The 71,091-nt window shown below is 42.7% G+C and overlaps 2 protein-coding genes across 3 annotated transcripts; one reads left to right on the top strand and one right to left on the bottom strand.

The window, feature by feature from the left end:
• Positions 1–17,138: 17,138 nt before the first annotated feature.
• Positions 17,139–37,059, top strand: TMPRSS2 (transmembrane serine protease 2). The gene is made up of 14 exons (XM_075136126.1): positions 17,139–17,175; positions 22,087–22,179; positions 23,475–23,545; positions 24,408–24,603; positions 24,919–25,002; positions 26,443–26,562; positions 27,882–28,011; positions 29,096–29,206; positions 30,035–30,078; positions 30,807–30,981; positions 32,649–32,824; positions 33,855–33,950; positions 34,810–34,952; positions 35,511–37,059. Exons 1-14 carry the CDS (start codon positions 17,139–17,141, stop codon positions 35,709–35,711), a joined length of 1,677 nt encoding a protein of 558 aa, XP_074992227.1. The 3' UTR covers positions 35,712–37,059.
• Positions 37,060–38,548: 1,489 nt separating this feature from the next.
• On the bottom strand, positions 38,549–60,323 carry LOC142092655 (interferon-induced GTP-binding protein Mx-like). Of its 2 annotated transcripts, none has more exons than XM_075172921.1 (14): positions 60,234–60,323; positions 56,344–56,683; positions 54,624–54,819; positions 53,579–53,716; positions 52,195–52,349; positions 50,418–50,556; positions 49,715–49,913; positions 48,899–48,977; positions 47,780–47,902; positions 46,836–46,977; positions 44,443–44,601; positions 43,440–43,516; positions 41,725–41,967; positions 38,549–39,067 (listed from the first exon to the last, which is right to left on the bottom strand). In XM_075172921.1, exons 2-14 carry the CDS (start codon positions 56,629–56,631, stop codon positions 38,834–38,836), a joined length of 2,172 nt encoding a protein of 723 aa, XP_075029022.1. In that variant the 5' UTR covers positions 56,632–56,683; positions 60,234–60,323; the 3' UTR covers positions 38,549–38,833. The 2 variants fall into 2 exon arrangements, with proteins under 2 accessions (XP_075029022.1, XP_075029031.1); XM_075172930.1 differs by having other exon boundaries at positions 54,624–54,816.
• Between the last annotated feature and the right edge of the window lie 10,768 nt (positions 60,324–71,091).

The following is a 71,091-nucleotide window of genomic DNA, read 5'->3' as shown; positions in this document are numbered from 1 at the left end:
GTAGTTACATAGCTGATCATATGAATAACCTCTAAGATTTAACATTAAAATGTTTTTATATAGTGATAAAAGTGGACTTGGCAGAAGTTCACAACAAAATGCAAGTGAAGAGGGTTCTGAAACCCTCTCTCTTATTGACTACACACTCAAAGAGAAGGTTTCCCCTTTCTCTTGTGTTAGCAGGTGGTACATTATGGTACGTTATGGAAGTACATTTTAAGAAGGGCCTGAATGGAGCAATGTAATGGTCTTGCAAATTTAAGATCAGGAAAACATGGCAGAAAGAGAAAGAGCTGGGGCAAAAGAGCAAGAAATTGGACAGGTCACCTGCGTTGGTTTTGCTGGAAAAGCAAAAGATGGATGTGGATCACACAGCCAGGCACACATGGAGGTGAGGCAGATGTTCAGGTCAGCAAGTAGCTCATATCCACATCTAGGCGACTTCTGCCAGCACTTTTCAACCTCTGTTAATATGACCAAAACAGCCCACGGACTGCTCATTTCAACAGTATAAGAAGGAAGAGAAAGCTGCCAAGGGGGACACCTGTACACTTATTTGCTGCTTAGGTCCACGTAACAACGATACTCTGTCAAGCAAGCTCCATCTCACACAAGTGAGGTTAAAAAGCAGGTCCTCTACAATCACCCTGCAGGGTGGGAAGAACAACCTGAAGGAATAAAATGACGTGAATTGTAGTTTACATTCATGGAGCTGAACAGAACAGAGAGCGGTGTGCCAGATACAGCACCTTCTATGATACACAAACCATGCAGGGCTATGTCACTTTATATATTAGGGGTGAAATCCTGGTTTTATTGTAGCTTTCACAGAAATAAATTTTCTTGATTTAAGGATTTTTTTTATTTGCATTTTTATTAATTTTATTTTTTTATTTCTAGACATTAACATTTTGGTGAGCCATGATGTTTCTATATATGCACCTTGCCAGCATCTACCTCAGCAAAAGCCTCAAGTCATTTGAAGACAAACTAGGTCTCACCCTTATAGGAGGGGAAAAATAAAATAATAAAATAGCAAGCTATCAGTTCTCATGGTACATTTTGTTAAGAAAAAGGGAGAGAAGAAAGCAGCAGCTAACAAACAGAAGGCATGAATAGGGAAGCTTCTTTTTTTAAAGAAACCAACGAGGATGGGCAGAGAAAGAAAGGAAGGGGAGGACAGAAAGGCAGTCTCCAACAGCAAACCAAGTCAGATCTTTGGGTGAATGAAGAGCTGTAGCTTGCACCCACTATTACAATATATCAGTACTTTTCCCAAGGCCGTAACTTCTCAACTTATATGTGACCCCCTTTTCAGTTCACCTGCTTGCATGGCCCTGAAGGCCCCAAAGCATGTAGAAATTCCTGTCTTTTCTTAAAAGAAAACCGTTATAGCCCACTTTTTAACCCTCTTGTTATCCAAGGAAGGTCCCAGTCCACAAGCTATATATAGCTCGTCAGGCCAGTGTTTCTCAGTGGCTTGAAAGAACTGCTGACCATGAGGCTTGATGCTCAGGTTAGCTGCAGTGCTGGTCACAGGACAGCCTGTGGCCCCACTGATACCTACTGGTCAAGCCTGGAGGCCTACAGATAAATCAAACCTTTTTCTCTTCTGCCTCAATCTTTGAAAAGAGAACAGCCAACGATGCGGTCTGCTCCTCCGCCATGGGCTTCAACAGGAAAACCTAGGCATGCCTCCTGTAAATTCAATTAGGAATAAGTGAACGCTACTTACAGTGCAGTATATTTTAGGGATAAATATTTATGCATGTATTATTTCAACTTGAATAACAGAGGCAGTCAGTGGTGGGGCATGAACAGGATTTGGTCTACTGTGGTATGTGAAATGCTGCGTTAGATCTGAGTTTTTCTACTTCCTCATAAGGGATGCACAACACTAAAAAAAAAGAAGAATAAAAATGTGTACAGGCACCAGTGGTACCTGTTGTCCTAGCATCTCACACCTTGGACAAAAGTGTCTGAGGAAAACCTATGCAAAAGTGTGTCCTGCAACCTTGACTTATGTTTAGCAGAATAGGTAAGACACGCAGTAGTTTCTGAAGCACAAAAGAGCACATGCTAGCTTTAGACTCGCTAACCCACATGAAAAAAAAAACAGAAAAAACATCTATCGTGTGACACAAAATAGCTGTCTTTCTGTTTGTTTCCGACACAGCTTTACTGAAACAAGTCTTTCAAGTCATCTTGTGGCAGACTGTTTTATGCAATACTCCATTAAACATTTGTCAGATGAGGGTTGTTTCTACATTCCATTTTTTCTGAAGTTGGTGCACTCCTAGTGTGAAAAGCCTGTTGCAGGCTGCCTCCCCAAGAGGATATCTGTCTATCAGTCAGCCTCTGGAGAATGTGGAAGATTTTTTGTAGTGGAGTCTTTATCTCCCATCTCTCAAACCATCCTGCAGGAGCCCTATTCCCTAATTTCACCCTTGGATGTTGCTTTGAGTTCAAATGGTCTGGGACAAAGCCAAACAGAGGACACATTTGATGCAGGTAGTGTCACAGAGTCAGCAGGGCTCTTCCCTGAAAAAAAATTTCTTTTTATTCAGCAGCTGCGGACAAAGTCAGTCCCCTGAGCAGGTCCTAATGGAGAAGTTCAAAGAGACTGCAGGAATAGATGAACAGCCTCCAGGCTCTGAAGTGCAGGGCTCTGCTCTAATCCCGCTCAGACCCTTTCCTATTGAAAGCTGCTGCTGCTCTGCTGCAGGGTGGGATGTGGGGGAGTGGGTTGTCGGTGTTTGTCAGAGGTGCAAACAGCCTACCACTAGCTGAGAGCTGAGCCAGGTCTTGAGGGATCTTTCCCTGCTCAGGTCAGCAACAGCAGAGAGTTACTTCCTTAGAAAGGAAGACGCACTCAGGTGTGTCTTCCCAATCTAGTCATGACACCTTTAGATACAGCTGTGTGTGTTTAAAGATCTGTGTATAGCTCTGACTCCCATGCACTTCATTGCTATATTCAGCCCTCATTATAGATGTGAGGTCTGTTCTGGATGGTCTTCTCCACCCACCTCCTGAAAGAATAACATATTCCCCCTTCCAAAGCACACATTTTTGCTGCATATCAGGATTATTCTTTACTGGAGAGGCACAGATTTTTTCCTTCAAGATCCTGAAAGCCTTATTTTTTTTGTAGTGGTATCCTTTATGGAGTCTGTCACTGCAGCTGTGGAAGGCAGCACAACAGGAGATGGACCATCTCTAAATGTCCATGGGGAAAAAGAGGAACATACCTGCCTCTTTATCCTGAGGAACTGGGCTTTGAAACAAGACAACCGCTTTGACAAACATCAGGCTGCACTTGACAGTTCCCTTCAGGAGAGCTTGGACATTGGCTAGTAGTGCACTTGAGCAGGCTGAAGCCCCTGTTTTGCAGTGAATGCAGAACAGTCATCAGGAGCTACAGGTAGGACTCACAGTGCCGTAGGTGACCACATCGCTTCAATAATTGGAGGAATACTGAGAACGAGGTGTCAGGATGAGGTACATTGATCTCAGACTTAGCTGTGGACCTCTACACACCGAATAGCACCTGTGAGGAGAAGAATTTCAGAAGATCTCTTCATTAAGACAGGGATCATAATGTACCTGACCTTTCCCAGGCATTTTAGGAACTTCTTAAGACAGGCCTGAGTAAATGCCAAACTGGCACATGGTATTGACATTCCTGAAGAAAATGGAGAAGAAGCAAGCCCAAAGATGAATGGGGATGCCAGCTCCGCACTTGTCCTCAGACTGTCCTCAGCTCTTCATTTCTGGAAATACTTCTCAAAAAGCCTCAGGGGCTGTACAGTCTACACCTCATCTTAGCTCAGAGCTTTTCTGGGTGCAGTAATGAAAACATTGGCAAAGGTTTCACGCAAGTACAGTGAGAGCTCTGTCTGCACCAGGAAGGAGAGCCAGCTCCTTCTTGATTTGGCATGGATCTGTAGTCCTGGATAGCTTGTCTATTCTGTTGTTCCAGGCCAGGTTTCAGTAGGTCACATAAGATATTTGGCAGGGTTCTTTTATGCTCACTTATGAGCTGACATAAGCCTGCGTGGACCACGTGAGGTGAGGGAGGGTAGGGAAAATCTCTTGATTTCTTAAAGTCTAGCTAACTCTAAGCTCTCCCATTGGCTAAACTAGGCTTTTTACAGATTTGCCATGCCTACCCACCAGCCTTTGAACCTAAGACAGAACATATCTCAATACCTTTTGGTGTGTTAAAAAGAAAACTCTTTTATAGGTCTATTTTTCTTTTGGACAAATATTCCTAGGACAGAGTGGGAGGAAATCCCATAGAAGCCTGTGACATTTCCTAGGACGATTAGCAGCAGTTAGTACCATTGCTATACGTTGTGCCCCTCTAACTTCTTTCACCGTATATTGTATAGTTCAGTCAAAACACCCTACCGATCCAGAACTTGTGGGTGGTTGCCAGTCACCCTGGGTGGCTCATTCGGCAGGCTTTTGTGTGTTTTATGCAAAAGCCAGAAGGGAAGATCAAGTCTCTGATCTATAACCCCACTAGACAATAGCCTCAACAGAAGATAATTTGCAACTGCTCTGCTCCTGACTGCAACTCCAACTGTAACTCCTCTGTTGGCCTGAGAACAGTATGTGCTGTGAGGACCATAGCCTTACACATAAACCAAAGGCGCATTTTAAGCACTCGTGGAACAGTGTTCTTTCCAGTTGCTTCAGTGGATACCCACATTTATGAGGTAGCTCCTGACTTGGGCAGTCTGGAGAGAATAACCTAAAAAAGCTTCAATGTTCTTGTGGACACTTGACGAGAAAGAAAAAAAGAGAGAGAACCTAAAAAGCATCAGAGAGAAAGTAAGGTGCCTCAGCTTTATTTTTGGCCCTGCAGACTAGTGACTTGCACAGTGACTCCGCTGCTCTGGAGGCCCTATAGAGCACAGCCACGAAAGCTGTTTCACGCTATGTAACCAGTTTGCTGTGAAGCTAGCCGAGATGCTTGGTTTTTGTGCATCACAGCAAGCTTTTTCTGAAAGTCCCCCCAAAGAGATTACTTTCTTGCGGGTTTTAAACCAATCTGTGGCCAAGCCTGTGTCTACAGCTCCTGCTATTAAGGAAGACTCAATCTTTCAGGCACCTCTGAGAGAGGTGCACAGTTTTTCTCTTTAGTCTTTTTTTATGCTCACTTGCTTAGTCAGGTGATGGGAGAGCAATCGGGACATCTCTCAGTTTCAAGAGCACTCTGAAAAAGATGCCAGTGTTATGGGTGTTACCCCATAACAGGGGTGACAGGCTACCTGCCTTTCACTTTGTGGTTTTAGCTTTGGGTATATAGCTATGAGCACAACAGCATCTACAGAAATGGACGCCCAGTTTCACGGGTGTTTCAGAGGACTGCTCACCTTCTGCACTGGGGCACTGGATGCCCCCCAGGACAACAGGATATGAAAATTTCCTAGCTGAAAACAGAGAACCGTTGCTCCTGGGAGGAAGGGACTGCTTTGGGGGTATAGATCTGACCTCTGCAGAGCTTTGCGAGGTTGCTTTTCTCTCCGAACTACCAAATCTTTCTGGATCACTGTGTGCTTGCATACCATGTCTGAGAGCGAGAGACACTACACTGTTAATAAGTACTTGCACCATTAACCTACCCCTATTTTAGCTTACACTGCATTTCACAGCAGCATAGTCCATATGGGGCCTACTCTGTCTGTCCCAGGAGGAGCAGACTAAGCCCTCCATCCTCAGCCTGCAGGGTATGGGTCACATCTTCCACTTGCTTACCTCTGGACAACCTACACCTGGGTTTATCAGGACAATCTGCTTATGCAGATGGACAGATACACAATTCTAACTTACTGGGCTTGCACCACAAGTCCCTCCTGGCTGTAAAGGCTGATTTGTGTGCTTACGTCCTCCAGGGACTTGGCATTGCCCCTCCTTCACAAGACAAGCAGGCTAACCTCAGCCAACTGAAATAATTTTTGCTAGCCTGCTTTCTTCCTCTAGAAGGGAGCACCTGAAGAAGCTGTTAAAGGATTATTGCTGTCCTTCTGGGAGCCCTTTGAGGATGATGGTGAAGTGCCTCCATGCAGAAACACTGACACTAGGCTTCCCTGTTCACATGCAGATGTGTGAAATCTCACCACAGTCAAAACCTGCTGTTCTTGCCCCAGCGTCCCATCTAGGCAACAGTCTAGGCAAAGAGCCTTATTGCCCATGAGACTATTAGGACAGGATTGTCCCTCTCTCATGGGACAGGAGGTGTGTCTTTGTAGTTTTTCCTGCTCTCACTGTTTTTGTGTAGCTTTTGTAGCCCCACCACATAGTGCTACGATTTTTGGATTAGTGCAGACGGGTTGCATTCAAACTACACACAATCGAGCTATTCTGGGTCCACAGGATGCAGGAGACCCTGTGGCCTCCTTGAAGTCTTTTTATAAGTGACTAACTCTGAATGTTTGAAGGTCAATCAGTTTGTGCTGAATGAAATGACTAACGGGCATCTGAGCTAATTTGCCACCTTTAGCATATCTAAGATAAAAATTCCAAGTCTTCTCAGATAGAGCTCAAACAAGCGGTGTCTTGCCGAAGTACGGGCACTCTCCTGAATCGCTAGCTCCATGCCTGCCCTTCTGGAGCGTGTAATGGGCTGCTAAAGGTCTGGCTATTTTGTGGATTCTTTATCTTAAGGTCATCTAACAGTTCCCAACACTTACAGGGTAAGTTTCTTTCTGAGTCTCAACTCTAATCTCTGCAAGGATACTAGGAAAATCATATTTTCTGGGTGGAATCCCACAGTTCTTGTTTTAAGTGCAGTCGGATGTTAAAAGACTGTGTACTGACTAGGCTTTGCTAACAAATGGCATCAAGACACATGAACAAGAGCAGAATAACTTTATAATTTTAAGAGGATTATTTTATATTTATAAGCCATAGGAAAAATATATTAAAAACCTTTATATGTTATCTAGCCCACCCAAGTGTTGCCAACATCTATGACATGCACTGTGGTGAGGTGTCCACCTTGGCTGTTCCTGCTGCTCTTTGAGAGATTATGGGGCTATCCAACCCACAACCCTTTGAATTAGTTTCCAAGGTCTGAACCTTCATGCAGTTGACCCTCCCAGCTTCTGCGCTGGCACTCTTTCAATAAGCCAGTCTCCCTGGGAACAAGTCTGGAGAGCTCAGGAAGCGTCAGGACACAAAAGCACCAAGCTCTTGCATCACTTCTGAAGAACTCGCTCACTCCTGAGCAGCAATCTGAAGTTATAACTCTCTCCCGCTTCAGCACAGCCAGTTTAAGAAGAGGTGAACTCCGTGTTTTCATACAATAGGCACCTTGCAGCATTCACACTGTGTTCAAAGGTGTGAAAATCCTCTTTATCAGGCTGGAGTAGTTCAGTAAACTAAGTTCGCTGGAAACAGGGCAGAGGATTGTTTTGTCGTGAAGGTGCCACAACAGGAGAGAAAATAAAACAAGATAATGTTATTATAGTTAACAGTTGCAACATGTACATAGACACAAGTAGAAATTAAACAAAAACAGGACCATTAATAAAGGGGCAAAATAAACGAAAAAAAAAAAAAGATCATTAGATATTTACAATGTGCCTCCTACAAAATCTGAATAAGGGAGGATGGTCTTGAAGTAGACTTTAAAAAATAAAACAGGAAATGGAACTACAACTCCCCCAAAATGATTACAGCCCAGTTGGTTCAGATACTTGTTTTCTATGGGGTTAGGTAGCAATGTAACAGGAAAAAAAGTGGCAATATTAATCCAGTCCAGATACAGGAGCATCTTGTCTCACAGGCAATCTTTTTACTCCTCAAGGAAATGTTCTTGCAATATTCCATGTGTTCCTGGGTACTGCAGTACCTATATCTCTGCATGGACAGCTATGCAGTCAATAGCAGCACAAGCTTTATGAAGGCTGGAGCGATACATTAATGCTATTAGAGAGGGGATGCTTTGCATACAGTAGGACTAATTGAACAGAATCTGCCTGCAAATACAGAATGATGGAAAATACTTGTCTGAATGATAGAAAAAGATTGGAAGGACGGGGAATTTAGTCTAGCCTAACAGGCGCATAAGCAAAATGGCAGAAAAAAGTCTGGGAAGATGGAAAATTGTCCCAGACAGGATTTTTTTCATGGGAAATGGACCGAGTAACGTAATTTTTCATGCCCTTTTCCTCCATAACTTCTCTGTGGGTAATGAAAATATGCAGTCTGAAATCTTGTTTAGTAAAACTACATAAGGATTTACTATAAAGCAAAACAACTGCTTACTTTTAAAATTTTCAATAGAAAAAATGTTATAGGAAAATATGGATTGGTGGGAAGCCAATCTAAACTTTCAAATAGCTATAGCTGTGTGCAAACAACTCCAAAGAACCTGAATTTTGATTAGTAAATTATTGTAAAGATACTTACTTAATACTTGAAAAAAAAAGGCAGGGCAGGAAAGTTAGATTTCCAAGTACCTCAAATATTTACCAGTTCCTGCAGCTTGTATAGCTTTCCAAAATAATATGGTCTACCTACTGTGATTTTTTTATATGTTATTATTTCAGTTCTAGCATTCATGTGTCTCTGATGATGCTAAAGGTGAAAAAAAACCCTGAGTACAGACACAACATGTTAAAATTACTATCAGTTGATCTACTTCTGTTACCTGACTTCCATCTATGCTATCTATTCTGTTTTTTTTCTTCAAAACCTGTGCAGACAGACAGCAAGATTACCAGTATTTTGCAAAGAAACTCTATAAGACCCACTTGGCCAATTCCTAAGAGTGGTACACTGTTAAGATCTAAAGCATAGGCTTTGTCAGCTTTGGATATTTGTGGAAATACTTATTTCCCAAGGCCATTTTCTATAGTGTACATGCAATGTTGTCTAAGTGTTTTTCATTGTACCTATACTTTGAACAGTTTTAAGCAAAACAGCAGTGAAGATGCCAGCCCTAGCTGGTATTTGTTTTTTGAGGACTGTTGCTGTTGTTACCACAGAAGTATTTAGTAAAAGAGGTCCGTCACCAGCAGAAACTTGTATTAGCCAGCTTGTACTCCTTTCTCAGGATGGGTTCAAATTACCTTCTGAAAATGACTCACCAGGTGGTTGTACAGGAGTTTGATGACTTATGTCCAATCAATCCCAGAGAAAACAAATACTTCCAGCTAGGTTTTTTTAGCTTCATATGAGGCTTTGACGTGTTTCAATGTGGTTGGGATTTGATCCCAAAGGAGTTATAGAACTAGCAGGAAAAAGTTTGGTAAACAAGCATTTAAACTAGCATAGGAATTTCCTCTTCAAAAATTTACATGCTTAATGCCAAAGTGTTGGCAATTAAGTAAAGGTAGAATTAAAGCATCAGTATTTCACCTCTTAGAGGAAAATAGTAATGCCGCAGTTGTCATTATTCACCAGAAAGGATCTGTTTCTCATGCTGCCTTCTCTAAAGGTAAGAAGTATTTTGGCTGTGTTTTATTCATGCCTTCAAACACAAGACTTCTTTACATAGGCAGCAGGCAAGCAAACACAGTTCGTTCTTAAGGAATTAATGTAGCCACTGAACCAGAATAAACCAATGAAGAGAGTCAGACCTAAATTAAGAACTATGAAGTAAGAGGAAGAAATGTAAACATATTTTAGTCATTAAAGAGGAAAAGGTAGGAAGCAGTAAGAGTGCTGAGTGTGTGGTGTTCTACTACAGGTTAATAATTTTTATACTGAGATGTGGAATAGTGGTAACTGTGATTCAGAAATAATTTCAGAGATCACCTTTTTTTCTCCAGTCCAAAATATATTCTTATCACAAATAGGGCTTCGTTGAGCCACTTTAGTTAAAATTAAAAAAAAAGTCAAGAAAAATAACTGAACATATTGGAGTCAAACTGTAAAATCTTGCCATACTCACAACCATAAAGTTATCCTGTGAAAGGTTATGGACAATACATGTAGCTGCTTCCATGGAAAGCACAGCTTCCTGAATGTCAAGGAACTGCAAAGGTTCCCTCATTAGGAGTATTTATTCAGAAGTACAATAACAGAAACTGAAATCGTGCATTTGCATATGCAAACATCGTAATAGCAATTAAATATATTTTTCCCTGAGTTAATTGCTGGCTTGCTGAAGAATATAAACAGGTGAAACTGAACTGCATTTTCACCTGCTTATAGCGTGCCTGATCCAGTATTTTGTTTGCGACCAATTGGTGATTTACAGTTTTCTGACTTCACCTGCACAGTTGATCATGGAATTAAAACAATGCCCAATTGTCGATAAAAATCAAGTACTTATACCTGATGCAGGAACAGACCATAAAAGCTTGCCTAGGTAAGCTTGCTGCAAGTAAATATAAAGAGAACACTTGATTGTTACCCTTTTATAACAGGTTAATCCACAAGTCTCTAAGCACAAATATTTGGTTAAATGTGAACATGGATATACTCCTCCTGATAATGTATACCATTAATTCCCTTTTACAGAGCAGGAAATGGAGGCAGATGGAAACAAGTTCGCCAGAGTTACACAGCAGATCTGGAGCTGAACTAGGATTGAAAGTGAAAAAACCCTAACTCTTTGTTATTCAGACAAACAAAAGGCAATTCTTTTTGGATACAATTTATCTCTGGTTATCTCATGCAGGTATTCAGAAAATTCAGCTGTTCAAAAGGTCTTGTTCCTTTTTTTTTTTTAATTCTGTAGCACAGAATTATTACCAAAGAAATGAAAATTAATGGTCTTCCTGGATCTATAAAAAATAAGTTATTTGTTGATAGAAGATGTCATGAGTAACATTCAATGTTTTAAAAACAAATTATAATTAAATGATCGGTTGAGAAGATCTGGCTCCACTAAATCAATGTTAATTTTGTCCAAGGTTACATTTGGATCCAAAATATCACTTTTGGTTTCTAATTGGGAAAAAAACTCTTAATTTAAGATTTATTGTGGTTTGTTTCTTTTTATTTTCCCAATCAGTATTTTTCTGTATGCATCAGAAAAACTAAATATATTTGATTCTAATTTCTACTGAAACACAGTTCTGTCACAGTTTAAATCCAATTGCATAAGAATGAATAATTTTCTTTTTGCAAATTCATATTAAATAAAATATTCTAAAATGTAAGTCAAAATGTATTTGTGTAATTTCTTTTTATAAGAACAGTGAGATCAGTCTGCATCGAAACCCATATTCACTGATGCATTGTAGTTGCTTCAGGCCTGTTTGCTGGCACAAGGGTAACTATAAACCTGGTTTAACTGGCTGAGTAGTTTGGATTTATGGCTGCTTTGTGTTACAAGTGCAAGACAAAGCTAACAACCAGATCAGTGAAAAAAAAAGTCCCGAGTATCAGGAAAAAATCATACAATACATTAAAGTTGTCATCCAATTTCTGTGCCACAAAAGTAGCATTATTTTACTGTGGGTAACAGATCAAATTTGTAGGTCAAATTCTATTCTGTTGTAGGAAAATGCAGCTGTATTTACATGGTACACCCAGAAAAATCCAACAAAGAGCAGTATTTGAATATTTATTCTCTCTTGTTTTACAATAACAGACAAGAAACCCATTGAAACAACATACACCTAAAGGAAAGTTAAGGTCACTTCTTATTCCTGACAGTTTCTTCCCTCTGGGAGAGAGCAAAGAATTTCATAACTCTGAGACTTTCTTTGTCTCTATGACAAAGCAAGCTAAACTGGGAGGAAATAAAAATTGAGAACCAAGAAGAGTCGGGGCAATTTTCTGTTTTTCCATCTGTGTAGGGCTTGAAACTCCTAAAAAAGTTTTTGAAAGGCTGGGAAAGAAGTGAGAATGTTCACAGGGACTCACCTTTCTAATCTGCAGGCGCATGAGACCCTCTCCTAGTTCCCAGATTGCAGGGTAATTGGTTTAAGGAGTTGTGTTTTTTCAGCATATTTAGTTAATACCCTAACAAAGGACTGCCTCCTGTTTCACAGGCATTCAACAATTAGAAAAAAAGATGATTTTTGAAGATGTCTGCCCATTTATTTTGATTTTCAAATACACCTGCAGCAGGTGAATTTATGTGTGTGTATTCCTGGTAGTACCAAGCAGATGCAAATGTACTTCCAAAGTCAACATACATTTAGTTTAAGCTGAGTTATTAAATGACTAATTAAGTTCCCAGGTTTGATGTAGTTTTCTGGGTGAGTGCATAGCTGTAGCGTCTGTTGTGAAGTGTCAACCACAGAGCTCTCTCTCATGGTACCAACGAAAAAAAATGCACAGGGGACTCCCGCGCAGTAGGGCATAACGAGATACCTGGTGCTTAAAGCTGGGTTGTGAAAACAAAGGAGGTGTTGAGTTGGGTGAGCCAGTTCCTCATCTGACTGTTTTTTCTTTTTTCAATTGTGGGCTTTAGCACCGAATTTCCCTGGAGATACCTCTAATTCTAGTTCTGTTGGTGTGGTAAAAGGAAGTCTTGTGCTGTAGTCCCAAAGTGGCAAGGGCAAGCTCACCCTGACATGCTTTGGGTATGTACTCTGCAGTTTGGCTTTAGAGAGACCTTATCTCCCACTCCCCCGGGTTTTTGGTTAGACACTGGAAACACAGGCAAAAATTCAGAAGTACGAAAGACAAGGGAGCAAATGACGTGTTGGGTATTAACAGAGTGGGAAATGAATTGTGAAGACGAAGTGCTGCAAAAAGAGAGTTATGATTAATGGGTGGGCAGAGCTACCTTAAAGAACAGAGTAAAGGAGGTGTCATAGGAAGCCAAAGGTATCATGTGGTAGGATGTACAACGGTAGGTGATGCCAGACACTTAAAAAGATCCGTTTATTTTACATGCTGAAATTCAGATGCTTAGCAGCAGTCTATAGAAACGTTAGCTTGTACGGCTGTAAAAAACAAAAGGAAACATCCGAACATCCTTTCCCTGCCCCGCACGTGCATAAATATGGAGGAGGCAGTGCTTCACCGAACATTTAACTATTAATATTTAAATGAGAGAAAGGTGGTTGGCGTAAGTGCTGAGATGAGCAGCGTTAGGCTGGGTCATGTTGAAGCTCTCAGACACCTGGATTTCTGGGCAGTGAACTCTGGGCTCCTCAGCAAGAGAAAGTCCCTCTCCAGCAGAGGACTCGCCTGCCCCTCCTAAAAGCATGCAGCCACTGTGAAAAACCAAACCCTGCCCTGATCTCTCCTTTAAAGGTTGCTTTTAATCCATTAATAAAATGAATACTCAGCATCCTGCTCTGCAAAATTAAAACACAATAATACATACACACAACTATTTTGGAAGAGATTAGAGGGCCACGAGCTCAATCCTTGACTAGAAGAGACAAGCTGAACTGACCTGACAGCTTCTGCTGCCAAGAGGAGGCAGTGTCCCCCTCCCCACCTCCGCTGCTCCAGCTCACCTGTTCCTTTGACCTTTGTTAGCAAGCTCGGTTAACCTTGGGGAATATTAACCCAGTTAAAAAAAAAAAAAAAAAAAAAGCAAGCTTTTACCAGGTTAGAGATCTGAAAGGCTAACCCTTTAGTGAGCCAGATACCAGCCTGAAGGAAGGGAGGGAAGAATTGAGGGAAAGAGGGTGGGAATGCACTGGTCACTGACCAGCTCAGCCCTCTCTGAGAAAAAAAGGTGTTAACAGGGGCAACCAACTTGCTGCTGGCTTATGCCCAGATCTTCAAGTCTGTGACTAAGCAGAGCGCCATTTGTTCTAAGGGAGCACTGAATCCCCCCCACCGCGGGTCTGGTATTGTTTCGTAGTGCACAAAGCAACGTGGGTCCTCGTAAAGACTTTTAAACTTCTCTGGCAGAGAAGCACACCGCTCCTCAGCACAGTGTATTTGTTACCTGTTACCGTGTCCTTCTGTCCAGTTTTATTTGTAACACCTGAATTGATGTAGTATCTTAGAAGTGGCTACATATAGACAACATCAACTTACAGAGGAGCCAGCCTATATATTTTGTATCTCCCTTTCTGCCTACCTGTAGCCATTGTGCAAGACATTTGGACAAATCCAAAGTGATATCCAGGGTATTCTAAAGCTTAAAAGAAATACCTTTTTGAAACATAAATTGTTAGGTATCCTAATAACTAAGTAAACTTTGTCTTGAGAGAGGAACTAGACATCATTAGTACAGGAGTACATAGCTTCCAAATGACTTTCAAAGAAAAAAAAGATGTGAATTTCCAAAGTAGAGAAATGTTCTCCTGTAGAGCAGAATAGATCTTGAGGGATCTCTCCTTGATGATCATGTGGTCATCTCTCCTTGTGGCCATGATGCCAAGTGACAATTTGCAGGGCCATTTCCCTCTGTCTTGGTAAGGAAACTTAACAGGGAAACCTTATGACTAGATACCCCGCTTCAAACCTAAAATTTCTCTAAGCTCTGAAGGCCACTGACAGAGTTACTATAGATTAAAGACAAGGACATACCAACAGGCAGACATGTTGGAGAACTACAGAAGATGACAATGCAGTGCATTTTGGTTGTGACTTGGGATAATTTTACGTTTTACTTCAGGTAATTTGAGGTCCAATTCCTGCAATGAATCCCTAATGGAAAATTACTGAATCTCACTGATTCCTTTTGGAAGAGCATGAGCAGAAGCAGCCCTACAAAAAGGTTCAACTGAAAAGCCTAAGCTAAAGTTTAAAGATGTTTCAGCCAATACTGCTTACGTTTTTTGTACTAAAGGGCCTGAAGATATGTAGTTCTCTTTGAATAAATACATAAAGCTGGAAAAATACTGAAGGTATGATCTTGGCTTCTTGGTGCACTTGATGTAATTCCTTGATATGCATTTGAAAATATAAACAAAACCCAAACACTTATCACGCCAAACTTGCGTACTTTGCCTTATCTGTAGTCTCCATACAGAGATGTTAAGTGTAGCATGCAGCAATATTGTAGCTAATTTGGAGCTGTTATTAAAAGTGAGTGGAATTTCTTCAAACACTTATGCACTTCTCCAGTCGTACTCTGAGGTTTTGGGATATAAGTGGATTTTTTTGCAGTGGATCTCAGCTTCGGCAGAGAAAAACCTCACTCATTGGTAGATCTGTTTTACAGGAGAGTTACCACAAGTCACTAGAGCGTTATAAGTAACGTGATAAGTGGCAATTGAGATTGCAGTGATTTTTCAGAGTGTCCCTTTATTAAATGGCCCTAAAAGGCAAAATACTCTGGGCTGGGTATTTTATGAGCAATCTTTATCAGCTCCTGACCTGCCCTGTTCAGGGAAGTGTTGTGTCTTCTTATTTGCGAACAACAACCTGAAACGCAGGCTGATAAAGACTGATGTGTAAGTTCAAAAAAAGCACGGGACCCCCACCACAGCACACAGGCTAGAGCGGCAAAAGCAAAACCTGGGACGGGTCCGGCCCAGGGGGGCCTTACACCGGGGGGCACTGCCACCGCCGCGGCCCTCGGGGTGCCGCGGCCCTCGGGGTGCCGCGGCCCTCGGGGTGCCGCGGCCCGGGTGCGGGCCCTTGTCGGGGCTCCCTTTGCTTCCCTCCGGTTTGTTTGTTTTGCAAACGTCCGTGGGAGGAGGAGGGCTGGGGGAAGAGGTAAAGGGGAGCCCCGGTCCGGTGCGATCTGGCTGGGGGCAGCTGCTGGCCCCCACCGGGCAGGAGGGGCCGTCCGTGCCCCCCGCGGTGGCGGCAGCACAGCCGCCCTCACCCCCCCCCCGGCCAGGGGGCTGGTGGGCGCCGTCCCGCCGACCCCGGGCCAGACCCGCGGCGTCTCCCTGGGCCCGCGGGGTGAGCGAGGCGGGCTGCGGGCAGCGCCCGCCTCCCCGGCGGCGGCGGCGGCAGGAGGAAGGGGCCGGGCGACGCATCCACCTGGCGGCACCTGCCCCTTCCCCGCCGCTCCCCCCGCCGGTAACTCCTCCCCGGCCGCAGCGGCTGCTGTCGGCTCGGTGCGCTGCGTCCCGTCCCGTCCCGCCTCGGCTCCGCTCCGGCGGGGACAGCCCCAGGTAAGCGGGGCGCTCCCCGCCGCCCGGCCCGGCCGCGGCCCCTTCGCCCCGCAGGGACTCTCCCACCTCCAGGGGCCGGGCAGCTCTCGCGGGCCGGGGGGAGCCGTCGCCCCGGGGGGCCCGGCCCGGCCGCTCCGAGTTGCGCCTGCGGGTTTTGGCTTTTAATTAAGAAACTTCGGCTTTGCTTTGGGGGCGGGGGGTGCGGAGGGACCCAGGAGGCATCTGAAAATCCCCGTCCCGCGGGGGTAAGGGGTCCGTGGTGTCTCCTGAGAGCGAGAAAAGGAGGCGCCGGCTGATAAAATCGAAGGGGCACGTAAGCTCGCCCCCTTCAGCGGCGTTTCCCTCTGCTTTGCCCGCTTGCCCCCTCCCCGCAGCCGGTTTCTCTGCTGGTGGGTGCAGCGCGAAAAAGTTGCGCTTCCCCGCGGACCGGTGGGTAAGGCAAGACGGGAGCTCGAGTAGCAGGGAAGAGGTGAATGGGTGTTGTGAAGTGAATAACGAGGTGCAGGAGGAAAGGTGCGGAGTGCTCTGCGCACGCCAACGCTGTCCCACTCGTACTTCTCGAGGTGGAGGTTGTCCATTTCTTGCCGTTGTGATGAAGGGAGACGAGACGCTGCCAGATTCGGCAGCTTTTTCAAGGTCACGGAGTGAGTAGTCGCTCATACGGAGAATAAAGTAGAACAGCATTTAGTTCTGGGACCTCTTCATTGTGTATTAATGTCACCACTGCTTTGGTTTCTTGCAAAAGCGCTAATTTCTGGTTACAGTTGTCACAACTTGTCAAGTAATTTTGGAAAAGTAACTTTGTTGATAGAGTGCCTTCCCACAGGAGCCATATCTGTTGAAACTTCTGGGCCAAAGCTTTGAATGCTGAAATCATCCCCTCTCTGCACCTCCCCTCAGGTGGCTTTACTGATGATCATAGCTTACCTAGACCTCGAATTTCACCTCACGTTTCTGGGTGGGTGGGTGGGTGGGTGTCTGAATTTAAAAGACCATTCTCACATTGTGCCTTTGTCCTAAGTATCCCTGTTTGCCCTGAGTAAAGTGACACTAATGCCTTTAGTGCTTTAGAAAGAGCCAAAGGAAGCAGCTTCACCTCTGAAGGATGATTTGCATCAACTAAGGCAGTGTTAGGCGGGGGAAGAGATGAACGTCCTGCGTGGCATAGATCAATGAAACTGGGAAATGATTGCAGTTGTGGCTGTTACCTACACGTATCAAGGTAAATGTAAAGCCAAAAGACAGGTGAACTGAGATAAAATTTGGTGTCAAAGTAGGACTTAACGTGTCTCTTTTCCTTTTTCCTTTCATTCTTAAACTGTTAAAAATTATACTGGTACATAACAAAGTCAGCCTAGAGCAAATCTGTTTGTGGTAGTCTAGCCTGAAAATGGAAGTAAGTTGAAGCTACGTTCCTGGATGTTGATGGAAAAACAAAGCGAAACAGTATTCTAGGATGCTGGTCAAAATATTTCTCTTGGAGTTGCCGTTCCTGGAGATATGGGCTCTTCCTCCTGTGTCAGTCAAGGGTCGGTCCACACTGAGTAATTCCAGTACCATGAAGGTAGCTCAGCTGTGTCTGTGCTACTACATCAGTACCCTCCCATGTCTTTGATGCATGGATCCCTAAACCTGTCTCTGGCAATACGAGCCTCCCCGTGGAGTGAATTCAAACCTCTTGCCAGCAGGCTTGCTTTTCTTATCTGCCATAGACCCCTTGGAAGTGGTTTACAGCTCCTCAGGATCTGTTCATTCACAGGTTGAAAACAGCTGACCTGGAGAAATATCTAAATAAGTCTGATTTGTTAACATTGCTAGATTTTATTTTTCTGCAGAGGGGGTACCTACTACTACCATATTCATACAATATTCATTTGCAACTTGCATATGGTAAACAAGTATTCTTGAGAGCTTTTTTTCCTTGCCAGAGACTTCCAGTGCCGTAGACAGAGGCTTGAATTTTACTGACAGAAGATGAGGTTATTTGCTTCTGCCATGGAAGGAGAAGGGCAGAGGCAGAACTGAGGATGTAGTGTAGGGGAAGAAAGCATCCAAAGGCCAGGCTGGCTGTTGCTGCATCCTCTAGCAACACTGATATGTGCACATGAGGTGGTGGGTGCTGTGGGCAATGGATGCCTGACCAATAGGTCCATCTCCTACCATGCCAGCAAATCTGGTTCTTCTGGGCCCTTGGTTCTTTCTGTTTCAGAAATGGCTTTTTTTTGTAGGGTCTTCTGCCACTCATCATCCACTCAGCTAGGCAACAGCTTTTCAGTCTCCTTTCCCACCCCACCGTTCCTAACAAAGGCATGTGATGTACTTTGATAGGCTGAGTTTCATGATAACATCTGTTTTCAGAGAAGACAAATAGATGATTATTAGTAGTATGAATACAGTATCCTATAACTGTTTAAAATGAGCCTGTTAGGCTCAGAGCTTTTTACTCACTTTTTTTGCATGCGGAAGTAGTATTAATCTTGGTTTTCTGGCCTTGGGAATACTATTTTTTGAGCTGCTGGTAGTGCTTATCAAGGGGCACTGTTTTTTGACACCTGTTGATAAGTAGTTCTACAGTTTAATGATATTTTAGGAGCTAATCTAGAATAGCTTCAAAGCTATTTCTTAGGAGATCTAAGAATGCCGAGGCTCTCTTTGTGGCAACCTTTCATATAAATATTTACATAGTCTCGTATAGTTCTCTGCAAGATGTGTAACCTTACTGCATAGGCACGCCGAGTAGAGCTTACCTCTATTGAGAACGTTAGCCGAAAGGCCAGGACATTGGAAGAACCTGATTTTGATGACTTTGAAACATTCAGTTGCTTGTTGATTTCTTTGACCCCTTCCAGAGGATAAATTTTACCCTGTGGAGTAAATTACATTCACTTTTTTTAATCATCACAATAAAAATATTCAGTACTACCTCCTAAAGAAGTATCAAGGAAATCTTGTTAAGGAAATGAGATGAAAATTCTCATTTATTTCCTTTCCTTTTTCATACATAACTGCATTTTTTTTCAACCTTTCTATACTTCATTTGCAAGTCATGATAATTTTTAGTACTGCTTGTTAAACAGGAGTCTTGACCATGTTTCTTTTCTCTTGTCCAGGTAGCAGAGGCAAGAATTGCCCCGTGTGTGAAAAGATCATGTAAATGAATCTGAAATCACCTCTTTGCTTGTTTTCTCTCTTCTTTTTTTTTTTTATTGCCCCTCCTCCCTTTCCTCCCAACCTTTGTGTCATGGTTATATTGTGTTTAAGGTTACACTACCAAAACTTCTAGGTGGTCATAAAACAGTTGGGAATAAAAAAAAAGAAAGCATACTTCCTTTCTAGCGTCATCAACAAAAGCCATTACTTGTTGGCTTGCCATTTTTAAGGTTGAGCTTTGCACTGGCATTACTCCTTTTGCCAGTTTGTTCATTTGCATGTGCTGCATTTCTTTATCTGGATAAAGGGAACTGCTGATTTCTTGGATGTGACACTGTGTTAGTCAGTGTTCATGTAGAGTGTTTGGATGCTTTTATGCTTCTTCCTTCTAGAAGCTGAACTTGACTTCATGCATTTGGCTTTTAGCTGTTTTGTCCTCTCCCTTCTTCCTTGTTTGCATGTGGTTGCTTTTATGTAGGTCTAACTGTGAAGAACTAGTTTGGGTTTTTGGGTGGTTGTTTTTTCAATTGTCGATACCTATCATAGAGCTTAGCAAACAGCTAATGAGGTTTCTATTTCAGGAAATAGCGCAAAATATGTATTGAAGTAATATGATGCAGGAAGTTGCCAATATAACTTCTGGCCAAGTTGAATTCACAGTCTATATTAGGATATCTGAAGGTAATCATTCCATCCTATTGACTTAGGCATCTAGGCATGGAAACAACACATAGTGATCTCTTTATAAAAGCTTGTGGAAACTGATATAGCTAGTGGTACTTGCGGAACTCTATGCCTCCAAGGCATGGTATTGCTCTTAATTAACAATTACGAAATGGTGTGTACTAAGGAAGTACCATTATTATTTCTTGCGTGGAGGAATCATAGAATCATAGAATCATACAGGTTGGAAAAGACCTCTAAGATCATCGTGTCCAACCGTCAACCCAACACCACCATGCCCACTACACCATGTCCCTAAAGGAGGACTAAGGTAAAAGCTAAGGTAGGAGGACTAAGGTAAAAGCTAGCAAGTCTGGTTTCATTAACAAAATCGTAGTTAAATCTTTAGGGTTTCTTTGCCTTTCGTTCTTTCTGTTGTCTTTTTGGGATGTTGGCCCCTGGCTAGCGAAGGACACGCTCAGTATAAAGGAGTCATGACCTGATGCTGCTGTAAGGAGGCAAAAGCGGAGACTCACCTTCCCCCAGCAGTAGCAAGGTGAGGGGCTTAGGAGATGTGGCGGTGAGGACCACTTCAGCTGAGCAGCACAACTCTGTGCTTGGTGCTTCTCCTGTCCAGGGGACAGACTGGCTGTCACTGTGGAAGGGAAGAGGACAAGCCTTTGGAGGACTAATAGTCCAGGAAGTCTGTATTCAGTTAAGTAGTATGTTATCAAATGAAGTGCAGACTAAATCTACTGCAACTGTTGCTTAAACATGAAGAATTGATTCGCAGAAATCCATAGAAAAACTAAAAAAGCTATTGGATTAAATTTGTTTTGAATTAATCTAGTATTTTCAAATTTTTTTATTGGTGGTTTTTTTTTTTTCATTCTGACAACTGTTATTGAAAAAAGTGATGTATGACATGACAAACCCATGACAGAACTTTAATTATAACACTCCTAAGACATATGTGAGAAGAAGCTAAGATATTTCAAGTAATAGCTGCGAGCTATGAAGCAGTACGTTTCACTGTATTCGTCAGTATACTATGTCAGTGATGGCTATACGATTTATACTCTTATTATCGCCTGTCATTAGAAACAGTAGCGTTATTTCTTTACTTTCAGAGTTATGAAACAAATGCACACTCGATTTTGGACCTTCTGTGTTGCTGGAGGTCCAAATGCTGGTTCTGCTCCATCCATACTGGAGTAAACTGAAGTTTTTGAAATTCAAGGGCTTGGCTGCATATGAATGATGGGTCCCTTTCATTATTTGGGTATACTTTTTCCAAAGCTAGAAGGTGCTAGCAAGCCGACTTGCAAGGCTCTGGCTCCCTGGGCCCTGTCTCCTGTACCTGCAAGCCTGCTGCGGGTTGCTCCATCCCTGTTTCCTTGCCTGGGACTCTCTGTACACTTGAAGTCCACCAACTCACTTTAAAGGACTCTTGAGGTTTGTTTCTTCAGATGTACCCAGTAAAGAGCCATTATAGCTCGGCAGACATCAGGAGGAATGACTAGCAGTGGGAAGGAAGGATAGTTGTGCGTTCCCACTAAACTCTTCTGCACCGGAGTGGGTTTATGATACTTTTATGTGGGATCTATTTAAATCTGTCTGATGTGTGAGGTGAGTTAGAGGCCAAAGTATTGGACTGAGATAAGACGGACCAGTCTCTTCTAGCCCTACAGTTGTTGGGATGGGGAGTGTTTGACGGGTCAGTTTGTTTCTCCATGACCCAGCTTCCTTATCTGTGAAGTTGTTGCAGTACCCTTGATGTATTTGTAAAACTTTTTGCAGTGTGTCAGTGATGCGTGCTTAAGAAAACTAGATTATATCATTATTGGATGCTACACATCGATTTTTGCCTTAAACGTTTGCAAACTAACCAAACAGTGGTTTTGGTTTTAATATGTTTTTAATACACTGGCAAACGTGTATGTGTAATACCATGGAAATCTGTATGTACCTATGACTTCCCTGCATTTTGTGGTGTGATAGCAGAAAACTGTTATTAATCAGAAGCTGGATGGGAGATAGATTAACAAGAACTAAATTGGGAGTGATGGTTGAAAGCCAGTTAAGCAACAGAGATATTGTTTTCCTCAGTTCATTTAAAAACAAAACAAAACAAAAACCAAAAAAGAGTGAGGAAGACTGTCATCTGCCAATTTGCAAAGCCTTTCAAATGTTAATGTATAAAACATACGGATTTTTCTTTGGTCACAGTACCTGTTGGCTTACCTCGGAATCACCAAATAGTATTCTTCTGTCTGCTGTCACTAAAATTCCTAATCCCTTTTTTCCCCCTCTTTTTCAGAGAACAGGGAACAAAAATATCTTCCTGCAACTTGTTACTTGTCCTCTAAGTCTGGGCAGAGCTACGCTTCCCGACTCTGCTGTGAAGAGCTGGGTAAGAATGGATGCGACATAAAGCAGAAGTCCTGAAGCCTGAGTCACCAATCTGATGGACTTGCTGTAAGTAGGAGTAAGACTTGTTTTTCACCTGTCTGCCATGCAAATAAGCGTTCGACAGTGCATTATTATTTACTTTTTTTTGCTAGCGCTCATAAGCAAATACCAGAATCAGCCTTCCTAAACTGTCACGAAATATTGGCACGCTCGAGGTGCCAAGCTGCTGTCGGAATCTGCTTCAAAGACATTTGCAGTTCAGTTTTGGGTGAGATGACACCTTGGTACAGGTTCTAAAACATAACCTTATACTTTGGGCAGAATTATGCTGTGTCTTAATGCAACTGCTGTTTATAATCGTGGCTTTCAACAGGGGTCATGGCAGTGTGCCTGTATGCAGGGCACTGCTCTGCAAGCTGGTGAAAGGTATTTCTCGGTGCATAACTGAGGCAATCCCTAGGCTTTTTTTCATGTAGAGTAGCATTACGAGAGGACTCAATAGATTATTTATTAAAATGATTGCTTGTGGAGGGATATAACTGCCTATTTTAGAACTGCGGCAGCAAACATTTTGTGCTTCTTATGTCTTTGCTAATCTGTGGTTTTACTTAATGTTAATGTTTAACTTTAAAATAAACTGCTATATGCTTGAAACATTGGCTGTAGCTCCTCTCTTTTACTCTATTTGAAAAACTTTCGTATTGGTGTTGCATCCTGTTTCCCTGCCGTGCTTCTCTCCCTGTTTTTGGTGTGGTGGCTACAACACACAACCAAGAAAACAGCTGTTTGCATTTCACACGGAAGAGTGAAAAATATGTGGCTTGTGGGGCTGCTAGCCATGGCGTTATCAAATGGGTTAGTTGAATTTGTATTTCCTGATGCTTTGTTCATGTTCTCGTTTCTGTGTCATAAACCTCAGAGTGATACATGAGTAAGTGTTGAGAGAGGCAGGGGGACCTGAACTTGGTACTGACACCAGGTGGGTTGTTGCCAGGATATTCTTTAACTCTCATTCTGTCAGCGAGAGTGAGCACTAACTTAATCTTCTTGGTTTGTGTGGCGCTCGTGTTAATGAATAGTTGCCACTGTATAATCCTCAAGGTTGTATTGAGAGGCTATCGAGATCCGATTTCATGCTGCACCTTAATTTGTACCGTCCCTTGTAATACTTCCGTATTTTTTTTCCCCCCGGATTTGGCGTTTTTCTAAAGGAAAAACCGACAAGAAAGGTGGACAAAGCTTCTGGTTGTGATTGTTTTCTGTTTGGTGTGTTTTTTTTTTTTTTTTTTAATATAGGTTCACGCTTTACTTCCAAACACTTGAATTTTTTCGGTACTGCTGACAAAGGAAAGATGACCTCTACTGTAGTAAGTAAACAAAATATTCAAAATATTCCTCTCTGATTTTTTTTTTTTAATGAAAGAAATTTTTTATTTCTTTGCAAGTAACAGCCTATTGAGTGATGTCCTGATTAACAAGTCTTTTAAAATGTGGAGTATTTGTTGTGTTTTCTTTTCTGTGAAAAGGGAAGGATATACTGTGAGGCAGGTGTAAGAGGCTTGAATTAACTAGCATTTCAAATGCTCAGATACTCCTGGGAGAGATTTATGCTTTTAAAGCTTATTTTGGAGGGATAGATTGGAATGGCTTCTAACTAGTTCCTAAAGCTCTTCCAGCTCTTCCACGACCTGTTGTAGGCCAGTGCATTTCAGAAATAGCTTAGGTATACCTGGTGTTGTCATAGGACAAAACGGGGCAGTAAGCATTTATCCTAGACCTGGACAACTGCACACACAAAGGCTGTTACTTATCAGCGTTTCTTTCGATGACGGTACCGCCTAAAACTGTCCTTGCTGCTTATTTCTACCCTGTCAGATGTTCCAGTCCAATGGTTTGTGCGGCCAGCTGCAGGGCAGGGCTCAAGAATCCTTCTTAGGTTGAGTGACTTTGGGTCAGGAGACCGAGCTCTTCATACGCCTTCCAGCCTCACTCTCTATTATTTTTATTGTTCAAAGTGAGAGGTATTAGGCCTGTACTGTAAATCCCTTTCTCTGTGTAAATTGGAGTCACTGATATGTGTATGCACGCATGGTGTATTTCTGCATTGGCAGAACTACTTAGTAGGGTTCTGAATGTAAATGGCACCTGAAACTTATTTTGTCCTAATTGCAGTCTTGCCTCTTGTTTTTCATTTTCTCCTGTTTCCTTCCCCTCAACATTATCATTTAGGGTCCATCGCCATACTATGAAAATCATGGCTTTCAGCCAGAAAATGTCTATTCTGCCAGGCAGCCAGTAGGTGCTAACCCGTATCCACAGTACTTCTCAACAAATGCTCCGTCAGTGCCAAGCTATGTCCCAAGGGTTGCTACCCATCAGTCGAGTACGCCAGTAGCCCATTCATCCGGGAGAACATGTGCATCAAGTAAGTTTTGTCGGGATTTCTTCCCATTTTAGACTTAAGGTCTTCCAAAGTAAGGTAACAAATAAAAGGGATCTTCCCTTTCAACTCCTGTATTGAAAGAGCCATCTCCCCATGGCTGAAGAAGTAATAGCTGGCTGGGATGCGGTGTAACTGGACAGGAACCTGGGCAATTTGGAGGAAGGGTAGTGGAATGGAGGAAAGTCTGTCTGGCAAAAAACGTCTGTTTTTAATGTCAAGGAAATAGATAGTGCTGGTGGCTGGAAATTACCTTATTTGTGAACCTAATTTCTCGTTTTCTCCTTGCTTTCATTTCAGCTGTAAAGAAAACCATAGCCATTATATTATCCATTTTACTAGTCATTTGTTGTGCAATTGCTGCTTTCTTCATCTGGTATTTTGGTAAGAATTTTTTTGTTGTTGTTTTGAAAGAAAAGGTGTATTAAACTTGTAAAGTTAGAAATACACGTTCTTATCTTCCATTTTATGCTAAGTTAAGGACAGGAAAGTCTTCATTACCTACCTCCTGAGAGATGAGCTAATATTGCTTCCTAATGGTTCAGTTTTGTTTGTGTTTGGTTTTTTTTTCTTTCTTTTTAATGAGCAATGCTGCTGTCACTTTTCTTTCTCTTCATCAAGTAAATATGTTTTTGACGTTAAGTGATGTCATCAGCTTTTTTGACTCTTTTGGAGCGGCTTATTCAGGTGGCCTCTCTGGAAAGCTCCGATCTATCTGGCAAAAGCTGGTGCAGTACAACCGTACAGCACCGTAGCTGTTAGTAAGGGGTAGTTTGACCTCTTGCAAGGGTTTTTGCACTGGGGGATAGAGGGCACGTGGCTGTGCATGGCCAACACAATTCTGCGGTGCATTTTGTTAGGGAATTCACCGCTGTGCATCCTCTCTGAAATGGAACTCTGTTCCAAATTTGAACCTCACTTAATTTCAAGTAAAGGAAGGAAATTGAAGTAAATTTGTATACCTTAACTGCAAGAGTGTAAACAGTCAAGATATGTTTTATTTTGGTAAAATGGGATCTCTCTTGGAGCAGAAGTAATCACATCTGTTTATTTGTTTCTGTGAGGCTTTTGCTTTGAAAGTGTGTTACCGTTGTGTGAGCCCAGCCTGTCTCACCACTGTAAGCCGTACCACAAATCATATGTTTGCCTTGGAAGTCATCCCCAACCGGGGTGACTGAGCTCTGAAGCTGGGCTAGAGCAATTCTGTTCAGCTTAAGTGAAGTTTGTCCTGTGCTATCTTAATTTCTCTTTCAATGAAAGCCACTTTTCAAAGGAAACTAAAAACCAATTTGCTGTTTTTAGGAGCCTCTGCTTTCTGTTCTTTGCAGGAAAAGAAAGGAAGAGAGAAGGGAGTTCATTTAAAGCTATTAGGATGACACTTTGTGTTCTTAGGGGTTTTTTACTCACTTTGATTTATACAGGGTGAATGTAATCTTGTTTTAAATGGCAGTGAAAGCAAAAGGATGTAATTGGAGTAATTGCTTTCTTCCTCCTTTTCTGTTTATAAGTGTTATGCTTTGTCTGTGCAAAGCTGACTTCTTTTAGACAACTTAATGGTGCTTGCTTCTTCAGGGGAGGCAGTGGACAAAATCCAATCAGCTGCATCAGTGACTTAATCTGACAAGTGATGTAAAGGACAGAGCAATACATCTTCTGTTGTATCAGGCTAGGTCTCCTCCCATCTCTGAGTTTAAGAGCTCTTTCTGATGTTTTGCTCTACCAAAGTGGAATACTACTTAAGATGAGAGTTGGCAGTAGCCGCCTGAGGCTAAGCTGATGTTCAGCCTAACGTTGATGTTCAGCTGTGTTGCTCTCTCCCCGCAGTAGAGAATCGTTGTTTCGGCTCCTTAATAGAGTGTGGATCTTCAGGAGTGTGCATGCTGCCCTCGCAGTGGTGTGATGGAGTGAGCCACTGCCCCAACGGGGAGGATGAAACCCGCTGTGGTGAGTGCCGGCAGTCAAGGGGGGGACCTTCAGCCACCTGCAAGGGTTTTTGAGCAAATTGCCTTGTCCAAAGCTTGCCTAAGTTACAATAGGGCCATTTTAGCCTAAGTTACATCTCTCAGACGGTTTAGCATGTATAAGCGCTTTGAAGCCTACATCTGGATACTCAGTTTGTTTCCAGTCCAGTTGAAAAGCTGAAACGAAATGACTGACTCAGGGGTTTGAGCTGGCTTAACTTTGAATCAGGTTTTCAAATATTATCTTTTAATTTGAATGGAGTTTGTGCAAAACTGAATGTAACATTGTCTCTGGAATGAACAGGCATTGTTGACTTCTTAGTAGAACTTCAAGTGATAAATCTGGTGGTCTTCAGTCAGGCTCGTCTTTTTCCACATATTTTGCATTCCTTGCTCTCCCAATAATGCTTCAACTACTTCATAACTCCTTTGTGTAAGAAAGCCTGGTCTGATCAGTGTTTCCAACTGCAAAGATGCCAAGGGAAGCTTTAGTGCAGAGCTGAAGATGGAAAGTGGAAACACCATCGATTTGTCCATTCCAAAGGTGTGGCATCTTGTTTCTAACACCTGTGTTGTGCCAGTGCCACTCTGGAAGACTCCGGCTGTGCTCTTGTTGTCTCTCTGGCAACTTTTATTCTGCACGTGCCTCATGCAGGGCTAGCATTTACTGGCATATGCTCTAAAGCTGTTCCTCTCCATTTGGTTGAATGATGGGTTTTTGGAGAAGCTTGTTCAATCTGTTCTTTTGCTTGAACTATTTTATATTAAATTCTTGTGCAAATAAATACATAAAAGGGCATGGAATGTTAGAGCTAATTGCTCCTTGTAACATTCTTGCTCTACAAGCACTTGTCTGAGGAAATTTGGTGTATTAAGATATAAATATAGTAGAATAGGTTATTTTTTGTTTATACACAATATATGATATATTAAGAAATGTATGGTTGTGTAGATAAAAGATAAGAAAAGACTGGCTATTGCAATCTTCCGCAGTGGTAGAATGTGAAAGAGAATTTTGAGCATAAAAGCTGAAATGAAAGGATGAACACTATATTGTACACTTGCATTTTTAAACTGGTAATTCTTAAATCGCCTTACACAAAAGAATTAAGTCATTGCGATATATTTCTGTCTACTTGATATTTAGTCAGAATTTGAGTAGAAGGCAGCATTAAATTAACACCAGTTCATACATACCAGCAAATATTATGGGTACCAATACTTTTAAGTAGAGCAAAAGCAGTAATATAGCGTGTGATGTTCTTGCTTTTTTTTTTTCCCCCCTTCTTCCATTTCTGGCAGTTAGACTTTTTGGACCAAACTTTATCCTGGAAGTTTATTCACCTGTCAGCAAATCCTGGTATCCTGTTTGTCAAGATGATTGGAATGACGATTATGGGAAGATTGCATGTAAAGACATGGGCTACAGTGTGTAAGTCTAACCTTCGTCAGCCTTTGCACGTGCATAGAAAGGTTAAAATTTCCCTCTTGCCGTTTTTAAGAATGCGTATCTGAAACAAAAAGCAGTTGGTGATCTAGTTCTTGTGAACCCAGGTGGGTCCAATTTTAACGATGGTAGCTGTTATAGAACCAAAATGAAACGTTGCTCCAAGTAACGGGGTCTGGCACGCATGCAGTGGTTACTCAGGGGGGTCACTTGTGTCTGCTACATTCACTCAAAACTGTCTTCCAGAGCTCACTTCAGTTAGTAGCAGATCATTGTAATTGCTCAGTAGCACCCAGTCTGACTTAACCTGTCATCACCAGTATTAGGTGGAAAGCCGTGGTCTTCTGAGGACACAAGTAACACTGGCTCATGTGGAAGATCGCCGTAATCATTCGTGGCCCATAGTGCTGCCCACGTTCTCCCCACGTAAAGCTGTAGCCTAAATTCTTCTGCAGTTTAAATACTCGATGTTGCCTCTCTGATACAGCAAATGCTGTCTTCTGGTATGCATGGAGTAATGGAGTGAATTTATTGCCCAGGCAGGCAGAACTTGTGTGTGCCCACGCTCCATCGTGGTGCTCTGAATTAAGGTCTCTGAACGGGCAATGACCCCAGTAGTTGCAACACCAGTAAGACAGCCCAGCAGCAACTACACAGAGCTGGTCCTCAGCTAGAAGGCCTGGCAGAACAGCAGCACTTGCTACCCCTGTCGCTGTCCCACAGAAACGTGACTGTCACAACTTACTGGACCTGAACTCTGCTATGCTGTGTAGATGTACCAGCAAAGGCAACTCTTCATCTTGCCCTGTTTCATGAGGCTGAAGATTCCTACCGTGTGTGCATATTAGATAAAAATTTTATTTTAATCTAGTAACTGATTCATGGGAAACAGAACTTGCCAAATGTTTAAAGAATCTGAGTCTCTGGCACTGTACTACGACACTGGCATTTAATTTAAAAAAATCATATTTTTAGTGTTGTTCATGTCAGAAGCTCTAGCTTGGCACAGTTTATTGCTTGTTTGAAAACTGAAACTTCTGGGTTTCATAATAGACTTTCCGTTTTGCAGAGATACGTATTACTACAGTCGAGGAGTAGCAACTGAAGTCAGCTTTAAAAGCTACATGAAGCTGAACACAAGTGCTGGGAATATAGACTTGTACAAAAAGCTGTATAGCAGGTATCTTTGTTTCATACAAGCTTCTTTCCTTTTATCAGGGGTCTTTGTAGCTGTTGTAAGAGGTTTAGCTTCTGCCCATAGTGTAATGCAACACATCTTTCAATGGGGATAGTTAGAGGGAAAGAGACTTTGTTTTTAATCTGATTGCAGCAACTGCTCTCCTTTCTATTTAAAAACACAGCTGTCATTTTTCCATCCTCCCTCTCCTCTTTTAAAAGAGAAGACGTTCCATCCTGTTCCCTCCATGCTGTCTAGAAGGTTGCCATGTCAAAGATACTTTTCTAAGGCTCTTTGACCATCAACAGGAGTTTCTGTATAGTGACAATAGCTGCCAGCTGTAAACACATTCACAGCAGCTGGTTCAGCTTTTTTTTCCAGTCACATGAACACACAGCGTGCCAAATGGATCTTTCACTGTGGAAATGTTTATTCTCATTAAACAACTCCGAAGTGTCTAGTTTCTAAACCTGTAGACTGCTGTGCCTGCAAGGTTCCCATGGCTCCCTCTACAACTACTTCATAAATCAGCTCAACTTTTTCTCATGCTGTTCTTCATCTTGCTCCTCAATAGGCTTACAAACCTTTTGTACTGGCGACTGCAGCCTTCCGCGTGACAGTTTTGGTGAATGCAAGAAATGGTGGAGGCCAGGTGGTTGCTGGTAGGGTAGCTGGAGAGAGTGAAGAAAGGAGGGAACCCTCAGCAGGAAGACGAGGGTGAAGGCAGGGCACGTAGCTGGAAAGGGTAGGAAGCAGCCGGAGGGTGAACTTTGCCCAGCATTTGCTTCACTGTGTGCCTAAATCCTGTTTGTTTCTTTATTTCTATTGCAGCGATTCCTGTGCATCAGGAAATGTGGTTTCTCTGCGCTGCATAGGTAAGTGACTGTGTTTCTCAAACTTCTGCTTGTTCATGCTTTGAAATGCTCTGGCTGGGAAATCCTTTTGAATCTGGATAAACAATTACCGTCTTTTGATGGGCAGATGATTTCACTCTGGTCCCCAAGTTTCAAACAGTGCAGTTTAAGGAGCAGGGTGGGAGAGGAGACAAGGAGGATGTTGGATCCCCAGTTGCTTTTGTCTTTGCTGCCACCGGTTCCTTTAAATGACTTGCCTGCGGTGAAGCTCTGTAGCCCTCGCCCAGCAGCCGTGGTGGGACGTCTGTGGCGCATCTGCTCTCCGACACGCGGCCGTCGGGTGGGCAGCGTGTTCCTGACGGCGATGGCTGTCATGAGACGACTCCTGGCTGTTGTCGCTTTTGTTGCACAGCGCAAAGGCGTGTGTCTGTGTGGCTCGCCAGAGGTGCTTGAATACCACACTCAAAGGTGGAATGAACTGCTGGTTTATGGTTTGTTGTGAACCGAGGGCAGCAGCTACCAAATACTCATCTGGACGTTTGCAATGTAAAGGAGGTCTGGGCTACGGGAGACTCGGGATCTCGGTGCCCAAGGCGGGGGCCCGAGCTGCGGCGTATCGAACGCCAGCAGTGCAGAGGTCGGACGTGGTCTGCGCTCTCCTCTGCTAGCGAAGCCCGAGCTGCAGAAGCCATCTTCCAGAGCAGCTCGCTCTTTAACTAACGCCTCTGTGTGTGTAACTGACTCCTTAGAGTGCGGCCTGTCCACTAAAAGCGTGAACGTTATGAACAGAATCGTGGGTGGCAGCGGGGCGGTGCCGGGGCAGTGGCCGTGGCAGGTCAGCCTCCACGTGCAGGGCACCCACGTCTGCGGGGGCTCCATCATCACCCGCCAGTGGATAGTGACGGCGGCACACTGCGTGGAAGGGTGAGTCTCGCCCACGCGGGCCCCGGGGCGACCGGCTCGTTCGTTTGTCTCTCGAATGGCGATTTTTCTTGCTTCAGGCTGAAATGCACAAATTTCCTTAAGTCTCCCAACTTTCTGCTTTAAAACCATTTTACACCATCTGCTTTAAATACCATTCCTCCCCTCCCCCCTGCCTTGAATGCAGGTGCCAGGTGCAGTGTTTTACCTATGTAGCAGTATGGTTTTCAAGTACTAAGGGAAGATTTCTTCTTTGAGGGAGGAGGCTGGCTGCAGGTCATCTGTCTGCTTTCTACAGGAAGAAAATCTTATTTTACTTGTTAAATGTGGAAATTAAATTGGACGGTGGTGTTGGGCACAGACACCCACCCAACTTAAGAGGTAAACTCAAGGCACCAAACCTAATGCCAGACAGGACAATGTTTTCATGAAGATGTGGAATTACACTGTGAGGAAAAACAAAGAAAAGGAAAAAAAAAGAAAAAAAAATCCCAAATCTCAAATATCGCACAACTGTAGATATGATCAATTTAAAGATGCCTGTACCATTTATTTCCTCGTATCTTCATGCCACAGGGTAGTAAAGCCCAAGTTGGTATTAAATATAGATTTATATCTATTCAAGGAGCACTTTACGTAGGCATCAACAAGAAAAATAGGTGGTGCTTTGTACATTTTTAACCTATAAAGGAGAGTTGAGGGTGTTGTGGTACCTTGTGTACAGAAGCAGAATATGTTTAAAAGGTGGCCGCTTCTGTTGGAGGGAAAACCCACTAAGGAAAAACATTTTAAGGGTTGGTTGCCTGGATCACAGTTTGAGGCTAAGCCAAGGGGAAATGACTTTGTCCTTAATCTTGAGAAAGGAATGCAAGTGTTTATTTTTATGTGATGATCTTATCTCTCCTTTGTTTTCTGATTTGAGCTCTGTAGTATGCAAAAGCTTTAGGACTGGCAACCAAGCTGTAGCTGGCACAAAACTGGTTTTCAGTCTCGATTTTTTTTTAAATTTTTTTTTTTTTGAGGGGGGATGACTTGCAAGCACTACTGCCTTGGCAGTTCTCATGGAAGGAGTTTTAACACTTCTGGCAAGTTTTCTGTTGAGCATTTGTAAAATGTGCTGGAACAGAAGACACCACTTAAATTACATCTAGGAAGCATGCTTAACATTTAAAACAACTCACCAAACCCCAAAACCAAACAAAAAAACCCCTGGCATTCTCAAGGTAGTGAAATTCCTTCACTAAATCATCTTTTTACTAATTCTGGCTTCTGCTGCCCTTGCATGCTTTGGATAGTACATGCGAGTGATACCACTGACATGTGAGACCTCAGAAATAACTGCTTGATCCCTCAGCCATGGAAATCAATAGACTTCAGTGTTGCAGTCTCAGACTATAATTTGCTGTGCTGAGTGACTAAGGGGATAGACAGTGATACTTAACCCATTTCAAAGATTTTTTGGAGATATTTATGAAATCAGAGTCAAGCTTTCACAAAGTTAGATGTTTTGCAATTTGTTTACCTTGTTCTTCAGAAATGGTAGTCAAATGCATGTGCGTTCTTGGTCGCGCATGCATTTGACTACCATTTCTGAAGACAGTTTTTTGAAGGTCATAATCTGTGACTCGTTACCAGAGAAGCAAACCTTCTAACCTTTCTTTTTTCTGTAGACAATTTTCTGACCCGTACATTTGGAGGGTTTATGCTGGGATTCTGAATCAGAATGAGATGCTCTTAAGAAATGGATACAGAGTGCAACAGATAATTTCCCATCCGGATTATGATACAGATTCTAAAGACAATGATGTTGCCCTTATGAAGTTAGAGACACCACTGAGTTTTACTGGTATGTATTCTGCTCTTCTTAAGGCAAAAATCCAATGGCAATGAGCACATCTTTTTAAACTTCTGAAGTTCATCAAGAAATCCTTGCAGATGCTTAGGAGAACACCACAAAATGTGGGTAGAGACACCTTAAAAACAGAGACAGGGTAGAAGTAGAGACAGAGGGCACACCCTCTGATTTTCTAAGTAGGATTTATTTAAATCTAGTACATGATAGAGGAGTTTGGGCTCATCTCAGTAATGTACTTTTACCCCAGAACACTGTATGGTGCTTAAGTATTGCCACTCCTATATGTGCAGACTCAGGATGTAATGGTGGAGCAGCTGACTAAACCCTAAACCAAGTTACATCAAATAATAATTGGGAAAAAAACCCCACCAACCCCAAAACCAAACATTACAAGAAGTTCCTTTCTTAAAAGTAGATGTAGGTTGTTTGTAAGCAAGCAGTAAAAAGTAGAGGACAAATCATTATTTAATCTTGAAGTTCTTTTTGTGTACAGGTTCTTTAGGTTTCAGTGCATCAGTTTAAAGCTACCAGAAGTAATCGGGAGGGGGTCTTCTGCTGCTGAGAGCAGGGAGGTTGTTGTTGTTTACCAGGTTTTTGTGTTTCACACTTCTTGTATATTGGCACTGAATCCTGCTTGCACTGTGATTATTTTCAGCCGGGTTTGGCAAAGAGAATGCAGAGAGGTAGTTTTCAGAAGTTTTTCTTCTTTGTCCTCTACTGATCAGAAGAGCTGGTGTTAATCGTTCTAGTTAGCCTGATTAATTGAGCTAGAACCATTAACTGTGCTTGTTCCTCACTTTGAGGTGAAGATTAGGTAGCCACCTGGGAAAGGGCAGCTGGTAAGCTTTCTGCTGCTGCCTGCATTGCACAGTGTTGCTTACCTGCAAGGAAGGTAAAGTACAGAGAAAATGCATGGTGTGTACAGATTTAAGTGGATTTATGCTGAGATATTTCATATGCGTTTGTTTTGAATTATGTCTGGACATCTGGGATTACAGATGTTACTGTGTTTGTTTTGTAGATACTGTACGGCCAGTTTGTCTGCCTAATCCGGGAATGATGTTCCAGCCTAATCAGCAGTGCTGGATATCTGGGTGGGGAGCAGAGTACCAAGGAGGTAAAGAGTGGCTCTGGAATATTCTGGTCTTCTGCATAAACCAGTCCTCCTCAGTCTACAAATAACCGTTGCATGGGCTGATTGGGCAGTTTGAGCCAGATCTGTTGATACGCTATTTTTTCACCCATTTTACAGCCCCTAATATTTACACAGGGCATTCTGTCTCAAAGCAAGTTGTGATGTGTTGCATTCAGCAGACTGCAAAGGAGCTTCAGATCAGTACCGGGGGCCACAAATATTCACACGGGAAACAATTCTGTGCCCCTGCTAGCTGGGCCACCTCTCCTGTAACAAGGGTAGCTGTACGCCAAACCAGTCCTCTGGGGACATGGGACAGGGCAGGAGCCTGTCCTTTCCACCACCTCGAGCTAAAATAGCATGATGCAAGTAAATTTGTAAGAAGTGAAAAGGAAAGGGAGGAAAGGTTTCTTTCAGTATGAGAAGGTACTGGGCGGGGAAGGGGGTGTTGGGGAAGCTGGACCCTGAATATGGGAATTGCGGGCAGCTTGTGCTGGACCATGAAACTGTGGGGAGGTCCTCTTTGCCTCTTGCAGACTTCATGTGCTTTTAATTGTAGATAAAATGTAGATAACAGTTGATTTGGGCTGGAGTAGGCAGGTAGGTGCCCTGTTCTCTTGCTTTACAGTACACTGACAGCAAAGCAGGGTAACTCACTGACCTCTTGGAAGGGAGTTTTAATGTCACAGTTGTCTCTGTGGGTGTGTCCATCCCGATGTTTCTAGTGAGTTTATTTCATCTTGAATAGTACTAGCTGCCGGGATTTGTAATAGCAACGTAATATGATGCTTGTTCTAATTTTTTCTTTGTATGTGTGTTTTTGTGCATGTTTCAATTTTAGGTAAAACATCAAATAACTTGAATTATGCTTCGGTGCTTTTAATAGAACGTTCTAGGTGTAATTCTGTCTATATCTATCATGGCATGATTTTGCCTACAATGATCTGTGCTGGACATCTAGAAGGAGGAATTGATTCTTGTCAGGTAATTATTCCTAATTAACACCTAATAATGTTCTGATTATTTTTGTGGTCTTACTAGTAGGCTTTTTTAATCATCTATTAATTACAAACAGATCCTACGCAAAAAAAATTAACATTTTGGTTGGGCTTCTAGTTCCTTTTGTGGTGCATCCCTTTAAAAGAGACACCTTTTGTTTCATCTTCTGAATGGCTGCCAGTGCCGAGTTCTCGCTAAATACCCAAAGAGGGTGAGGCAGTCCTTTTTTAATGCTTCAAGGATGTTTTATTATCTGGTACTTGAAAGAGGACAAATGCTCTTCATAATCACAGCGATACCCTAGCATTATGCTTGTGAACAAGAAAGTCAATAATGCCTCATTTAGTGCTTTGGGCAAACAATTTTCATCCCTATTGCAAGCAGTCATCATTTAATACTATAATTGCCATCGCGTTTTGTTTTAGTGACTACCTTAAAATGGTGATTAGCTTTTTTTGAAACTTCACTTGTATTCCTGAAGTGAAATGGATGGTGTCTTTCCTGGTGGCCAGGTCACTAATAATATGCTTGTGTTTTGTGCAGGGTGACAGTGGAGGTCCGCTAGTAACTAAGAAAAACTCCGTGTGGTGGCTGGTTGGAGATACCAGCTGGGGAACTGGCTGTGCAAGTCCCAATAGACCTGGAGTGTATGGGAATATGACTGTGTTTACAGATTGGATTTATAAAAATATGCAGGTAAAATATTCGGGTGTTTTTAATAATTTTAAATGTCCCAAATCCTGAAACTTGATTTTATATATAAAAATAAATAAATGTGACTTGTCTGCTAATGAAGCTATTCTGTTGAGAACCATCCAAGTAATTGATAAGATAGTCTGTCAGCAGAACTTCAACCTTTGTTTTTTGTTTTGTTTTGTTTTTTCAACAGGCAAACAGATGACAATGCTCTCTGTCCTTCCTGCTGATCGATGTTTCTGAGAACAAGAATAAAGGAAGCCATGGGTGCCTGGGATATTTATTCACTTTACAAATTATTTTTTTTCCTCTTTGAATTTTCTTTTTAAAAATAATGTGAAGGATTGCACAGTCGGTTCTGTGCTGGCTACAGTGACTGATCTTAATCAGTGAAGGATTATCACAATGAGCACCTTTCTTCTTCTTGTGGTGCCTGGCAGAAAGTCGTTCTGTCAACTGCTTGCTGAAATGTCTCTCTTTAGTTGAGTAAACTTCCACTTGATAATCGGGTACAGGCTTATAATGGCAATTTTAATCACAATTTAATTTAAGCTTTTTGTAGCAGGATGCTGAGACGGTTTAGTAGTATTTTAAATTAAATGTTAAGTAATGTGAACATTGAATCTCTGAGCTGCTGGTTGGCAATTTAAAAAGAAATGAATGTTTTTTGGTTTATATGAAGGGAAGTTTTCATGCACTACAGTAGAGGCACAGAAAAAAATACTGTATATTCAGGTAGTTAAAAATCCTCAGGATCTCGACACAGCCGTCATCCAAGTCAGATTGTTCGAAGTGAGACCGGTCTGACTGTCTCAGTAATTAAAAGTGCTGTTCTGCCTTAAGCTGCTCTGAACCCAAAAAGGGCAAGACCTGCCGTCACTCTCGATGTAGGCTACGGAGAGGGATGCTCCGGAGCTGTAGCAGGAAGGGGTGAGTTAAGTGTCCCTGGCTGGGCACATCGAGGTCGGCTCTTGAACTCTCCCTGCTGTGAAAGGCAAAGGGCAAAGTTTTTCAGTACGGCTGCGTTGCAAGCGATACTGATTGCAGACACACGTACAGAGGCTGGATGTTTTATACAAAGAAACAGAAATCTGCGTTTCTGCGTAACCAGATGAACTACCTCATTTATTAAATTTGGCTTTTAATTCCTTAGAGCTTTCCTTTATGTATCTGCATGTATGTTTTTAGCAAAATGTAATTGATCTCAGAGTGCCACCTCAACTAGGATTTTGAAAGTAATTTATAATCATAGTACAGAGGATCAAAAAGCCATACTAAGTCACTTTTGTTAAGAAGGATAAATCTTTTGAATGAAATGACTCTGCTAGTCTTGTTTTCTCTTTTGGGACTGAAATGCAATTATCTTGCATGTAAACACTGCACCAAATAAATATTTTTTTTTTACAAATAGTTTTTCTTAGTAGTGGTTTATATCTGTTTGCTTGGATTTTTTTGGAAGCAGTTGCTGGATTCAGTGTCTGAAGTGCTTTGAGAATCTGATTTAAAAAAATAACAAAGCAAAAAAAACAAAGCAAAAGAAAAACAACGCAAGAGGGTGATCCAAGAGATTTTTTAAATTCTGGTCCTTGAACAAACCCAGGGAAAGAGAGCTGGATGGCCAGGAATGCTGGATGTCTTTAGTGGCTGGGTCTGATGAAATCACTCTGACTTGTGAAATTGAATTAAATACAGACAGTGGGTCAAGGGAGTCGCACCCTATTTTGCTATTACATCTCATGCTGCCTGAAGCAATGTGTACCTGCCTCTCTTCTCTAGCTGTGAGACAGGGTGTTTTCAATAACACGTGAGCATCAAGTGTGCCTTGGGAGATACCATGAAGTAGTCAACAAGTTTAAAGTACTTTCAAAATAGAAATTAAATAAATAAAGTTGTTATGGTATCAGGCTTTTTTATGGCTTCTGACCTGCAGCACTGCAAGTCAATAGTAGCAAAACAGTATACTGAAATTTGGAAAACTGGCTGTAGTGCTAAACGGGGTTAAGAAAGCTGTGTGCTGTACTGGGGTGAACGCTGTGCCACAGAAGTCAGCCATCTGCTGCTGCAGTTTCATGTCAGAGGGTCAAACACCTTCTATCATTTCTAGCTTGAAGAGAAGGCTTCTCTTGAAGGCATCTTGGAAATTGCTACATGGCACACTGGAACAAGCACATTTTTTTTTAGTTGAATTCAGACATTACTCTTGCTACGCAAAGCACAACTTTGCCCATTAAAATAAATCCTCCATATGAAAGATGTCATGAATCCGGTGTGCAGTATTATATTTTGCACTGGCTTCCATGAAATGAAAGAGCTTTTGGAAAGGTTCTCCTTGCCCTGGGGAGGGGAAGGACAAAGGTAGCAAGCCACATGCTGAGACACCCTTGTAATGTTTAACATCCTGGGTGGTTTAATCCCTTTTGGACATCCAAATCCTGCCATCTATTGAATTGCCCATCAGTCCCAAAATTTCAGGCGATGCTCCAGGCATGCAAAAGAAAGAACCTCTTAGCCTTTCTATACAAATCAGAGAACTGAAAAAGGAGAAACAGAGCCAACGGCATCCTGGGGATGTACTGATCAGATGAAGTTAACTTGCTTTTCCCTCTAGGCTGGAACTGTTTAATGCCCACCGTGTGCAGCCTCTCTACCTACTGGGCTGGGACTTAACAGTGGTGACACCTTACAGGGTCATCTTTCAGGTGATGGCAGGAAAGACAAGCACCACAGCGAGGCAAAACCACAAAGGGAAGCGTGGGATCGCTAGGGTTGTGCAGTAAGCTTCATCTAGGAAAGTTAGTTAGATAAATTGATTTCTACAGTTTGTGAGTTATAGAGCTGAAAGCCCTCATCCTCATTTAAAAAACCCCACAACAAACCACAACCCTCAGAGCTCTGGCTTTTTAATAATTATTTTGATGATTGTACAACATTTCATAAAGCAAATGTTTAAAAATGGGGTAACATTTATTTCATCACAACTCCCCCAATGGAGCACTTCACATAAGGGTTGGTGTTTGCATATAACTGGTTATGGAAAATAAAGCAGAACTGAACACTAGAAATGAATGTTAAAGGTCTGTGCTGACATTACGTTTTTAGGGGCTTTTACAAAGTTCTTCAATAAAGCTAGAAAACAAGAGTAGAAAAATATTTCTGAAAAATTAAGAAATCTACAGCAAGGTGAAGTCTCTCAGGTACTGGCAGGCTTTGGTGAGACGGTTAACTCGTTCACTGAGATAGCTCCTATGTTTAGCAGCTTCGTTGTCCTCCTCAAGGAGATGGCTTAATTTGTCTTTGTCTTGCAAAAGATGCAACATTGTCGTCTGTAAGCTGTCCCCGAAGTCATGAAGGGCAGAAGACAGGATGATCAGAGGTATCTGATTGGAGAGGCGTTTACTTGCTCCCTGCAAGAAGGGGAAAAAAGGCAGAAGACTTGTTTCCCAGAAAGGACTGAAAAAGGAAGGGGCTATAGGTAATCTGCTAAGAAGTGACAGCATGTTTTTAAAATGTTGTATTGAGTTACTGTTCAGGAAGTGAGTGCTTCTAGGAACAGAAAAATCTTTGCCATTAGTCTCTTTTGTGCCTGAAGATCTAAAAATTAAGAGTTAGGGGAATGTCAGCTGTTGCTTTTTTCCTTCAGCAAATTAAACCCAAGGCAGGCTGTTCCCTGCTTAGCTCTGCCAGCTATCATTGGTAGGAGTTGTATGAAGACATACCTGATGAATAGTACTTATGAACAATTTCTGGCATCAAACTTGTCTTCTCTGAACACTACCAAGCCGTTATGGTACAAGAAATCAAACAGTGATTTTTCCCAAAGGTGGTAAATTCCTATATTTAGAGGTATTTCTGACGTGGTTGTCCTTTTAAGTGCAAGACAGCTTTGGAGTAAGCTTTAGCCTTAAGGGAAAATGTCCTCAGCAATAGTGAGATTAGAGCGTGCCTACATTACATCTGTTGTTATCTCAATGAGAGAATTTTCTGCTTAACCTGACAAACCGTCTGGTCTAGTTATTTATGCAAATTGAAACAGATTGACCTAGAAGACCTTGTGGGGCTTCTTCCCCAGAGACATCGGGCTTGGGGGCTTAGCTGGTGCTCTTGGGTGACGGGAGGTTCAAAACCTCTTCAACTCCTGGTGCCACGTGAGCACTTACGCCTGAGTGACTGGCTGCAGCTGAGAGAGGTGCCATCTTCCTTTCTTTTTGTGGCACCTGACTTGAAAATGGCAGTGGGAAGACCAGGTAGAGGCATATTTGATTTGCAAGTCTCATAAGGTTTAGGCAGCCCGTTTCCAGAGAAGTCTAAGGTGTTTCTGGCTTTACATACCTCTGGAGCTCAGTGGCTGCAAATCTTTCATGGACAAGGATGGGGTTGAGCTCAAGCTGAAAAATACTAAGACTAGATGTTTAGTTTTTCTTTCTAGTTTGCTGAGATCTAGTCAATAGCAAGCAATTTGGCTCAGTCGGCTAAAGCACTTATTGAGCCTACATATTCTCTAGGCACTACTGACCGTGGCGGGAGGGAGCCCAAGTGCTTTAAATATGGGTGTTTTTCTGGAGCCAAACTCTACCTGGAATCTTGACAATCCTGCCATAGGTGACACAAATTCATGCATGCCATTTTCAAAGGCCGTGGACATTTAAGAGCCTTCATCTCATTCAGAGTGTATTTGGCCTTGCATAAGTGCCATGGAGATGTGATGCCCTGGCATTTGTTATTGTTAAAAATGGCACTTAGGGCATTTACAAAAACATATAACTAGCATCTAAGGCATTGGTGTTATAGGAGAGAGTATAGCAAGGTGGGAGGGAAGAGCTTATGTAGTTCTGCCTTTGTCTCTTGTTCTCTGAAAGCCGATGGTTTTCTCTCCACCAGCCTGAGCAGCCTGAACATTTAATTGCAGGAATTTGCCAAACCTTGCTATTGAAATTCAAGGTGAGCTGCTACCTACCTTACTGCATTATTAATATTGAACTTGTTGCTTTCTGAGGGAGTTTTACAAAACAAAGATCAAAAGCAAATCCTGATGCTGCCTGTTCCCCTTGCTGTCTTTCTTTAACATGATCTTTTGTTAAAACATCCCATTTGTCTTCAAAGACTTAACTTCTATGGAGCTATCTGCAATTCAGCATACGCACTCTGATCTCTACAGATAGCCAAATCCGTTTTAACTTAACGTTTTATTATCACCCCTCCTGCCGCATTAGTTTAGGATCTGACTGCAAGCCACTGACACGGTAGGAACATGCAGAGGGGCTTGAGGCTGACCTGAGCTGACCTGAGCTCTCAGACACTGTTCGGCCAAATGCCGAAATGCTATACATAATGTTGTTAAGCTTGTGGAAACTAATGTTATTTGAAAACTGTGAGACGAACTTGCAGAGGGGAAAGCAATCCTAGGACGGTTGCTTCATTTGCCTGCGAGACGGGCTTGCCATCAACTGAATATCAGTAATTCCCAATTACAGGGCCAAGGGCTCTTCCCCCTTCTATCTCCTCCATGCTGGTAAGTGACTGTCCTTTCCTCCCCCCGACACTTGTCCCCATAGGAAAGCCAGCAAGAGAGCATTGTATTGGCTGGGGCTGTGTAGGCAGCGGGGAGTCACCTCCTTCTTCGTGAAAGGCTGGAGGAGGATGAGAAGAGGACTCACTTGCCGATGGCATATTCCCCGAGTGAGGGGCAGCAGGGAGCCATGCCAGGCTGGGAGGTAGCTAACAAGTGGTTTAGGAGCCAGCTGTCATTTTAACAGCCTGCAGGCTTTTCTAATCACCGTATCCTGCAATATGCAACTACTTGTCCCCAGCGGCTGTGCTGACGACAGCCCATCAGACCAGCTTTGTCCTGGCGTTTTCATCACTGGTCGGAAGCTCCAATTAATTCGTACAGCAGTTGTGCGTGTACCTGGATGAGACACTTACACCCTCTGGCTACTATTCCCTGCATAGTAGTAGTATTGCATGAAAGACTCATATTGACTATGGCGAGATCTGGACGAGGGGTATATGCTATAGCATTCAGGGTGCAGAAGAACTGCTGTATCGTAGTCTGTAAACTCACATTGAAATAAGCCTTCGTGTGAGAAACCATTTCCTGGATAAAGGGGGGATCTTGATTCGAAACAGATCCAACCTGCAACTCTTTCCCATGGCCAACTTTGAAAGTGTTTTCTGCCTTAGAAGTGTTTAAATCATTAATGTAAAGGTCATCCTGGCAGTATACAATTCTCTCCATTTTAAACTGGGTCCGGATATGTCTTTCAGCCTCCATTGCTTGTTTCTCTCTAATGTCTTCAATTCTGACCTAGGAAAGAAAAGAACAACAAGTTCTCAGACATTTGCTTCCTTTGCAAAGGTGCTGGGGCTTAGCAGTGTCCCCAGGCAATGGCAAGGTGGGCACAGTGTTCAACAGTCCTTGCTGCAGCACTGTCTAATCCCAGACCGGCTCTTGGGAACATGGAGTGATGCTTTAGATTCCGGTTCCTCTGTCGTGAAAGAGCAGGAAAATGTGGCAGTTTTGTCCCCTCCTTAAACACGAATGGGATCAGTCAAAACCTGGTGCTTGGACCTCGAAGGAAAATACAAAGTTGATGGGAACAAGCAGCAATAGCCAGCCATGAGTTCAGCCTGCAACCTGTCCTTGGTTTTTGCGTGCATTTTGTTTGCGTCTCCCTCTTGCAGTAGGCAGTGACAACAGGCACTTCTCAAAAACCAAAGTCTCCTATCTGTTGTCAGCAAACCAACCCTGCCTAACCTCTCACTGTCTGGCGCTATTATTGCAGTGATCTGATGCTTTCTGGCCTTTTTGATACTTCCACCTAAAAGTCTGTGGGGGCAGCAAAGTTCCCTCAGTCATTCTCAAATTCCCTTGAAATGCTTTCCCAGCATCCCTAAGACAGCATCCCCTTTTTTTCTCATCTTCAGTGTCTACCAGAACTTCCTCCTTCTTCATTCTTCTCATTGTGTTATGCCTAAAGACCCTCCCTAAACACCTCTGTGTTTGGCTGAAATAGCTAATTTGCTTGCTGTCTAGTTGGCCTGGGAGCTCAGTAGGGTTTGGCCATGCAAGTCAAATAGCAAGCCATCTAATTCACTCACATTTGTCTTTGAGTTTCCTTTTTAAGCAGTACCCTGTGAGTGGACTCTGCTTCCTGGCTGTCCAGCGTTGCTTCTCATCTCTTCCTCAAAGCTCTTTCTGAGAAAAGGCCTTCAATGACATCCATATCATTTAACTCCACCCCAAAACATGCAATCCCCCAAACTGTGAACAGTCATCTTCTAACTCTCTCATAGTTGAATGATTTTTGGCTTGTCTGCTGCTGCTCCCTTTCATCAAAGATGAGATTCTTGCACTGGCTAATACCTTGTCTTGCCTTTCAGAGAGGGAAAAGCACTGTTTAGCACTCTGAGGCTACCCACATGCTTACAAATCAGTGCAGGACTTAAATTTGAAATTAATTATAAACTCTTCAAGGCAGCCATACCAGGTTTTCTTTGCATTGTGTTGTATGCATCAAGAAAGTGACTAGAATGAATGAGGAATGTATGTTTTAGATCTTGTCAAAGTTGTACCAAAAGGCAGAACGCACTTTCATTAGCACCATTATAAACATGCTATCATCTTCAAGCTCTTCCTTATTTTATAAAAACTGTAGGCCTGCAAGGAATTCCGCGCTTGCATAAGGGTAATGCAAGGATAGGTACTGTAAGCATGGTTGTATTTACAAATGCCTTTCTGTCTTGCTCTTGTCTTATCTCAGGTTGTAAGTGTCTCACCTTAGCAGCTCTGCTTAGATTGTGAAAATTAGCAAAATGCCTTTTAGTGAGTTCCATAAATTTTTCTTCAACCAGTCCTAAGGGAAGAACAGACAGACAAAATAAAGTCAGGTAAGGAAGTGAGGGTTTTAAACTATTGTTAATATGACAGTTGGGAAAACTACTAATTTTCTGTATTCATCCAGAAATAGCTGAGCAGCTGTACTGATGCACTATGCCTTTATGACCAATATAAACAAGTAGGAATTTAGATTTCTAGGTCCAACAGTGTAAGCCATTAAAGATGTCCTGTAACCACTTAACACCTGAGAGACTGAGTATCACTGAGATTTCTTTGATAAAGCAATTTTTGTGCTTACAGCTGTGTCTGACCAGATGTGCCATCACTTGTAAGCACATCTGCATCTGACTCCCTGAGTGAGTCCCCCTCCCAGGAAGAGGGGCCAGCGCATTTAATACAGGGCACTGAGCCTGGCACAGGTGCCGTAGCTGCCTTCTAAGGCAAATATAGGAGAGAGAGGATCATGACATGCTTTTTCCTTGGGTGCTTTTTACTGAATGAACTATGTACCCTTTCTCCCAGCCCCAGCAGTCACTGGATAATACAGACAATGGCATGCAAAGAATTGGCAAAGAAGCTGGGTTCCCAGTTCAGGTTTGTGAATGCCACTCCCCGGGCTTGGGAATACCAAGCAGCTTGGCTGGCACCAGGTACTTCTACTATACTATTTCTTTACTGTGTTATTTATTACAGTTATTTTCTAAGTCCCTTCCACCAGCCACTGGGAAAAGTATTAACAAAGGCTGGAGACCACATGTAGAGGTTGGAGGCTCTGAAGAAGAAGCAAGCCCCCGAGTTGAATCAGATTCACTTCCCCTCTCTGAAGTATCCTGGCTGGAGCTTTTGCTCCAGCAGTGAGAACGTCGGCTTATCCTGGAAAAAAAATTGTCAGGCACACCAGTATCTCCCACAAGACAGCCTCATGGGGCCTGCGAGACATACCGATCACGTTGTTCAGTATCTCAATGGCTGGCTCCTCCAGTACTATGATTTGTTCTTTTATGATGTCCTCAAATGTCCTGTAGTTGGCAAAGCCTGGGAACTCCCGTCCACGATACTGGTCTTCATATTTCCACACTTTAGTGGGTATATTTTTTTTAACTGTAATATTAAAATAACATTGCTTTACTACTAAATCACTTAATTTATAAATTTCAGATTTAAGAAGGAAGTCTATTTCTCCTCTTTGAAATGCTCTTGAGAAGAACAACTATTGAAATGACCTCTCAAGCAATACCGTTACTACAGAACTGAGCTAACATTATCGCTCAGTGAATGAGCCATCTCACACACTGGATCAAGCACCTAACTGATAGAAAGCAATCCAGAAATTAGGATGGGGCTCAAAAATACCGGTTCTTCTTGGAATTGCTACCCTCACAGAAGTGGCCATTACCAGTCACTTCTGAGTTTTAAAAAACCGAGAACAAAACAAAACCCCAAACTCACTAAACAGTCTTATTCCAGGGAATCTACCATTGACTAGCTATTTTATTTAAGATATCACAGTCAATATTTCTTTGTTGACATTATACGAATTTGCCATCTTAAATGAGGTATATCCCTTCGAATCGGTTTACATATTCAGACAAAGATGTGTTTCTGAGTGTTTTGAAAGGTTTTGATATTGCCCTGTTTTGGGGTCAAATTTGTAAATCATGGATCAAGTGCACATGTGGAAGTAGAAGTCAAGCCATGAATGCATTCAATTCTAACACTCGGATATAGAAGTCTATGGTTGGATAATAACAAAAACAAAAAAAGAAAAAGAAAAGACAGAAGTAGATGTGGAGTATCTGGTTCAGATTCTGAAAACATACCTGTACAGTTAAGGTAATACAAAGCTGTAACATGTCCACAAGAACATCTACCAGCTTCACAACCGAAAGTTCAAGGCTTCAAGTATCCAAAGTTTCTGCTATTTTTAATACTTTCATTCATCATAAGAAAGCTGAAGTTAAACAGAATCATCTGACATGTAATGATGTACCTTCAGAAATCCTAGCTGTGGCTGATAACAATGCTGTTCGTTGAGGAAGGGCTCGCTAAAGCTACCTCTAGTTTTCAAGCCATGTAAGTAAACTTACTCTGCTGTGCATGTAAATACTGCACCTGAGCATATGTACACGTGATTTTGGGGCAGGGTGTTGTCAGCAAGAGCTGTGCTGTTGTGAGAGCTGCTGTGTGCTGCTACCCTGATCCTATTGTGAAATCGGACATATTAGTTTAAACCAATGGGGATAACCTGAAAGTGCCCAGAGGATTCCCCACTGTGGTTCAGCTGTGATGGCTTGCGTATCTTCTGCCACTCAGTTGCTCTTTGTTCTCTGAAGAAGCTGCATCCTTCTGCTAGTGCTTTCTGCCATTTTTATATCTATTTCTTCATGCCTTCATTGTCTTTTATTCCCCTCCATAAAATCATGTTGATTGGCTTGGTACTTCATGGATGGGACATAAGAGACATTGACATACACCAATGTCTGTCTGTCTGTCTCTCTTCACATATATGCATATATATACATCTATTTGTCTCTGGCGGCCGGCACCTTTGCAGCCTCTTTGTACCTATCATTTTAGAGTCACTAGTGATATTGACATAGATGTGCATCAAAGACTAAAAGAACTTCTTTCAAGAGCTACTGTTTGACTGGCAGCTGATGCTACTTCATCTCTAAGAGCAAATGACAGGGTCTCTGAAAGATGTGAAAAAGATGCTGCAAAAGATTTTGAGTGTACAGCAGAGAACTGAGTTCAGTTAAGCAATTAGCAAGGTGGGTGATGCACAGAACGGGGTACTCTTCACAAGGTTGTGGTTATTTCAGACTCAGAATTGCTTTCTCCACACCTTAAACCAGAGCTAAATTAGAACAAAAAAGACCAAAATTCCAAAACATTCCTAATAACAACAACAACAACAACAACAGTAATAAAATTATAACAAATTATTACATAGTTTAAATATATTGTTACTATTATTATTATTATTATTAATTATTAGTGTTAATGTTGGTTTTGTTGCTGTTATTTAGAAGAACTGTTCAGAGAATCACCAACCAGTTCTGTGCCAGGATCTACAGTCTTGATTTTATTGCTTTGCTGGGAGAAGAGAGACATCCACTGATCTGCATTTGATGACAGCATTTAGCGCAAGCTGGGTCTTTGTCCCCAAGGACCAAAGCATAACTTGCCTAACACTACAACAGACGAATGCTCCTAGCTTCTTGTTTTTCATTTTCTTGTTTTTCATTTCAACCTGTCGATGATGCTGTGTCGTGATTTAAAAGCAAGGGAATGGAATCTCCAGTCAGCTGCAAGTGATGGTTTTCTATGCTTACCCTTTGCAGCACACTCTAGGAGAATCACTTGCCATGATCGAAACTCTCTGCGGATTTTTGTAAACAGTCTGATTTCATTTCCAAACACCTGTTCCTCTCCTTGCATTGCCTGAGAGATGTCTTGATTAAAGAGTTTGATCAACTGTAATGAATTAAAGAACAAGCAAGCAATGTAGTAAAGTTTCATTTCTTCAGACTAACTTGCATACGTCAAGTAAATCTACAGTCATTTGATGTTAAAGCAGGGACATGGTTCATTGAAAACATCCCTTCCTTACATCTTTTATGCTCTTAGCTCCTGGTTTGTTTGTTTTTTTTTCAAAACCAGCACAGCTAGGGGAGAACAAACTTAATACTATGGGGTTTTGTTTTGTTTTGTTTTGTTTTTTGTTTTGCTGTGGAATCTTAAAACCATTTACTTAATTCTAATTGACCAGACTTGTATGAAGTCTTTGAAGGCTGATGAGCCTCCATAAGTACCTCTGCTGGCCTGCCGAAGGCTTACTGTGAGGGATTAGCTCCCCAAGACAAGACACTTAGATGGACTTGCAAACCATATTTTGATACCAGGAATGCATTTGGTCTTATGAGTGCTGTAAACAATGGAAACCCTTCAAAATGTCCGGCAGGCAGGAATGTAAGTTTTCCCTCTCTGAGATGCTTGATTTTGACCAATCAACCAAGTTGTTGTTCAATTCTCTTGTTACATAATCACAGGAAAAAATTGCTAGAAGGGGCCACGAGCTCCCGTGGTCCATTATTTTTGCAGGTATGATGTATTCCTGCCAGAGGTTTGTCTATGTTACTCTCAAAACACTTCAGTGACAGATACCACAAGCTTCCTGGTGGCCCATGCTGACCGTGTGGTAACTTTAGGACGTTACTTTTTCTCCCACATTTACCTTCTCTCTCTGCTCCGTGACCAACCCAATATTGATACTTACATCTGTGAGGAAAATCAGCTTCTCAGAATCTGTTCTGGGTGTGCCTCTTGTATACCTTTGTAGATCCTGGAACGTTTTTTGGAGCACCTCACGTATTTGGTTCTCTAGTGTTGGCAGAGTTTTCTAGGGGGTAGACAGTAAAAAAGGATGTTTAAGTAGGTTGAACGTGTCTGATTTTGGAAGGAAAACAAAATCCCTCTAAGAGTGACCTACACCTGCACGTGATTTTTGCTGCTCTTAGAGCTCGCTGTTCTTGCATCCCAGGCGTGATAGTTGGATAGTGTGGAAGTGCAAATATGGCCTTCACTGAGAGAAGGCAGGGGGCTAGGATATCCCTGAGAAATCAGGCTGGAACTCACTGCGAGGAGGGCAGAATAGCTGCAGTCTAGGGCAACATTTCACCTACAGTGAGCCAAAAACTATGTCCTCACAGGTTGTGCCACAGAGGTGGTGATGCGGGGAATGTACCGACCCCTCCATTCCTGATAAATACCTGATTGAACATGGATGTTCAGTTGTTTATTTTGTGTAAGGTTACATAAATACATTTTTTTTTCTCCTTCAGGACTGAACTTAGAGGTTCCCTGTATTTTAGCATTTTCCCTTAATGGAATAAGATATATTACTTACAGATATATGTATATAAAATTAAAAACCTGATATACTTATATTAGTGTAGTAATATAATAAAACAATTAGGCCTTACTTGAGATTTTGAAGACATTTTCAGTTAAATAGAAATTATTGTGTTTTAGTAAGCTCATAGGAGTAACTTGTCACCCAGCTGATCAACACCCTTGAATGAAATATCAAACAAAAATAAATATCATGGCTGCCATTGAAAAGGCAGGAGTTATGAGTCACAAGTAGATGAAATGATTTGCCTGTTGTCAATCCTGAGCTTAAAGTCAAATCTGAGGACAGAGCATGGGTTTCTTTACCTCTAACTCTCAGTCCAATTTGTTCTCAGATTGCCAGATTGAAGGATAATTAAGTACTGTCTACGCATATAAAGATGCAATCCAATTGCAATCCATTGCAATCCAAGGTTGAAGGGCTGAACTTATTTTTAGATAGTAACTAATATAAACAGCTTAGTATGGCACCTCTGTTACTTACAATAATATGTCTCACAAGTTCATTTGTGAGCTTCTCTGCCAGACGAGGGATAGTAGCCCTTCCTTCATCCATAAGAATGCTGCAAAAAAGGGGAAAAGTTGGTTTGGGATAAATTGCGTGTGTGGGGCAAGGAGGTAGCACTGATGCTCTGCTCTGATTTCACTGGTTCTACTACACAAATTCAGTAAAGAAAGGGCCCTCTGGGGTGTCCTAGTAGAGGTGCAGCAGCAGCCCAGGACTCCCTGGGCAGCATGGCTTTTATGCAGGAGTTGTTTGACAGCTACTCCGACTGGCTAAGCAAAGGGAAACAGAGGAGAATCTGAAAATAGCAAATTCTAACAGCAGATTAATGTGCGGCTGTATTATTTCTGCATGTGTGAAGTACACTGATTCAAAACCCTTTTCACCTGCCATTCTCTATATTATGATTGATTTACTGCTGAGTCATCTTCCAGGGCAGTATTCTTTCTCATGCTGAGTTTCACCGAGTTTTCCAGTGAATAGAAATACTTCAGTGCTTGACTTGAAGTGCTCAGAGGCTTAACTTGAATTCTTTGGGACTATTCTGAACTTCTGAAGTTCATTGCACTTCTCCCAGGGTTAAGGAGAGATATATGTTGAACTTGCCTCCAAAATACATTTTAAAAGTTTACTTGACATGTAAAATTCTTCTGGTTTACTGGAACGCAACACTACATGGGCAATGAGAAATAGCCAGTATAATTAATACCTGTTTGTAACCCTAATTTAAATCTCAGCAAGACAACAGGAAGCTTTGAAGTGACTTTAATATTAGGTTGTTTCTGCGAGAAGTACCTGAAATGTTTGTGAGTCTCAAAGAATTTTCTCTCCTGCTGGATTGCAGTGGCCAAGGCCATTCTGTTGTGGATGTCCTGCTGCCCACGACACTTCACGACCATGTAACCTTTTTTGAGGGGGATGACCAGGTTTCGTATTATTTTAATGATAGACTCTTCAGTTCCTCTGTCCACCAGGTCGGGTTTCGTCAGGATCCCTGTGAAGTTACCCAAAGAGAAAGTTAGTCGAGCACAGAAGTTACAGGTGGCAGGGGTGCAGTAGGACACCCCGCCACCAGCGCGGGAATGCTCTGTACTGTGTTTTATAAAGCAACTCCTCTTTGTTTTGTTTTCTTTCTCCTAGAAAGCTCTCAGCTCCTGGGCTTTGCACTGTAAAACTTGCTCTACAGTTGGCCTCCCACCATGCCTTTTGCCTTGCAAACCTTTTTAAACAGGCAGCAGCAAAGCTTTCGCACCATTATCTCTGAGATTTTCAATTTGCAATTATTCATAACGCGAATGCCAGCAAGACTCAAAGTTTAGGGATTCTTAGAGCTACTGGATCATCTCAAGCTTTGTAAATAGTTTATTGAGGCTGTTTTTTTTTTTTCCTTCTTCTAGTAGCTAATTTCACAGATCTGGCGTGGAATACAGAACATCAGACCTTCATGGAAAAAAAGTTTTGCACTTCTCTTCAACTTGTAGCTTAAAAATTGCCTCACCTAGTGTCCTTTCTCCACTGGGGTCCACCTCTTGAGCCATTTTCAGTGCTTCTGTTGTTGCAATATCCACATTACATGGCACCACTACTAAATTGATTGTCTCTTTGCAGCCAATAATTCTTCTAAGTAACATTTTGATCTGCAATGCAATACAGCAATAATGAAGTTCAGTGAAATCAGATGCTTGCATGTAGGATGTGACCATTTCTAGCAATATAAGCCACTTCTGATGACATTAAATGTCACATATACTGTGACATAGTATTACATGCTAAAGGATGGCATGGCAATGGGTCAGCAGATGAATGCAGCCTCTTTTCCTATGTCAAGATTAATCCAAACATCTAGGATGAATGAGACCAGACTGTTGTTATGCCTGTCCTGAAAGCTACATAAAGTTTAACCTCTCATGCATATAATCTTTCACCATGGAAATATTGAGGATATTTCATAAATAATCACATGAAAGAAAAACAAGTTCTGGTGTCTAGGTACACACTTATGGAAAGAAAGCAAGATAGATTATGCTGATAAATCTCAAATTTGTATCTCTGAAAGGATAGCAAATGTCTTTGGCTTATATTTCAGTGGAGTATTTGTGAAAAAAACCCCAATGTCACACATGACATCTAGTTGGTGGTGTTTCTGTGTTTCAATGCGAAACTAAAAGAGTTTCTCATAGTTTGTGTTGTATTGCTAAAGGTTCACACAGCTCTATTGTTCTTATACGGAAGTAAGTTAACTCTTTTTTTTCTGAGTTTTGGAAAAGGTGCCTCTCTTTTCCACTTCCCATCCATCCCAATTTCTGACATGCTACAATGCTATAGCCTCCATCTCTGAAGCATGCAGGCAGCTGGGGACGATGGAAATGTGTGGATCATGTCACACCTGCTGCTTTCTTCTGAATACGATAGGAAGATTACTATCTAACTGTGAAATTAAATTACTCTTCTCCCAGAGAGTAAAGCCCAGACAATCCAATCTTGTCTCATTTTTGTTGACATGTCTAGTTTAGTTTGGGCTACTCTTATTTCAAGCTCCTATTTAAAGGTATTTTAGGAGAAACAATACACCCAGCTCCTGCACATCACCCTCACAGCTGGCCTTGTCCAACTAGAGTTTCATTTGCATTCCTCAGCATTTGTCCTTAAAGTAGCCAGAGGAAGAGTAGAGATCCCCTCCACTTTAACGCATATTCTGTTTACTTCAGAAAGAGTCTGCTGGGATCCCTTAAAGGATGAGAAAAACCAGAACAGGTCTGATTGTGATGTGCTCTGTAAGTAAGGGATGACAGAGCGATGAACCTATAAGAGGGCCAATTTTCCGCCTTGCTCCAGAGGAGCTTACAAGAACTCAGATCTATTCACCTTTGCCAAATACATCCACAGAGCTGGTAAGAGACAACTCATTTTGGGATGTATCTATCTTGCAGACGGAGGTCTAGCCAAGGGACACGGGAGCAGCACTGTGTTCAGGATCCATACAACCAGGTTATTCCGTGCTGCCACGGGTAGGCTGTGTCAAGGCACCTGAGGCAGCTCCTTCACGGCTAGCGTGGGCAGCTCCCTCCTGCACGACAGGGCAGACAGGAGATCCTGGACCTCACTGTTCCTATAGGCAATTCCTTGCCTGAAAAATAGGCCTGCTCGTTAGCATAGCTCTATTGCTGGCTCAGAAGCCCAGCATAATAACTCCAGCATCCTACAGCAAAGGCTCACATATGAGGTAGGTTACAGAACTGACCCTGTGCACAGGTAGGCATATGAGACTGTTTTACCTGTTCCCCAATGTCTTTTGGCTGATCCCCTACGGCCACTCTGGCGATTCCAGGAAGATCAATTAGTGTCAGATCTGGGACATCTGGGGACCAAATTTCTAGGGAAATCAGTTCTCCACTAATGGCACCTCTAGTACCAGCCACAACATCCTGGGCTGCAAGGAAAAAAGAGCAAGGCAATGAATACAAGCTTCAAACAATGCATCAAAGTGAAGCTGAACACAATGACTTTGAAAAGTGCCTACTACCACCTAGGGTTCTTTTAGGCTTGGCTTTTTTAAGACCCAGCCATGCACATAAATCCATTTATGCAAAAATCTAAGGAAATTATTATGCAATACGTGGGTACATGGACTCCTTTTGGAATGTGAACTGTAATATTTTACAGAGCATATACTTATAAACTCTCACCTATGCAAACAAAATACATGTAAATAAACCACAATTAAAGTGATCGGATGAAATAATGGTCAGTTGTAAAAATGCTTCCTCAATATCAAGACACTTTGTAGGCATTAATTAATCCTTGGCTGCCTTGAAAGATAAATAGGTGTTATTCTATATTCTTCACATTTTGATAAACAGGTTGAGAGATCAAGTAATTTGTCCCAGATCTTATAAGGCAATAATGCTTGAACTGTGAACAGCACAGAGAGGCAAGGAACCCTGTACTCATTCTCATGAGAGATTTTCAGCTCTGTAATTAGCTTAATCGACTCATACCACTTGCCTTGCCAGTTTTGGAAGGATATATTGAAAATATCCAAATAATATATTGAAAAAGCTAATGAAAAAACATTAGGACAAATAACAATGTTGCAGAGCTGTGCTAGTCAAGGAAATAAAGACAATCCAACTTTCACAGTTAGGGCAAATACTTACTGCCCTTTGGGTAAGCATGAAATACCATAAAAGTAAAGCTGTGACATGGGAAGGGTAATGATTTCTGGCAGAAGCTCTGTATGCCCTCCACTCTGCCTTCTTGCAATTTTCTCCAAAATCATAAGATTTCCAGCCACAGACACCTCAAGCATTCTCTGAGCTTTTGAACTGATGACAGGAACCACTTAGGCCTTTGCATGTTTACTTTTTGACAGACAAGCTCCCCAAACCATGTAGACAGCATCCAGCTGAGGACACAGCCATAGCTTTTATCGCATATCACGGATCATCTTCACCACTGAAGTAGTAAGTAGTAAAACTCTCTTGAGAGAGTTATATTATGCTACCCCACCTTCTTCCGCTCTGAATTTAGCTCTTGGTGTTACTTGTGGCTACGGTCACTGTGTTAGTCTGGGGATTGCTGCTCAGCCTAAGAAAAGGGGAGAAAGGATTCAGACGAGATTGAGCAAGCCAAATCAGAGGGGAATACATTACAACTCACCTTCTCTTATTGCTTTCTCCACCTCGGAGGCATTCTGGAGCTCTGTGCTGACGTTGCGGAAACAAATTTTCCCTTTCCATGCCTGGGTGGCAGGTATTCTTTTCAGTTTAAGTTCCAAGGGACATCGAGTAACAATACCTGCAGCAGTTCCAAAGACAGAGGTAACTCTCTCAGCAGTTGTTATGCATGATACACAGCCACGGACTGCATGGCGTACACAGGGTTGCCTGATACTTCACAGAGAGACACAGAAATGTTCCAAGAGACTTGCCAAAGGGCTCTCATCTGAATTCCCTCTCGGAGTAGGACTGTCACCGGCACTAGATGAGGTCAACCATGGCTCTGTCCAGCCACGTCTTGTCTTGCAAACCTCCAAGGATGGAGATTTGCACCTCTCTGGGTGACCTGTTTGAGTGCTGCACCTACATCCTATGAAAACCTTTCCCTCAAGTCCAGCCTGAAAGACTAGATGGTATTGTCAGCTCTTACAGAACTTGCATGTGTGTGTATACACACACACACAGAGTTGGAAAGTGAATCTTCCTGAGCTGCAAAGTCTTCCAACAATCTTCTCTGACTTAAATAACATCCAAGGCATATGTTTGTAAGTAAAGATCTTCGTTCATTTTTTGCCAAAAAGGTATCTGTAAGAAAATCTTGTTAAAAAAACCCCAAACCAACCCCAAAAGCAAATCTCAAAACTAGGTACTCTGCTGCAGTACTCTTTGCTGGGAAATGCACAGAGTCAGCTGATGCGACCTTTCAGTCTGTCCACAGTTTGAGGCAAGTATGCTAAACTATACTCTTCTTACTCCTGGTCTTTTGACCACCCAGAACATGTGCCTTGTTGGAGTTACCCTGCAGTGCCCCACCTGCACATCCATTTCGTCAACTGGAAACCAGATCTGAGAAGGCCTCTGGAGTGTCACAGTTTAGATATAGTCTCAGTCATGGAGTTATCCAATCTTAACCCCGCCAAAAAAAAAATCCCTTCCACCTCATTAAAGTGAAATTCAGGTGAAAAGCTGAGAAGGTGAATTCTTACCATTGCCCCTAGGAAGAGCAACACCAGACAGGGCTTCTAGGACGGAGCTCTTCCCAGAGCTCTGGTCTCCGATCACTGCGATTGCGGGCAAAGCCAGGTCTTTTTCTATTCCGAGAGCTCTTAGGCTGTCGATGAGATCAATGCAGGGTCGGATCTTTTCCTCATACTGGTTGTACAAGGTATGTTCTGCTGCCTGCTAGAGTTAAACTTACAATGAGTTTTCCATAATTTTAAAAAAAGTTGTTTCCACAAAAAAAAAACTTTTAGCCATCTTTTCCAGCTCATCATTCTCTAGTAAACCTTATGACTGGCATCAAGCTGTACTTCATATCACTGTGCATCCTTGCACCTCCATGTTATAAACAGATGTCTGTAAATACGACAAAATCAGTTAAGCTTGGCTCAATCACCATCCTTAGTAAAAATACCAAATTTTGTAAGCTATCCTGAGAAGGTAAAGAGTAAAAGGAGACCTCATTACTAAGTGTGCTTTGTTAATTTTTTTTTTTTAATAACTGTCATTTTCTTCCACTCATCTACAGATGTACTGAAGTATGTGTATGTAAATGAAGACTAGTCACAGTAATAAGAGAATTTAGTACAGAATTGCTTATTAAATCTTTGTTTTGAAGTTTGAAGATTTAGTTTGTTCACAGACACCAAAAGCATTCTGCTGTAGCATCCTTAACAGGTGGCTAAAATTTTTTAGATCATCATGGCTCTTCTTTCTTTGCCTCATTTTAGACTAGGGTAAGGGATGAATATGAGTCATTTGTTTTAAATGACTGATTATTGTCATTTTTTTATTTTGATACACATGCCAGATATTAACACAGGCTCTTCATTTTCATGAAAACAAACCAAATAATTTCCAGCCCTTTACAAAACTGGTCCACCTGCTGTTAAATATGCCCAGCTAAAGTGTATGAAGATCAGCTTGGTCTCTTCTCCCTATTCCTCTCTCCACGTTCCAGTCTGACTGCTGCATTCAGAAATACAATTTTGAGAACACCAATATTTTACAGACCCTAATGGGCCAGGCACATTCATACCTGATTTTTTTGAGAAGAAAAATTGAAGTTTCCCACCATCGCCTTTGTCTAAGAAAACTACCTCTGAAAATACATTTATCAATCAGATGTAATCAAACAGAGCAGATTTTTCTTTCAAGATGAGAAAGACAGCACACATTACTGGAGGCAGGTATTTTAAAACCTTATTGGTAACCCCTCCTCACTATCTTCATTACGATGTTTATTAGCTAGTAAATCCTAACCATCTCAAGGAACTTTACTATGACACAGACTTAAAACCAATCTGTTTCCAGTGTCAAATATTCAACCCAGGTTATTATTAACCTTTCTTTGTATTTCTCTTGAAGGTAGCAGAGCTTCAAGTAAAAAAAATCTCAGATTTTAGGATTTCTGTTCAACATTTGCTAATTGTTACCAATGAAACAGATACACGTTGCACATTAAATTGACTGCTAGGCTGCTGCCATCCTATTTTTTACATCTGCATTTTTTATGCCTGCAGATTAATTGCAGGTACCTATCTTCCTAGTTACACAAATGACTGCTTGTCCCTGATCCCAAACTCCTCCGCTTAGACCTAACAAGTGCGGATTGCCCAAAGAGACAAGAGAATTCATTTTGGGGCACAAAGTGAAACACAGGTAAGAGAGGGGAGGATCTATGCCCTCTTGTGGTATCTGCCTTACCTTGTCCTGTTGTTCGTAATACTGTTTCTTCAACTCTTTCTGCTCACAGTTAGGCTTTCTCTCAATCATGTTCTCCGACATCAGATCTTCATCTTCTAAGTCTGCTGGGAGAGGTACTGCAAAAACTTCTAAAGATGGTTGGAAGGAAGGTGAGGCAAAAACGTCTGTCTTCGGGGCAGGTTTTGTTCTTTCAGAGCCAAATTTTCTTTCAGAAATTTGTTTGAATGCTGCATTTTTATTATCCATGGCCTGCTGATTTTTTGGCATACCAGAAGCGTAGTTGTACATAAGTGCTTTACTAGTTACTACTGTCTGGTCCAACCACTCTTTCGCACAGCTTCTGAAATCAAACATGGGGCACTGAGTGACTCCAGCTTGCAACAATGATCATAGCAGAGAAAATCAAACACCACTTTTATTTACTGATTCAAACCCTCAGTAGATATCAAGTGCCACAGCTCTTTCCAAATCACTAAAATTGCTCTCTAGAGGATAAACTTGAAACACTTCTCCCTACCTCTCTTGTGCTTTCTTTGTGTTTTCAAAACAAGCAGTTGCCACAGAGTAAACAAGAATATTTTTTTGGGGGAAAAAAATTACACCAGTTTTTGCAGAAAGCCAGTTTTCCTCAATGAAATTTTGAGAAGCTCAGTCAGTATGGCAGCTGCTGGGCATGCTTGGAGACAGTGTGCGAATGCTTAACTTCAGTCACCGGGGGTCAGGAGTACAGCGCTGTGTGGCTGCACAAGGAGGCACTACATGGGTGGGCCACCGGCAATGAGATTTGGACACACCAAGCCATAGTCTGCTATGCAGCCAACTCACCTCTCTTGCGACAGAAACACTTGTCAAAGGCAAGACTTACACCTATTTTAGAAGCTCAGTATCTCAGTCCCCCCATCTATAGCTTAAAACCCTTTCCAAAAAGCAGACTCTGCTTAACATGATGTTAGAGGAGGGAGAAGTAGGAGACATTTATTTTCTTGTTCAGCTTTTCTTTATGTGAAAGTTTTGCTGAGATATTTTCTATGGGTGACTGAAGAAACTGGAGGCTTTTGATGTGACATTTTCCAGGGAAAGTGATTTCCAGAGAGAATGATTTAAAGAAAAAAACCCCAACAGTATTTTTTCAAAGTTAGATTTTTTTAACCTCCCCTGTGTTGTGGTTTAACCCCAGTTGGCCACTAAGCACCACAGAGCCACTTGCTCACCCTCCCCCCCCCCCCGGTGGGATGGGGGAGAGAATTGGAAGAGCAAAAGTAAGAAAATTTGTGGGTTGAGATAAGAAGAGTTTAATACTTGAAAGAAAAAATTGTAATGAAAAGTAAAACAACGAGAGAGAGAGAGAGAGAGAGAGGAACAAAACACAGGGGAAAAACTCAAGTGATGCAACCGCTCGCCATCCACCGACCAATACCCAGCCCGTCCCCGAGCAGCGATCGTGCTCCCCAGCCAACTCCCTTCAGTTTATATACTGAGCATGATGTCATATGGTATGGAATATCTCTTGGGCCAATTTGGATCAGGTGCCTTGGCTGTGCCTCCTCCCAGCTTCTTGTGCACCTGGCAGAGCATGGGAAGCTGAAAAGTCCTTGCCTAGTGCAAACACTACTTAGCAACAATTAAGACAGCAGTGTGTTATCAACATTCTTCTCATACTAAATCCAAACCACAGCACTATGCCAGCTACTAGGAAGAAAATTAACTCTATCCCAGCCGAAACAAGGACACCCTGCCAAAAACAAGATCTGTTTAACTCAAACACTTGGGAAAATGAATTAGGAGGAACACATTTTTGCTTGAAATAACTTCCTGTTCTTTTAATTTTTTGGTTGAATTAAGTTTACAGGCTTTCTAATTTGAGCAGATGTCAAAACAAGATGATCAGACACAATGTAAGTTACACTTTCAATATGTAAAACAAGTTTAGAAAAAAACAGATTAATTCCACACTTGCTATTCAGTCTTTCTTTTTAATAAAGAAATACAATTTTTTTTAATAGATATTCCTGTCTCCTTTTATCAAAATAAAAAATAAATGATTATGGGGAAATGTCTCAATTTGGACCAGCAATAAAAGATGTCTGAACTACTTTAATTTCTTTATAGGTATTCATTACAGTTCCCTCATCTTTCTCCACACGTCCGCTTTCTTTAATAGTTCATTATGAACTTTTTTCTCTTTCTGTTAATGAATTATAAGATTTTTCTTCCTTGAATGAGGACTCAGTGCTTTACCTGCAACATTCCCTATTCACTGGCCACCAGATTCTTTTGTGATTTTCTATTGCTACAGGAAATAATTTACCAATAATAATATTTCTAACAATAATCCCTTTTATTGCCTCTCCCATTCTCTATCTGCCTTTCAATTCAGTGGAATGAACACTTGCTATAAATTTTTAATTTAATGTAAATATTACCCAGGAACAATTTTCCGTCCCTTTTACATTATTATTTATATTCACTGGGCTGTGTTCAGAGTTATTCATGTACTGGTTTTAGCATATGGCCTCCTAAACATGGATGTGTTTCCTTCAGAAAGAGGTTATACAGCAAGCTTTAGCCATCCTTACAATGCTTAGGATGAAATGCAAAAGTAGTGTAGTAAGGCCACCAGGAAAAAGGAAACAAAAAGAAAAAGAAAGACCTTGCAAGATAAGCTTGTGACACCTGGGAAACTGAGACTTAAGGAGTCTGACAAAAAAAGTGACAACTTTGAAGTATTTTAGTGCAAGGGCTGTATCTTACCACGTACCTAAAAGGTTTTTTAGCTAGGTCTGCAGTGCAGACCACAGCGTGCAGGCACAGGTACACAGGCTAACAAAGATACCCACTGTAAGCAGCAGAGTAAATCAGCATGCGTGGATTTCTGGGGCTACCTGGCTGTTCTCCGCCTGGACCTGAAAAGGTGAGATAGGTCGGCGCAACCCTTCACTGTGTCACGCAGGCATAGGGATTTCTTTGTACTTTGTGCTCAGTACTTGTGTACTGAGCCTTGACAACATTGGATGAAAGAAAGGAGAGGAAAAAAAGAGCTGCAATTTTTAAGTGCCTTTCTGAAACTGGCCAGAATCCCCATGCAAAACGTAACACCTCTGGATGACGTGCTGATACTGAAAGTCTGATAACACCCCCCTCACCAGAGCTGCCCCTGCCTCCATCATCGGGACAATATTGGTTTCCTTGAACCTGATCTTTAGAGGTTTGCCTGCCTGTGTGTCCGGCACAACACGAAGCACTGCGCTACACAACCACATCTGCATGAAGCACCAACCAGCTGATGGTCCTGAAGAGGAGTTGCCTTTTTTTCTCTAACAATCCTGGCTTTGCATCTCGAGGGGTAATAATAAAATCCACTATCAAACCCAAAGTGCAAAGCTGCGGCGCTGAACCCGCACAGCTCTTGCATTTATTCACTCTGTGTCCAGCCAGAGGAGCGCACGGACTTCTGCCGGACATATCCTGTGACTTCAGGGTATTTGGGCAAACTACACAGTCTCTGGGCTGTACGTTTATTAATTCTAGCTGACTTCTCAGAAAAAAATGAAGCAATGCAAAGCTTATGATGCTACACATCTGTATGCTATACATACTGCCTGCTAGACTGTGTTGCTGAACACTGCCCCCCTCACAGTACATGCTTTAAAAAATGTGTTCCAATTTAAATGCTGTCTCTCAGTCGCCTCCCTTTAAAAAGGAAATAATACTAATGTCTCTTCTTTTTCCCCACCCCAGAAAACAACACATCCTACTCCTGGCAGCCTTGTTTAACCACACTGACTTGAGACTGTTATGCAGCCTTCTCACATGCAACTATTAAAAGGAATAAAGTTAACAGTCAAAAATTGCATGATTGTTTTTCGAAGAAGGAAAAGAGAAACTTCTACCTGTGTAGCGTCCTGTAGCAAGGAGAAGCAGTAACTTTTTTTCAGTTTCTGGTGCTTTTTATTTACAGGCTCCACCTACACACTGTGACAAGGATCAGGAGAAATGAAACCAATGCTGATAGGAAAAGGGGCTTGCTTCGTGACAGCTCTAGAAATAATAAAAGAATGTGTTGGGTTTTTTCTTTCATTTCCTCATACGCCAGCCAACTTTCCTCCTGATGTTTAGCGGAGGGCAGAAACGAAACTCCTCACGAGCACAGCTGGCCGCCTCCTTGCTTGGCTGTGCTGCGCGGTGGAGCGACAGGGGCAAATGGCAGAGGTAGTGGGAAACACTGCCCAAGAGCAACAACCCTCCTTTTCTCCCTTCAAAAGTCAGCTCACTGAGTCAGCTCACTCGCACGTGGGGTGAAACCAGCTGGGTTGAGCGGAGACTGGGCAAGCCGCTGTCCCTCGCTCCCACCGAGGCTGCCTGCTAGGGATGCTGGCCCCGTGCCATCCGGGGGACCCTTTCAGCCTCCTCATCCCTTCATGCAAAAAGCAAGCGGGTTGAGGGCCCCCTTTACAGGAGAGGGAGCATTTTTTCCACCTCACGGCGAAACTTTCCAGCCCAGCCAGGGTGGCAAGCCATGCCACTGCTCACCCAGGCTGCGCCTTCGCTGTCAGAGGCTTCAGGGTACGGCTGAGGTTGCTGAACATGGGTGACAAGAAAGCAAAGTGACACACAGTGTGATTTATTTTACGCACTGCTTCAGGGCAGTCGAGGTCTCGAGCTGTTTCTCAGGTCCTTGTGCTGTTTTCTCAACTTTACTGGGTCAGGATGCTCCCTCTTCTGCTGTCTTTGCTCTCCTGCCCTCATTTTTTGTGTTTTTATAGGCTCTGAGCTGTTAAGGAAAATCAGCTTGCTTTGTCCAGTCAGGGGCTTTGCAAGTCTGATGCAGGATCAGCCCTTATTTCTCAGTCCCTCTGGTTTTGACTGCTGCCTCCATCAGCTGCTCGCGGTTCCTGGCGGTTTTGGTGGGTTTCGAACTGCCTTACTCTACTCCGTGGCTCCGACCGAAGAGCAGTCCCAGTGTTCATGAGGGCCAGCCCTTCCTCCTACTTCCTCCTCCAGCAGCACCTCAGAGGGCTCGTTGCCGAGCTCTGGCTGCGGGCCCGCAGCAGGGAGTGACACAGAGCCGGCGCTGCACGGGCCGCGGCAGGGGACCCTGTCCCTGGGGGTCCTCCACCATCCCTCTTGCACTCAAGCATATAGGAGACCTATCTGCATGGGAATGGGCTTCTAAGTCACACTACTGATTAGCTTACTAGTTTTCAGCGGTGTCTTTCTTCTGTGGTTGATTCAGTTACGGGGTTTTGCTTAATCACAGAATATGTTTCAAGGAAAAAGAGGAGCTGTGAAGGGAGAAATTGGGGTTCTCCTCTCTGCAGATGTCAAGATTTCGGTTCTGCTATTTTCTCCTAAATCAGCAAAATAAAATCTTTACCCCGCTACTGGGAAATGTTTTAGTGTAATGCACTGAAGACAGGTTTCATGTTTATGTAGTGATTTATAACAGCAAGTTTCACTGGCAATATAGTTCTACAGATTAAGATAACACGTTTAAAAATAGATTAAGCAAAATTTCATTCAAAACTCAGCAGTGTAGAGTATGTTTTGAAATAATTTTAATGAACAGAAAAATGGGACACAATGCAAAAGATGAAAGACCAAGCATTTGTCAAAGCAAATTCAGATTATAGTTTAAAAATGGAATATAAAAATTTAATGTGAATGCACGAGTTGGCAGGATTATTATGTGTCATAAACCATTAGGAAAAGTCCTTCATCATAAAATTGTTCTGGTAGGACCAGCATATCATCTAATCAAACCTTTTAACTCATTCAGACCGTGTTGTCTCAGGCTTTATCCCATTGAGTCTTGAAAGCTCCCAAAGATGGAGATTCCGCAGCCTCCCTGCGAAATTCCTTGAAATGATTAAATAGCCTTAGAGTCATTTTTTTTCTTCTTCATATCCAGCCGGATATATCCCCCCCTGTTTCAGTTTATGCCCCTTGTCTCTCATTCCCCCACCGTGCATCTCTGCAAAGAGCCCAGCTCCTCTCAGACGTAAGTGCTGGGGGGCTGCTACACGCCCGCCCCCACGGCCACCCCTCCCTGGGCTGAGCAAGCCCCAGGGCCACTGCTCCTGCCCTGACCTCCCTCAAACTTGCCGTTCCGTTCATGGCTTTTCCATACTGGGGTCCCTAAACAGGAGGCCGTATCCAGATGAGGTGGAGTGCTGAGCAGAGGGGGACAGTCACATCCCTCCGTCTCCCACCTGCTCCTGCCCACACTGCACAGGGAGCTGCCAGCAGCGTTCATTGCTGCCAGGACACGCCGCTGGCTCACGGTTAGCCTAAAGTCCACCACGACCTCCACGGTCCTTTCCAGCAGAGGTGCTCCCCAGCCAGCCAGTCCCCCGTTCATGGCGCTGCAGGGGTTTATTCTGTCCCAGAAGCAGGATTTTGCATCTGTCCTTGCCGAGTGGACAAGGACCTTCAAAAAATCCCCAAATAAATTAACATCCTCAGACAATTGTTAAGAAAAACACTGCCAAAAACCCAAGCCAAAAATCCCTACAAAAGCAACCGCTGCCTAAATAAATAAATAAAAAAAAGTCCCACAAACAAGTCAGAACAAAAACAAAGCCAGCAGTAACAAAACAAATCCCACAAACACCCCCAAAACCAACACACAGCAAAACATCCTGCCAAAATAAATGAAATAACCCCAAAATAGAAGCTACCTAAACATAAAGGGAAAGGAAAACATTAACAAAAATATCCAAACTGGTGTAAAATGAAAAGGAAAACCAAACCCTTGAACTGCTTAAAAATAGCTTGACTCAGGAAGGTGAACATAAATCGGCAAGGGAAGGGCACTCGTTTCACGTCTCTCCTCTTCAGCTGTTTCTTGAGCTCCAACCACGCAGAAGCTGGGTGGAGCAAGTAGTAATGGCGTTTTTATATGAAAAAGACAAGTTGACTGGGGCGTCGTTTCAGTGTGGGACACAGCTAGTAGGAAAGTGAACACTTACATCCCACCAGCCGGCTCAATAGCTCCTTTAAAACTGCGTGGCTGCCTGTACTTCTGCTGCTGCAAGAGCCCTGTTCTGGTAGTTGCAGAGGAGTTGGCTGTGCATCTGCTGCAAGGGCGACTTTAGCACAGCACAGCGGTGTGCTGTCAAGGGAGAAGGGTCTGTTTTGGGGGTTTAGTGTCCAATGTATCCCCAATCCGAGCAGAGTCAGCCTAGCGTAGCAAACTCCATCATTCCCCACTGGGTGATGTAAGCAATGAGCGGGTGATGTACATTCAAAACCTTTGGAATTAATATCAAGCATATGGAAACTTATTTCAGGTTATGTAAATTCCCTCAAAGAGGGGGGGACCATTTCCTCAATTAACGATCATGGTATCTAAGCAGTTGCCAGGAGAGAATGGATCCTGACATCTGGATATTTACAAGTGGTGATATTTTTCCCTGAACTTTTTTGTACTTTCCTAGCTTCTGACAACGGGAAAGGAATGGAAAAGCATTATCTGTTACAGATAAGGCAAATTAAGTCAGTTCCTCACAGCTGTTTAGCACTTTAGTGTTACAATTAGGGGGGGGGAGGTCTGAAGTGTAAAATGCTGCATGTAGTGTGTACCATGAACTGTTTAGGTGGAACTAGTGTTGCATGTGCTCACTCCGCTTCTGTTCCTTTAAGCTTATTACATTAAAAATTACTGAGATGAGCTCCTCAATTCATGTAAATTAGCACTTTCGACAGGAAACTAAACGGTAGCAGAGGATCTGGCAGAATAGTGTTGGAGAATTTTTATTGTACCCCTTGAGGCGAACTAAACACACGTTTGTGTTTAAACACAAAAAGATTTAATGAACAATATATTGGGCAGAGTCCTACCCCCATAAGCGGTTCTACAAGGACTATGCAGGGATGTGGGACGGGCCAACTCCTTATACACGCTTGCACCTGTACCCATCATGTGAGCGTCAGCACGGGACACCTCAGCCCCATAGTTCATCCCCCAGCACCAGCTCTGCTTCCCAAAGGTGTCCCCTGAGCTCTCCCAGTGCACCATTGCTACAAGACAACCCTGGGGCATTTCTTATCTCATCACCTAGGGAAACTTCACTCCCTTACAGGGAACAGTCCTGGCTCTTGCATCTTGTCCTCCATGCCAGATCATTCCTTGGTCACGAATGACCATTGCTGAGCAGTTACAATTTGAATTTCCCCTTCCATGGCATACTAGCAAAATAGGTTATGAACTAAATCAATGATGTCTCTTTGCTATGAAATATGTCTGTAGCTCAAGCTGTTTGAGCTTCACTCCAACAAAATAAACAGAGGTGCAGACACCAAGCAGTGGACTGGGAAAGGAGAATGCTTTCACCACATCTTGGGACAGGGACAACTGCGTAAGGAAATCTGCAGGGCCAGTTTCATGTCTAAATTGCATCAGTTGTGCCTTACAAATGTTCAAGTACTTCAGAAACAGCCTTTTCATAAGGAACGATGTGATCCCTGGCTGATGTATATATGTTTCACTGGTGTTTTGTGGCTAAATTATATATATGTGAAACAGTATCTTACCTTGTAAATCTCTAAATGCAAACTTCTCTGTGGGAAATCCCTGGGACGTTACACATTAGTTTCAGCAGCATTAGAAAATGACTGTTGTAGTGATATACACACAAACAAGGAGTCTTTTATGCTCTGCTGAGCAAGGAGGAAGCCTCCCTTTCCTTAGTTTTACTGCATCCCTAATGGAGTTAGAGCCAGTCCCAACAGCTACAGGATGTATTGCATCCCTGCCGAGGCGTCCTGCAAGAAAAACTGTGGGAAATTATATCATAGAAAACCCTTGAGCCCTTGTTTTTAGTTCAGTGCTATAAAAGTGTTAAGAGAACAACAACAAAATAAACGCTCCCTTTTTTGTCCATGGGGTTGTTAGCCAAGGGAGGGGAGGAGCGTGGCGCACAGCGTGGTGCTGGGCTGGGCTCCCATCTCAGGGGAATGATACACTTTGATGCCGAGGTGTGGGCAGCAGCAGGGAAATTTTCTTTCACTTCCTTGTTGAAGTACCCCAGGTGTCTGGGGAAGTGCGTCTCCCAGAACAAGGTTATTCTGCATCAAAGTCTCACCAGCCCTCAGCCCCTCCTCTGGAGGGGGTTCTCAGCAGCATCCCTTGGAGCTGTACGTGGGCATGGGTTTTGTGACAGGGAAGCCCATCGGGACCTGAACTTTCTATGCTCCTGGCCCATTTCTCTGAAATGACATGAAACAGGACCCCAGGACCCTAGAGAAGAGGGATGAAAAAATCCTCACAGTTTGTTCATATGAGCCGTCAGAGGTGGGACTGTCAGTAAAGCAGAAGAGATCACTCTAAAGCAGTTGCTGGGTATGGGCAGAGGCGCCCTCAGGCCAGCACTGTAGTCGATGAAGTGAACAGGGATGTGTGGAGTCCTGGTAAATTTTGAGGTCCAGATGCTTTACGTGTTTCTAAAAATTATCACTTGTTTATTATCACTCAAAGAAGCTTTGAGTCTACAGGACTTCTCAGCTGATGAAATCACCATACAGGCCCGACTGAGCCTTTGCAGCCCTCTTGTGACAACTAGAACAGTATAGCTTGTGTACTTGATATAAAAAGTTACTTCAAAGAGTAACTAACCACAACCACTCAGGAGGAACTCCTCATTCAGCATAGGTATGACCCCTGCAAGAGGTCCTGTCTTCTCCTGCGACAGCGAACCTTTCAACACACTCGAAAGGTCAATAGATTAGCCCTAGTTTTAGATCGAAAGTGTGCAGTGCCCAGAGAAGTGGCCCTCAGAAAAAGCCTTGCAGTCTAACCCTTTTCTGCCCCAGCTGGAGGCATCTGCTGCTTCCACACGTCTGAGCCACCACCTCTTTGCACTGCGCCTTGAACATCCCGATCTTCTCCTATATGATATACTGGAGTGTCCCTGAGAGCAAGTGCCAACGCAAGTGATGCTTTACTGGTACAGAATTACAAATGTTGTATTGGGCTGTAATAGCTGTTTGCCAAACAACTCCTCCTCAGCCAACACTGTGTACTGTGGTGGTAGTCCTGCACACAGGGAGACTAGCTACCGAAAGCAGCAGTTAAGCTCCTGTTTTTACCAATAGGGGATTATTTTTCTTTTTAATATCAGAAAGCGGAAATTACCTTGAGCGGTGAATGATAGGAAAAGACCTGGCCCTGCATTGAATTCATCAACAGCTTGAGAGCCCTCAGAGCAGAAGAGAGCCTGGCTTTGCCAGCAATTGCACGGACCAGAGATGGTTGTTGGGCGAAAGCTCAATCCTACAAGCCCTGTCTGTATTGCTTTTCCCAGAGACTGCAGGAAGGGTTCACTTTATCAGCTTTCCACCCCAAGTCTCCTGCAGTACCGAGGCACGCAGGGGCAGCACTGTTTTGTCCAAGGGTACATTTTGCTTCAGCTCCATGACTTTTGACTTGCTTTTGAAGCAAATCTCGGGATCGTTCCCAGCTATGGCATTTTGCCCCATGTGACAGAGCATCCAAACTGGATTGCTTTTGGATGAGAGCAAGCCAGCAGATGTGTGCCTGGAGTGCACCCCAGTCACTCTCAGGTGTACAGTCCCCGAGAGCAAACAAAATGTCATCCGAAGCAACCTCCTCCCCCCGCCAGGAGCTGTGTACAGTGAGGCCTTGGCAGGGGGTATTTTGCCCCACCTCCGCTGGTCCATGCTGAGGGAGCCAGACACAGCCTGAGCGAGCTGGAGAGGAACCGGGGCGGTATCTGCGATCCCAGGGGCAGGTGAACTTGGGTGGGGTTCTCAGCTGTGCCAGCCTGTGGGTAGATTTGCCCTTCAACCTTGTCTGTCAAACTGAGCTACCAGTTCGTAAAACAGGTCTCACTGTAAGGTACTTGCACATGCACATATACGATGGTAAAGAGCACTGTGTGTTTTAACTGAAGGCTATTAAAAGCCTGATCAGAAAATCCTCCATGTCAGGAGAAAGCTCTTACCACAATAAATGTGAGATTCCTTGATCTTTAATACTGGGCAACTGCAGGGCAATGACGGGTGGTGTCTTTGGTTATAGAAGACAGACTTGTGAGCAGTCACACAGCAGTGGCCTCCGAAGGGGAGGCCAATTTGTTTTCCATTCTTTCTGTGGAAGGGCATTGCTTTTCTTTTGCTTTGAACACATCAGCTGCAGCGGCAAAGTGAGAGAGAGGTAATTTCCTGTTCTGATTTTCTTTTCTAGTTTGTCTGAATAAATACCCCTGGAGATACACTGAGTATTGGGTCTCCTGTCCCTAGACCAGGATTTAATGGCTGCAAGTGGAAAGTGTATTTAGCCAAGCATGAACAGCCACTGAAATCAGGGCCCCCGCCTCCCAGATGCCAGGGACCGTGACAGCGGCTGTGGGAGACCAGCCACAAGATGCTGAACCCAGAGAAAGCCAAAAAGGGCTCCAGCTGGGAAGCTGGTGTATTTACAAGAGTAAAAGTTAAAGTGTCCTGGTCTTTGAAGAGATTCTCTGTGCACGGAGGGCGGTCCCTGCAGAGCTGCAATTTGTTCCCCAGAGAACGGTGGAGAGCGAGCAAATGAGGGCTGAGGTTAGTACGGAGAACGACCGCTGTGTGCCGTCATCTCTGAGCGGAGGGAAACAACTTAATTCTGTAGACAGGGCTGTTATTCTGGGAACGAGGAGACTTTGATTAGGATAGTGTGAAAGGATTTTCTTCTGAACACAGGCTTGGGTTTTGTAGCCCCGTGAGGCTCTTATTTTAGGGCTCGCTCTACCTTTTTTTTCCTCGGCTCCATTTAACCTCTCAAATGTTTCTCATTCCCTTTCCCTCCCTTACCATTGAAAGAAGGAGCGGGAGAGATTGCTTTCTTGCTTATAGCATGCCAGGGATGCTGCCATCATCAGGTGAAAGCCTCTGATCACTGAGAGGGTCCCAAATTCGCGTGCACGTATGCGACAGAGCGAGCGGGGAGCTTGGCTGCCCTGACAGAGAGTGGCAGTTTACACCGAAGCTGAGCTCTGGGCAAACATGGGCCAAGCCACAAGGCCTGCCCATTTCAGCAGCAGTCTGCCCTCTTTTCCTCCTACCACTTCTCTGTCTTCTACTCATTGGAGTTCATTTTCCTCAACACTGCTTCCACATTTCTGCTTGGAAAAACCCTAGGGCAATTATCTGATTCTTCCATGCAAATATGGGGTAGATCAGTGAGGTTTAGCTGTATGTGAGACCCTGTAAGCCCATTTGCTATTCCTAAACGATTCACACATTGGAAAATGTTGGAAATACCCTGGCGTTGCTGGCTATCCTTGCAGAACAACAGAACTTGGACAAAGAGGGTTACAGATCATCTCTCCATACTATATTTGGGGGAGGAGTGAGGAAGGGTCTAGCCTGCTATAGATGATAGGAAACTGAAAAGGATGGCATCTGGGCTGCCAAAATTACTCTCATGGCCTCGTTGTCATTATTTTCTCCAGGAAAGGAGAGGGTTGTGAGGGGGGTGAGGCGTGAAGGGATTCCTAAACAACCTCTCAATGGCACTTGCCAAGTCATATCTCTAAATGAATCAGTGGGTAACGTGCCCATCTGAACATGGAGAAGATGCATACTCAGGGCATGTATATACACCCATGACCCTGAGAGTAATAACTTTATACAGACAGAGACACCCTGTATAAAATAGAGTGCTTCCAAGTCTGTAAAAAATCAGTTTATATGGCTCCAGCTTTGAAGGAAGGCAAATACCTGTAGGGCCATTTTGTACATCCTCATGTTCTGCTCCTATAGCTTACCTGGAGAACAGGCAAGATTTTTTGTCATAAGCAAGAGGCTTGGTTCACTCAAAGAGCAAGGGGAGGAATACCTCAGTCGGGAAGTGGAAAGGGAGACACGATAAAAGGGTCTGAGAAGTTGCCTCTTGCAGCTCTTAGCTGGTAGTAGAAGATGCACAAATTTCCACTCCTGCTGGGTCACCAGGAAGGAAGTGCACTGCAAGCAGGAGCTGGAGCACTCTTATTTTCAAACTCTTGTTTATAGGCAAAAAGGAAGCACACCTTTTTTTTTAATATATATATATATATATAAAAAAAAAATAAAGCCATCGATTGTTAGTATAATGAAAATCTTAACAGACTAACTCAAGAATCATTATTATATGATCTAATTATTACAGAGGAACAAAGAACAATAATGCAGGTAGTGTGCTTATGTACAGAAAAAGTCACAATAACAGCAATAATACAATTAAAATCGCAACACACTTCTTAGCTCATTCCTCCACTGCTTCTTGGGTCCTAAGGTCAGTGGTTTCATGCTGGTGGTGTTGGTGGTGGGATATTACAGCAAGTTGTCAGCACTTGGAGTCCTTCACAGGGAGGAATATGATGTTCATGTCGATGTTTCTTTCTTCCTCTCTTCTTTCTTTTCTTTCTTTTCTTTTTTTTTTTTTCTCTCTTCCTCCTTCCACCTAGGGTCACATATATATGTTTGCTAACACGTTTACACCTTTCTCTTTATTCATTGGTCTGCAGCTCCAGGTTACATCTGAATTTACTGCATATAGTGCCATTTACACATTAGATACTATTTCCTTGCTCTCTTTGCTCCCCCTAAACCCAGTTTTGTCCAGCTCCAGGTCTGCAGGTTGGGGTTTTTTAGTTTGTTGTTTTATTTTTTCAACTGACCACTAATGAGTTGGCTGGGGAACACGTTCCTGTTTGCCACCTCTGCTATGGAGCCAGGCACACTCAGCAGAGGGTACAGCTGGTAGTAGTAGTGGTTATAAATGGTGGGATTCTCAGCACTTTTTGTTAAAACCTTTTCTATTTGCGAGAAACCTGGAAAAAATTAATTACTGTGTTAATCAGAGTACAATGAAACATGTGAAGAGCTGTAGGAAAAATCAGGAAAGCTGAAGACATAAAATAAATGCCATAGCCTTTAGTAAATAGCACAATTCAGATCTCAGAGGATCTAGATAAATCTTACCTTTTATATCACTATACCATTTCCTGGAGCAGATAATAATCAGGACTAACACTTGTACCAGCTGGGGCAGCAGTGCTTCTCTATGCTTAAATGCTTTTTCAGATGGAGTAATATTAGGGCTGGTATATTTCCAATTTTTCCTTTTTTTAAAATACAAAGCGTAATTATAGGCATAAAAAGAAAACAAGAGGAAAGGACTAAAATTATGATCAATGAACAATTCAAACCAGAAGAGATTATTTTACTGCTAGGACATGCTTACCAAGAACTAGTAAAATAAATGAAGGAAAAGCCTGTTATTTTTTGTGTTCTTAAGAACCATGCTTCTCCAGGACTGATTAAGGCTCAAGTTTCTCATTAAACTGCGGAGCTAATTGCATGGTGCTGTGGTAAGTGCTGTTGCTGGGAGTTTTGCTGTGCTACAACGCCAGAAAGCCACTAGCGGACGCGAAAGTTCAGGGGCTGGCTTGAAACCAAGTTTCGCAGCAGTTGAGCTGGAGCAGCGTGAGGGTCAGCATTGCCTGTGTTAGTCATCGAGCTCTACGTTTCTACAGCTAGTTTCTGCGACCTACCCACATCGGCTAGATTAGAGCTGAAACTAAATGGATAGCAGTAGTTTATCTTTGTTAACTATGCTTTTATATCTCCACCCAATGGCTTGAGAAGTTTCTAAGTGGAAACTAATTTGTAAATTGCAGAATCCCTTTTCTTATACGTTCCTTTCCTTTTACTTGAAAATTATTGATTGCGTTTCTAGATTTCCTTCTCAAGGAAATTACTGAGTCCCCA

Source organism: Calonectris borealis, chromosome 1 (assembly GCF_964195595.1).
Source record: "Calonectris borealis chromosome 1, bCalBor7.hap1.2, whole genome shotgun sequence".
Classification (NCBI taxonomy): Eukaryota; Metazoa; Chordata; class Aves; order Procellariiformes; family Procellariidae; genus Calonectris; species Calonectris borealis.
This window is presented reverse-complemented; position numbering and strand designations above follow the sequence as displayed.

Coding starts and splice junctions, on each gene's coding strand:
- TMPRSS2 (XM_075136126.1), top strand. CDS start 17,139: ATGATTGCAGTTGTGGCTGTTACCTACACGTATCAAG. Junction 26,563..27,881: donor GGAGGATGAAACCCGCTGTG/GTGAGTGCCGGC, acceptor CATTTCTGGCAG/TTAGACTTTTTGGACCAAAC. Junction 30,079..30,806: donor GGTTTCTCTGCGCTGCATAG/GTAAGTGACTGT, acceptor CTGACTCCTTAG/AGTGCGGCCTGTCCACTAAA.
- LOC142092655 (XM_075172921.1), bottom strand. CDS start 56,631: ATGTACAACTACGCTTCTGGTATGCCAAAAAATCAGCAGGCCATGGAT. Junction 54,820..56,343: donor ATTACGAACAACAGGACAAG/GTAAGGCAGATA, acceptor GTTTAACTCTAG/CAGGCAGCAGAACATACCTT. Junction 44,602..46,835: donor CCTAGAGTGTGCTGCAAAGG/GTAAGCATAGAA, acceptor TTAATATTACAG/TTAAAAAAAATATACCCACT.